The 72089-nt window shown below is 37.5% G+C and overlaps 4 protein-coding genes across 11 annotated transcripts; 1 reads left to right on the top strand and 3 right to left on the bottom strand.

Moving 5' to 3' along the window:
* Window positions 1-195: 195 nt before the first annotated feature.
* Window positions 196-4596, bottom strand: LOC147851121 (uncharacterized). Its single transcript, XM_087335596.1, has 4 exons — window positions 4366-4596; window positions 1414-3245; window positions 1133-1318; window positions 196-1034 (listed from the first exon to the last, which is right to left on the bottom strand). Exons 1-4 carry the CDS (start codon window positions 4478-4480, stop codon window positions 423-425), a joined length of 2745 nt encoding a protein of 914 aa, XP_087191722.1. The 5' UTR covers window positions 4481-4596; the 3' UTR covers window positions 196-422.
* An 8178-nt stretch (window positions 4597-12774) lies between these two features.
* Window positions 12775-16557, bottom strand: LOC147851122 (ultraviolet-B receptor UVR8-like). 3 transcript variants are annotated; one of them, XM_087335666.1, is made up of 7 exons: window positions 16429-16557; window positions 16039-16171; window positions 15413-15684; window positions 14886-15235; window positions 14182-14583; window positions 13689-14055; window positions 12775-13278 (listed from the first exon to the last, which is right to left on the bottom strand). In XM_087335666.1, exons 3-7 carry the CDS (start codon window positions 15644-15646, stop codon window positions 13033-13035), a joined length of 1599 nt encoding a protein of 532 aa, XP_087191792.1. In that variant the 5' UTR covers window positions 15647-15684; window positions 16039-16171; window positions 16429-16557; the 3' UTR covers window positions 12775-13032. The 3 variants fall into 3 exon arrangements, with proteins under 3 accessions (XP_087191792.1, XP_087191793.1, XP_087191791.1); XM_087335667.1 differs by having other exon boundaries at window positions 16043-16557; XM_087335665.1 differs by having other exon boundaries at window positions 16039-16557.
* An 8854-nt stretch (window positions 16558-25411) lies between these two features.
* LOC147851123 (Sodium Bile acid symporter family) lies at window positions 25412-39357 on the bottom strand. Of its 5 annotated transcripts, XM_087335477.1 has the most exons (14): window positions 39082-39357; window positions 38166-38262; window positions 36215-36322; window positions 36036-36103; window positions 32211-32289; window positions 32068-32126; window positions 31926-31994; window positions 30952-31065; window positions 30633-30654; window positions 28996-29063; window positions 28526-28611; window positions 28334-28457; window positions 25864-25965; window positions 25412-25661 (listed from the first exon to the last, which is right to left on the bottom strand). In XM_087335477.1, exons 1-14 carry the CDS (start codon window positions 39304-39306, stop codon window positions 25590-25592), a joined length of 1293 nt encoding a protein of 430 aa, XP_087191603.1. In that variant the 5' UTR covers window positions 39307-39357; the 3' UTR covers window positions 25412-25589. The 5 variants fall into 5 exon arrangements, with proteins under 5 accessions (XP_087191603.1, XP_087191602.1, XP_087191605.1 ...); XM_087335476.1 differs by lacking the exon at window positions 30633-30654 and having other exon boundaries at window positions 28996-29085; XM_087335479.1 differs by lacking the exon at window positions 30633-30654 and having other exon boundaries at window positions 28996-29085; window positions 39078-39245.
* A 4881-nt stretch (window positions 39358-44238) lies between these two features.
* LOC147851124 (Major facilitator superfamily protein) lies at window positions 44239-49740 on the top strand. Of its 2 annotated transcripts, XM_087335734.1 has the most exons (10): window positions 44239-44470; window positions 45916-46079; window positions 46273-46336; window positions 46417-46530; window positions 47218-47262; window positions 47395-47648; window positions 47971-48061; window positions 48676-48788; window positions 48922-49045; window positions 49385-49682. In XM_087335734.1, the coding sequence occupies exons 1-10, from the start codon at window positions 44282-44284 to the stop codon at window positions 49541-49543; spliced, it is 1317 nt and encodes a 438-aa protein (XP_087191860.1). In that variant the 5' UTR covers window positions 44239-44281; the 3' UTR covers window positions 49544-49682. The 2 variants fall into 2 exon arrangements, with proteins under 2 accessions (XP_087191860.1, XP_087191862.1); XM_087335736.1 differs by lacking the exon at window positions 45916-46079 and having other exon boundaries at window positions 46445-46530; window positions 49385-49740.
* The last annotated feature ends 22349 nt before the right edge of the window (window positions 49741-72089 follow it).

Here is a 72089-nt window from a genome sequence, read left to right on the forward strand (position 1 = left end):
TAGTGAGGAGCAGGAACCTTAGGGTTTTGAAATACCAAAACTAATCCATTTACAAGGATGGAATTAGGCACACAGTTGAATATGACCCAAAAGTTAAGTCAGGGTGTAAAATACTCCTGAATTTTCACTTATGCAAAACATTTAATACTATTGAATCCTAAAACAAAACTCCTCATACTGTCATTGCAAGCCACCTTAAAGAACAAACTTGTATTTTACAGAGGAAGCATCAAAAGCAAAAAAATGGAAGAGTCATACATAATTCTTCTGTTAAGTAAGGAATGATGTCCATAATGGAAATATATGTATGCATGTCAACGATGTGCACATGAACAAGATATAACTTACAAAAATTAAAAAGCAGGAGTATTTCTGGTTAGTATCCTTGGAACTGAGCACCCATTAGTGACATAAACGCATATCTATAATGACAACATCTTGACTCTCTCACGAAACCTTACAAGAGCATCTCGGCCTTGTCCCTCCTCCACTCGAATCTGTTTCAGGAGTTCTTCTTCAATCTTACCACCCACATTACTTACATGTACAGGCTGAAGGAATGGATGACTTAAGAGCTGAGGAATCCTCGACCTTTCGTCACGGTTATAGGTTAAACATTTCTTCATAATGTCCAATAAGTGAGGATTTGACAGTGGCAAGTAGTTTATCTTGTGTCTGGGATTGGCCACTTCTTGAATCTTGGCATGCAATGAGGTTATATGGGCAAATGGTGTCTTTCCATATACCATTTGGTACAAGATACATCCCAATGCCCATATGTCCGAGGATCGGCCACATTTTATCACATTACCATTTTCATCTATCTCTTTCATCAGAAAGGCTTCCGGAGACATATAGTTTAGGGTGCCCACTTGTGATTCTCTCTCAATATTTGTGGTATCACTTTGAATAGATTTAGCAATGCCAAAATCAATCAATTTTAGCACACCTTTAACAAGCATGAAATTAGCAGGCTTCAGATCCCCATGCATAATCCGTGCCTCGTGTACTGTGTTAACCGCCTCGAGTATTTGCTGCCAAAAGGAACTATATTTGTTACAAGAGTAGAGGAATAAAAATAAGCATGCATTGTGGCAAAGAGATGATCTTAAAATGCTTTTTTGATTCACACCTTCCAATAAAACCTCAACCAAGTTTCATCAACATCATGGTTCCCATCTGTCCTTTCTTTCAATTTCTCCTGCAGCATAGTTGCTAAATCAACCTCTCCAAACTCTAGGACCATGTAGATATTCACGTCGTGCTTGATGGTAGAAGACTCTGCTTCATTACCAGAGAAGAGGGTTTTATCCGTGACCTAAACAAGACACAAATACAAGATAAGCTCATTCACTTTACCAAGAAACAGAAAGGAACATCTGAATAATGGGTTTATCCTCTAACCAATAATACCTCGTGATCGATAAGTTTTATGATGTACTTTTTCCCTTGAAGCCTGGTGAGTAGCTCAATCTCTTCATAAAACCCACGCGCAGTACCATAGTCCCTACCTTTCAGCTTGATTCGCTTGAGAGCGTATATGTTATGCTCTCGATCAAGCACTGTAAAAACTTCACTGCTCCCACCTCTACCGATCCTTTTTAATTTCTGATACTTTTTCCCATTCACCACAACCACATTCTCATTTTCAATATGCCTTTTAGATGGAATAATTGGATCTCCTTGATTGCTTACCTTCTTTTCTACCTTACTCACACCAATATCAGATCCAGGAATCTCATCTCGAGGTTTCCTTGCCCTATTTTCTGCCAAGGCTATTTTCATTGGAGAGCTCGGCTCATCTCTCTTTATCACATTGTTAGAGGATTGAAGTTCATACTTTCTTTGGGATTGTTTATCAGCTACATTAGGACTAAATTTTGCCAAAGATTGCAAGTTTCTTGAGGTCGGTGGTTGAACATTCTCATCCGTATAGGACATTGCTAAAGGTGCTGATGATGTCCGAATCGTAATCGAGCAAGTGGTAGAAGAGACTATTGGTACAGAAGGACGATAAGCATCTGATGTAACAACTTGACAATTAGGTGTAGAATGTTTCAATTCTGTCCCAAACGACCCATGAGGGTCTTTATTTGATTCCGTCTTTGACCCATCTTTCTCCTCTACTGTCGATGTTTGCAAATCATGGAAAGAGGTATCAACAATATTGAGCCCATTCATAGAGGAAGATAATTCTTTGACAGATTTCAAGATCGGTTCATTCTGCTCACTTTCAACTGTGACTGAACTCATGCTCGATTCTTGTACCTCCAAATAATTGGCAACTGAAATGGGTGGTTTAGATATAACTTCCTTTGAAGTTTCACACCACTTTCTATCTCTTTCCCTATCATTCTGTAGAGCCTCCAACCGACTAGCAACTGAAATGGGCAGTTTAGACTCAACTTCTTTTGAAGTTTCATACCAGTTTCCTCGATTTTCCCTATTTTTCTGTAGGACCTCAAAGTATTTAGAAACTGAAACGGATGGATTAGACCCAACTTCCTTTGAACTTTCATACCATTTTCCTTCTCCTTCCCTGTCTGAATGTCGAACTTCCCAGCAGTTCACCACTGAAATGGGTGGTTTAGATCCAATTTCTTTCAAAATCTCGTCACATGTTCCTTCTCTTTCACCTTCTGCTTCCACATGTCGGGAGGCATCAATGAACTGCAAAGGTTGCAAATTGCTTTTGGATTCTACAGGGGTTAACATATCATTATCGATTTGTTGTTGATAGTTCACTGATTCTTCATCTCTACCGGTCAATTGTACAGAACCATTGAAACAATCCGGGTCTTTGCGGACCCGAATCTTAGTAGGTGGTTTCACGAGTAAAGAGCCAACTTTCCTACTACCAAAACTAGATTGGAAATTCTGCAATTTGTTTGAAACTTGAAGAACCCTTTTTTTCTCTGTACTCCTCTCTGAAACAACCTGTTTTCTCGCCTCTCTTCCCTTATAATACTCACCACCAGGATTGATATTTTCTTTGTCTTTGTCACGAATGCTAAGAATTTCTTTAGCTGAGTCTATTGCTTTCCTATTTTGAGCCTCTGCACTAATTACGTCTAAATTGATTCTAGCTTCAGTCTTTCTTTCTAGATCTCTACCATCTCTATCTGCTTTCCTTTTCCTTGCTTCAGAAGAATCACTAGATGTTTTCGTTGCAGAAGGAGAATCATTCTTTCTACCTGGGTTGCCTTCTACAGAGACCGCATTACATGGAACCCTACGGGGCAATCCTGTAAATTGTTCATAATACACATTTGGTAGTTAATCAATACAAATACATATTAATTTGCATCTCAGAAGCCTGAATAAAAACAGATGGTAAGGATTCTCAGAACCCTAATCAGAGAAAGATCCTGGAATTTCCCAAACCCTAAACACAGACAGATAAAAGGGTTTCAGAACCCTAAGGGAATGGAAGATCAAGGAAGTTCAAAGCCTAATTTCTAAATAGAGACAGATAATTAAATTTATAAATTCTCAAAGTAGACAGAATGCATATCGAGACCATAAACACAGACAGATGATAAATCTCCAAACCCTAAACTAGATAGATGGTGCTACACAAAATCTAAATACACAAACATCATCAAGCTTAAATCCCTGTAGACAGACAGGTCAAACCTTAAATAGAGGCAGATTATGGGGTTTCAAATCTTAAACGCACAAAGTTCATGTCATTTCAAAGCCCTAATCATGGGACAGTTCATATGATTACGAAATCACAAATGCGGGCAAATCATAGAGTGTGAAAAACTTAAGCAAAGATAGATTGTGCATTTCAGACATATCATAAACACAGATGCATAACGTAATTTCAATTAAAGCCTAAGGACACAGAAACATGGGCCGTTACCCACAAATCAAAACAACTATTACAAGCTTCAGAATGTAAACAGAATGAAACACAGAGAGAGAGGAGTTAGAAACGAACAAAGTGTATCGCTAAACAAATCATGGAGATTCAAAAACCCTAATCAGAAGTGTATTTCAAAAACCTAAATACAGACAGATCGTGCATTCTGAAACTCTCAGAAAACACTTGCATTCCAAACCCTAATCACAAGAAGACCATCGAATTCCAAACCCAATCCCTAAAAGTACCTGCACAGAGAGAGAGAGAGAGAGATGTGTATTCCCAGATTATTTAAAGCTCCCACTAAATACAAACCATTTCAAAATCCTAGACACAGAATTTGGAATTTCAAACCAGAAACATGAAAATTATTTCAGAATCGAAACGGAACGCAAGAAAGAAGGACAGAGAGAAATCAAAGATAGGGGGGAGGGGTGGAAAAGCACAGAACAAAATAGAATGAGGAATAATACGGCGAGAGACGAGAATGTGTGTACCTAGAGAAGCCAATCTGTTGATGCGATGGAGATCTATCTGGAGCTTGGGCGTACCATTCAACCATTTTTCAGAGAAGATGTTGGAGGAGGGCTTGTCTTCTGAGAAGGTCGCCATAGCCTAAGGTGCAGCATCTTCAGAATCGAACCTGAGGAGGAGGAGGAAGAAGAAGAAGAAGACGAAGAAAAGAAGTGAAGAAAAGAGGAGGGGAAGAGGAAAGGGGGGCCGCCATAGCCATGATCTCTCTCTCTCTCTCTGTGCAGGAAAGGAAAGAGAAGAAGAAGAAGACCTGAGAACCATATATTTGAATTGGGTTCCCTCCCTCTCTGCCTCTCTCTCTCTCTCTCTCTCACATAGTATGAAACATACGTACCATTCGTTCCTTCGCATTCGCGAACATTCTTATCATTCGCCTAAGAAAAACACCCTCGACGAATTGTAAATACCATACTTTTGCACTCATTATGTATTTATTATAAAGAGAAAAAAAAAAGATTTAGGGTAAGAAAGTTAAGGTAAAAAAGTGTAATTAAAAAAACACAAGAATGTTTTAATAACATTCGCATGCGTTTGAATACATATGAAAGCAAATGTTTGGGCTAACGAACACGAATATTACGTACTATGTTACAACTTTTTTTTTTTCCAAAAAAACACTACTTCCCATTAGTTAGCAAAAGAATTACATCGAAGAACAGCCATAATCAAAAGAGCATAATCCTCACCTAACTATTTACAACAAGAGTAACCCACTGCCTCTTTTTACATAGTGACCACCATGGTGACCACATATTCACAACGAAGCCAATGGCGGAAACAACCATCTTGGTGCTTGGTAATTCCATTTAGGACCAGACGCTGAATTAACCATCATAGGAGAGCGACCCCATTTCAGCAAAAACTTTGAGCGAGCCCTGTCTGTTGCATCCGAGTTCCCTTCAATTGAGTTGTACTGTCCGCGCAGCCAAGATACCAGCTCGAACCAAATGTTTAGCAACACCTCACCGCTTGGGAGTTTTCGTTGCTGAAAAACCAGCATACATCGTCTGGTCCAAATGTGCCAGACCGAGAAGCATGCCACCAACATCCATATCTCCTCAAAAAAACCAGAGTTTGTACCAGGTTCTACTCCCACACTTTTGAATACACTGCCGCCCTGCAATATAAAACCATGACCATGTGGATTTAATTGTTCCGCCCAACCTTCCTTAGTTAGTTTCAAACCCTGTAAGGACCCCCACACAACTCTCCCATTCACCCCGCATGCTGCCACTATCCTGAGACTTCGACCCCAAATGCTGATTGCCTCTGCACAATTCCAAAAACAGTGAGGTATCGATTCCAAAGAGTGACCACATAACAGGCAACCAGCCTCCCCACCACGAGACCTCATCCACTCCCCTACCGGTAACGCCTTATGACTAAGAAGCCAAAACCACACCTTGATTTTTTCTGGCATATCAGATGCCCATAGTCTCCGCCAAAACGACTTCAACAAGTCATCTGATATGCCTTTATCCCTCCAACTATTGCGAGTTTGAGCAGCACCCACTGATTTGGAGCCAATGATTTGCCTTCCGAGCTTAGTACTATAATCAAAAAACCCCACCAGTTTGTTCGTTCCCGGTTTTTGCCACCATACCTCTAGTGGATCCCACTCCAAATCATGTAGAGGCTTGTTGTCCAATAGCCATAGTTTACAATCATTATCTAGCTTCCCTGGGTCTGGGTTTAATTGCCACTTCTTACCTTCCAACACTGCCACCCGCACTACCAACCACTGACCATTGTCGGACAAAGCACTTAGGTTTCCCCACAAACGATATTCATTAGATGGACACTTGCCACGGATAATTTGTCCATCACTCTCACCTACAAACCACCCAGACCAGACCCCCTCTTCCTTATCCAACCTATCTAGACCATCAACAGCCTTATTTATCAGTTGGGTCACCTTCTCAAGCCTACAAGAAATGCTACCAAACTGACCCTCCCTCCTCTTCATTTTGAAAACATCCCACTCTCTTACTGAACTAACATTGTACCCTAACATGCGGCCCCATGGCAAATATTTTTTCTGTCCAAGCATCATGTCGTCCTCGTTTCTAATCCTATGTTACAACTTACACACACATCTTTTTTCTTTCTTTTTTTGGTAAACACAGACACACATCTCTTTTTTTTCGTAATTAGCTTACCTTAATGGTAAGTTGTTACCTTACATACTTCCTATATTTATATATCTCTTAATTCACTAGATGCCACTATGGAATGTAGGGGTTGAACCCATGACCACCTAGTCTCCATTGGGCAACCTTACCAACTGAGCAACATCCATCTGGACACACACACACACACATACTGTTATGTGTCTGTGTGTATTTGTGTGTGTGAAGTCAAGAAGAGTGAGAAGAGGCGATGTTTATAAGAAGACTCGGGGTAGAACTTTTTGAAAACTTTCGAGGTTGTATAAAACATATATTTGGAGAGCCTTTGGAAATAAAACATACATTGTTGTGTGTGTGTGTGTATTTGTGTGTGTGTGTGTGTGTGTGTGTGAAGTCAAGAAGAGGAGTGAGAAGAGGCGATGTTTATAAGAAGACTCGGGGTAGAACTTTTTGAAAACTTTCGGGGTTGTAGTTGTATAAAACATATATTTGGAGAGCCTTGGAAATAAACCAGAAGAGAGGGGGAGAGGGGCCCTGCAGTGTTGCCTTTTTACGACCGTTTTAACCATTTTTGGCCAATTTAACAGTATATAAAGGTTAATTTGAAAATGAAACTGTCAATCTTGCACGGGCATTTATTTTATAAAAACGTAAAAATGAAGGTTTAAATTTTTTTAATATTGTCAAATTTTGCTAAGGCCAAAACAATAGTACATGTATTAGAGTGTTGCAAATTACAATTCATAGGCTATAGCATATAGTTTTATTTGAGAAAGGTAAATGTGTAAACATATGTGATGTGATGTGATAAAGGAGAAGAAGTGCCCGGACATATGCATGGTGTAAAAATAAACTTAGGGCTTCTTCTATTTTTAACCCATTCCTCTCTTCTATTTGTTTCTCTCTCTCTCTCTCTCTCTCTCTCTCTCCACTCACTTCTACTTCTTTCTTGATTTCTTTTTTTTCCTTTTTTTTTGGGGTAAAAGCACACAATTATATTAATTGATTTCTCTCTCTCTTTCTCTCCCTTGCTTTGATCAAGTTGTAATTCTTTTTTTCTTACTTTCTTTCTCAAGTTCTTTGCTTTGATCAAGTTGTACTTTATTCTTTCTTTCTTTCTCACCCTCTCTCACACACAAGTTATAATTTATCATTGATGAAATAAATCCTCAACTTTCCAACTTTACATCTCTACTTCTCTCCAATAAGTGATCTCTCTCCTCTCTATGATATTGTGTCTTTGTGTTATATATTTTTTAGCAAAATATATGGAAAATAATTTAGGTCAAGACAAACTAAACAAGATGTTACATGTTCTATAGGAAATCAAGGTGTTTAAAATTACAGTAGCTTGTTTGTTATGGATCCTTATCATATGTTATGTGATAATGAATTAGATACTTAGATAAGCTTGTGGGTTTTGGGTTAGAGGAGTGCATCTACAATTTTGTACCTCAACAAGTACTCAACGTGTTACCAACTTACCTCTTATACTCCTTCTGGTAACATACATGCTCTCTCTCTCTCTCTCTCTCTCTCTCTCTCTCTCTCTCTTTATTGTTTTGATTGAAAGAAAGTTTTGTGGGATTTTAATTAATATTTGGTTTAATGTCAACTTAAACATTGTCATGTTTTCAAAGTATTTTACAAAATATCTTTGTTTAGAATCCACTTAGAAAAAATCATTTGTTCTATTAATTATTGTACTCTATCAATTTTTTGTGTATTTGTAAAATGTTCTTTATTCATAATTTTACATGATCCACTTCTTATTGTTTATCATAATTATGGCTCTCGAAAGCAAAAATCAACGGACCATTACTACAATGTTTGCATAGAAACCACCAAATGATACAAATGAGATAAATATAAACCATGATTTAAATGAGGATGTGGAATTGTTTGTGACTAATTTAGAGAGTTTAACTCAAGAGATTTGTTCCTCTAAAATAACCAAAGAAAATTCCGTGATGAATGGAGAGATAAATTCCCATAGATACAATGCTCTTTTGGTTATTCCATCTAGCACAGTTTCATGTGAGAGAGGGTTCTCTAAGCAAAATTTAATCAAAGAAATTGAAAAGAAAGAACTTGTCTTAGCTTTCTCAAAAGCCATTCTTGTTCTTTGGGTTCCCAACATGACATTTTGTACATTAACCAAGCCCAAGTGTGCCATACAATTGAACTAGGGTAGAAGGGAGTGCTTATATTGCCATATCAAAAGATGAGATGTTGCTAATACCTCTTATGGCAAAGATCTTGTTTTTTCCCTTTTAAGTGATGGATGCCACTCCGAAAAATTCAAAACACTATGCCAAGAAGCCAATAAATGTTGGGTTATCAATGACCTTGCACTTTTTTTTTGTCTATCACTATTTACTACATGCCACCATAGAGGCTATCATCTTCGTCTTCCCATGCTTGATACCTTCTTTCTCAATAAAGTACACGAGTGATAATTTATGCCGATGGTGGTTGTCCCTCAAACATAACCTTAAGATAAGAGAATATTTGAGCCACCATATATGTTCATGAAGATTTAGAAGTGTCATTCCACCATGTCTTTTGGGAGCACAAAGAATTACTCCATGCCACCTGAATAAGGCATTATCTTTCTTTCCTCTTTCATAATGTGAACCACATTGAGGTTGCTAACTTCCCAATAGCGCTTTATGACCAAGACAACAATGGTAAATAACACGATATCATCAGGATCATGATTGATTAGACAACTTTCAGCCTAACATGAAATGGATAAGCTTTTGATTGATTTCCAATAAATAATTTTGTGTAAAATTGGAGTGGATATTTCAATCGAGGATTTTCACTCTACACACATCCCAGCCAATGGGATAACCTAAATGAAGACTACCACCCTTGTCCAACGAAGATCAACTAAATTTCTCATCGCACATGAGATCAAGACTTATTTATCCATGTTAATATTCAATCACAAAGTTGTATCTCTCTTAAGATGGAGTTCCATTAAAAGGAAGGGGTCACGTCAAAGTTCCTCATCATGAGCTCAACATTATCCCATGAATCATATCAATCTCTTAACATAAATATATCCATCTATAGCTCATATTTTACCTTATAAAAGTCATAGTTGACCTTTGAGAATGGTAATAAACATCCACTATCTATATGAAGATGCCCACCCCCCCTCTACTCGTTGAGAAACATAGGCACACATTGGATGATTCCTAATCTATGGACATGACTTTCCCTATAGGAGACACAAAGTAGAGTCACAAACACGATATCCTTATTATGCCTAGGGCATTCAACATATTTAAATCAATGATGCCTTTCACTTAATGTTGAATTGTTTGACAATGATTATTAGTCCTAGATCCTTTTCTTCATCACCTTTTTGTTTACATGCATCAAGTTTCATGTGCCCTTACCCCCCCCCCCCCCCCCCCTTGCTTTCACATTTGGTTGGTCGACTAAGAGTTGAGTTCAAGCTAGTTCTTCATTCTTACAAGTTTTCATAATATATTGTGGAAAGATAGAATGTCAGTGTCTCTGTATCTTGTGTACCCTCTCCTTTGTCTATGTGCTACCATTTATTTATACAAGACCTCTACATTGTGGTCATTGTTGAGTTCTCTACATGTACTTATATAACAATGGTTGTGAGAGGCAACTTTGTTGAACATTGACATCCCAAACTCCAACAAGTGGCAATGGTGTAAGGTTCGATAGGAGTATTCATAGAGGTGTGCAAAATAATTCTTGGAGAGTAGAACAAAATCTTTAAAGAGAAGAATTTGGATGACATGGATCTATGAAGAGAACAATTGCTTAATTAAACTATTGTGTGAGTATATAGGAGTTTGGTTGAGGTGGGAGTGTGTCAAATTTCCTTTCTTTTCAACTCCTCACTTTAAAAAATTTCTTGATCAACAACTTATTCAAACTCAAAAGTTATTTGGATGTGTAAACAATAGTGAAGCCTAGAAATTAATGTGTATTAGAGTTCTACGTCATAGTAATGCAAGTCGTGGTGGAAGAGGCAATACCCAACATGCTTATGAGAATATCAAAAAGTTGTTCAACCAATGGTGGTCCACATTCATAGGGAAATGAAATAAGATAATGGAATGGTTCTCATATTTGACGGCAACACAAAGTGTTATTATGAATCAAGAAGAAAATCCTAGAGGAACTCAATTTTTCGGTCCAGTAGTGAGGGAACCAAGAGAGTATGATTCTGCCATAATAGTTTCAACTTTCACTAGCTCCAAATGTTTTTAAAAAAGCAACAATGTTATTAACATCAAACTACCACCATGTCATCTTACACTTCATTGCATGGAACTACATACATAGGAAGCTCCAAAGGGATTTTTCGCCTCTATGAAGAGAAATTTCAAAAGTACATAATTTTGATTGAACCAACTTCGTTCTATGGAAGAATCTTATGACATTCTTATTCAAAGGAGACTTATTGACAATAAGAGATCCACTAAAATGGAGGATAAAGTTTGCTCAAATTTGGAACAACTAGCTATCTTGACAATGCACTCACACTTAGCGAACAATGCCTACTTCATCTTGTATCATGAAAAGTTAAGAGCAACATTCAAAGAATTGGATCGATATAAAATTTTGAAGGAATTTCATTGGGTCGCATCTCACATCAATAATTGACAACTTCCTTCAACAATCAAAGGTTCCGCATGTGAACCTAGAGCTAGAGATTCAAATCATCATGATCGTTTGCATATTGTCCACTTTGTGTAACACCTTCATAAAGCTCAAAAGATATGTCGAAAGCTTCTCAACAAGGAGATTCATTGACAGTCAATGGCTATTGTATAAGATGTGGAATTAACATATAATATACATATTACAAACATTGCCCTCGAAAGGTCTATAGTGGAGTTGAAGTAAAGAGCGACGCATGAAAGAGAATACCCACATCCAAAGCTATTCATAGTTAAAGTACAATGGAATGTTATTCCTACCACCAAAAGGGTCACAACAAAGATTGTTGAACGCTATGAGTCTTAGAAGGAACATGATATGCAAGTGAGGTGATTCACAATCCCATCCTCAATTAGGATAGAGCAATTTAACATCCTCAATGGGTTGAAAATCCTTTACTTTAAAAAGGGATATAGTCTCATGGTGGACAAGAAAGGTATCATTCATGCACGTGGTTTTGTAGTTTCGAAAGCGTCATTTCACATGACACCAAATAAAGTGAAATCACAACATATGAGGCATATCAACTGAGGACAATGGATCTAGGAATTTGGCATTATTATGTGACAATTAGCATTGAATTTATAGCTTTGGAGTTATGGGATCGGATGTAGCTCATGTTGGAGCCTACCACTTCCTCAAATTGATTTATTTCTCTTCAATGGGCTTGATGGATGAAATAAATATGGAGTGTCCTTGAGGATGTCTTTGTTTTTCTCAAACATAGTCAAACATGGGAGGTTGAGGTAGAGATGCCTCCTACACCAACATGACTCTCCCTATTGATAGGCACAAAATAAGCCCTGGAACACCAAATAAGTCTATTGATTAGGCTATACAACATATAAAACTTGACAAGGATAATGCCTTTTCAAATGTTATCACTCTAAGCTATGGAATGGCCATTTGCAACTCAAGATGCCTTCAACTTCCCATTCATCTCTTTTTGCTCTTACTTTCACCCTCTTTATAAGGTTTCACAACTCTTTTCTCCCTCTAATGATGTGATTGATGAATGAGGAAGCTCCATGCCTTAATTGTTTGTTTATGTGCTCTCTCCACTCAATATTAACATGATTGGGTCAACATATTAACCTTTATGCTTCCTTTCCCCACCTTAGGCAACTAAGGAAGCTTCAAAATCATTGTTGCCCTCATAATCGATTTCTCCAATTCCATATATTACCAAATACATCACCACTCTACATCTTTAATTCGTTTTTCTTTGTTCTTGCTGGAAGACAAAATGTGAGCTCTAAATTCTTCAGTCTTGTAAAGTCTTATCCAACTTTTATGTCCTATTCATTGATTGTCACATACCAACAAATCCAATGTAGCAATACATAATTTAATGTTCTCCAACAATTCATTAAGCATAGGTTATTATCATTTTTTAAGTTTTTGTCATGAAAAAAAAGTTTTTTTTTGGCAATTGACTTCTTTTATTTTGAGATGCTGACATTTTAGACATGAAAAGAACATTTATAGCTTTTAATGAATACAAAAGATTTTACTTCTTTGAAAAAGTGACATTAACATGAAAGACTTGTATTTTGACATCAGGGGATATAATACATGATTGTTTACAAGAATGTGACAAAGCTAGCTAGGTATTTGACACATGTTTGAGTTTTGGGAATCCTATACAATTTCTATAGCCTTGAGAGAGTGTTTTGAGTAATAAAGTGTGTGTGGATGTGTGCAGATGCAATGAAGGACTAAATTAAGAGAGCCTTCTTCTTATAGTATTACTAATATATGCCATGTCATCTGAATTAACTTTCTCTAATTGACAATGTCCACATCCACTAGTTCTGGCATGCCCCTTTCACTTCCATTATCAAGGAGCTCTATTCCCAGTTGGCCTTTGTCACCGGCTCCAAATGCATAAATCTTACCCGAGTCCGTGAGAGCAAGGGTATGTGCATTGCACGTCTCCGTATTTGTTAAGCTTATGTGCACAACATGTGCTCCCTGCTCTTTCAAGGGTAGCACTAGCTTCGGAGACAACACGCTCTCGTGGCCATGGGACTAGACAACCGAGTCAAAAACTAATTACATATATGGATATGGATGGACACGTACATATGCAAATGGACAGACACATGAATAAATGTATGTGCATGGATATGCATACGGATGTGGATATACAGATGCATTTGTACATGTGTAGAGGATTCTTTTACAATACAAAATGCAATGCATATGGAGCGTATGCCTACTGGATTATTTTATGCGGGATGGATATGCATGTGCACATGCATATTAGATCATTTGGAAATAAATAAAAGCTGTCATATTAGCAGTCATAGCATGCGATTATGGGTACATTGATGCGTACATGCATAAATATGTATATATGTATGTATATGTATATATATATGTATGTATGCACATATGTATATATGTATGTATGTGTTTATGTATAAAGAGAGAGAGACCTTGAGATGACCCAAGCTTGCCTCTCCACATCCAAATGAATAGACATCTCCATTGTCTGCAACGACAAACGTAGTATAATCACCCGTTGCCACATGAACGGCTTTTACTCCTTGCAAAGCCGATACTACTTTAGGAGCTCCTTCACATTCCTCATTCCCATGCCCCAAGCACCCATAGCGGCCCCATCCCCAAGTACACACACGACCATCTTGGCTTACCACGGCAGCATGCCATGCCCCCGCAGCAACTGAGATTGGGTTGAATTTCATCTCCTGTAACCGTTCAATCATGCGCGGATATTTCTCATCTGTCCTCGATCCATGACCTAGCTTACCTCCGAGTCCACAACCCACTGAATACACTGACCTACAAACCCCCGTAGAGTTAATCAAGTTAGATTTAGTCAAGATAGTTAACCATCTGGCTAAGCAGGTTCCACATTACTTGCACAAAAGATCAAGAGTCAAAACATCTGTTGGTTTAGACTTTTACATGCCGCAAGGTTGATAAGCAAGTGCAAGCAAGTAGCAAAACCCTGCCGCAATCTGAACCACAGGAATATGCTCTAAAGGCCCCATCAATTGATATGGTTTCAAATCTTGGCTGTCAGTTCCATGCCCCAGCCTTGCATCAGATCCCCAACAAAGGGTAAAAACTCGTCCTTCTTTTGACAAGATGGCCGTGAAATAGTTCCCTATCGCTGTCTGAACAACAAAGATTCCTTCAAGAGATTCCACAAGGCAGGGTGTACTTATGTACTTTACACCGGCGCTCCCATGGTCCGATTCGCTGAAGGTGTTCTTCCCAAAAGCATATACTTTGCCCATATCAGTGACGAGCATTGTCCGGCCAATCCCAGCCGTGGCTTGAATGACACGAATCCCCTGCAATGATCTGTTGAAATCTCTATCAGATTGAGATTCAATCAAACAACACCATAGGCCTCGATGCTAATGACAATATCAAATAGGGTTAAGGGTGTTGGTAATCTCTATTAGACCTAGACGTATATCATACATATGATTCCATGCAAATTATAACGAAAAGTCATGATTCTATCTCAACCCATGCCGTAGGATTCAATGCAAAATTTACAGTCACAAAAATCCAATTAGATTTTGATGACCACACCATCAGGTACAATTCACTGCAATGCAAAAAACATTAATGATGACATAACAGAGCATTCAGCTAACCTTAAAACTCGAGGCCGCCATTCTTGGCCCAAAGAACCATGACCCAACTGACCAGTTGAATTTGAACCAAATGTAAACACTTTTCCTGATCCCGTTACGACAACACTATGCCCAGGACCAGCAATAGCTTGACACTTTTCTCTTCTAAAGCTACACTCCCCAGATTTCAAGTACTTCAATACAAGCTTCCACGATCCACCGCACCTTTGTTTCAAAATCTCTTTTTCCTCTATGTTCATTGGCTTGAAAATAGCTCTGCTTTGGCACATATCCAACGCCGCAAGTTCAGCCAATGAGAGTGTGGAGTCGGGGGGGAAATTTGCAGGGTTATTGAAGAATGAGCAAGTCCCCTGCACAGTACAGAAAAAGGAATCATATAACACCACACATAAAGGCCCATAAAACACAAAATTGTGCACAATGGAGTAAAAATATAAGTGTATCTAGAGAAATTCTTTTTCAATCTATTAGTGTCTTCTTCTTTTTGTCTGTTTTGTGTTTGTTTTACTTTTATTATTAAGACTTGCCTCTAATCGAGCTAGATCCTCAGGATTGAGATTGCATTCACTTAGAACATGAAGGACAATGGATGGATTCGCTGATAATGGAAACTCTCCTTGAACATAATCGTTATAACATATCCTCTTTCCCGAGACTAAGGCGGAGGAGGATGGTGATGAAGAGCATGGTTGTAAATGAACACTACTAGCACAATATGGAATCTTCCAGAGGGCATCTTCACTCGATGTGGTATCATCCATTCGGGAACTTATGACAAACCAATGCTGAACTATATAAGCTGTAAACACACAAACACCCATGATTAAGTTCATCTAAAGGTTAATACAAGCTATTGACGTGTGCTTACATAATATTTCTTCCTATGCTATATCTAAAGATCAATCCAAGTGGGGCCGTGTTGTTGTGCCATTAAGGTACTTATCCTCCCTAATCCAAGACATGACGAAGTCTCGGCAATAGGTATCATATAATTCTTCAACTACCCATTCATCTATTACTGCTATACCTAAAGATTAATACAACCCATTCATGATGTGCGAATTACATATAAAGATTCTACTAAGGCAAACACATGCTATTTTTTTCCTCTTAAATTCGTTTATTTCTTATCAAAGAAAGGATAAATCCTTACGGACAATAAGAGTCTTAAGTATCCCTTCTTAACAAATGCTCTTGATCTTGTATTTCCTCTTCCTGTCTTCCTTGCTCTCTCACTCTTTTCTCTCCCCTCTGCTCCTTGAAGAAGGGAACAAACAAACCCCAATCTGAAAAAAGAAAGAAATGTAATTCTGCAATCAGATAAAATATTTTAACATTTTTTTTACAGCATTACTTGATGCAAACGATGAGGATTTTCCCATATATTATGCAAAGAACGGAAGTGAAGTCAATGGATGATAAAAAAAACAAATACATAAAGCTCCCAGAAACAATACATGTACAAAAACAAAAACAGAACAAAACAGTTGGATATACACAGATGAAAAGACAGAGAACTGTAGAATGGATTTCATTTCTTTACTTCTAGATTACAAAGAGAGGGATTGAAACCCTTGAATCAAATAAAACAATGAGAGTAATATACAGTAGTTTTTGGGTGTAGTACACACAGATCAGAGAAGCAAAATGCTCTCTCTCTCAAGAAGGAGAAGGAGAAGGAGAAGGAGAAGGAAATGCTCTGTTCTCTTTTTTGGGGTGGGGGGGGTCAAAATGCTCTGTTTCTTTCTCTCTCTCTCTCTCTCTCTCTCTTTGTGCTTGCATTATTCACATGTGAAAAGATATTTGTCTCACACACCCCACACCCATCTACATACATACATACATATTTGCCTACATTCACAATACACAACAAAACAGTATGTACTCAATAGAAGCGAGAAAGAAAGAGAGCGAGCAAGAGACTTGCTAGCGATGGGCACGGTTTCGGCTCGAACCGAACCGTTAAGTGGTTTATTGGTTCAAAGATAAGTAAACCATTTGGTTTGTTTTCGAATATTATGATCCGGTTTGGTTTCAAATATTATGATCCGGTTTGGTTTCGGTTTGGTTTTGAATTTCATGGTTTAGTGGTTTATCGGTTTCAGTTCGGTTTGGTTTTGAATTTCACGGTTTAACGGTTTAACGGTTTGGTTTGGTTTTGATTTATGATAAACCAATTTGGTTTGGTTCGAATTTTTTCATAAACGGTTTGCTTTAAACGGTTCAGCTCTAAAAGGTTCGGTTTAAATGGCTTCATAAAAATTAAACAGTGTGGTTTGGTTTCGGTTTGGTTTTGAATTTCATGGTTTAGCAGTTTAGCGGTTTCAATTCGGTTCGGTTTTGAATTTCACGGTTTAACGGTTTCGGCTTATGTGGTTTGGTTTGAAGGTTTAAAAGTTTTGAAGGTTTATAGGTTTATCGGTTTGGTTTGGTTCTAAATTTTTCATAAACGGTTTGGTTTAAACTGTTCGGTTTAAATGGCTTCATAAAATTTAAACAGTGCGGTTTGGTTTGGTTCTAAATTTTTCATAAACGGTTTGGTTTAAACTGTTCGGTTTAAATGGCTTCATAAAATTAAAACTGTGTGGTTTGGTTTGGTTTCAAGACCAAGAAACCGAACCGCACCCATTGCTAAGACTTGCCTCGATAGATGTAGCTCAGTTGGTAAGGTTGCCATGTGGAGATTACAAGGTCATGGGTTCAAACCTCGCATTCCACAATGGCATCTAGTGATTTAAGAGATCTATGTACAAAATAATAGAAGAAAGGTTAGAAATTTGGGTCTTGAACCCAAGACAAAAGTGTTTGTTGGTTGTACCAATAGGGTAACCTAATTTTGCAATAAAAACTAGAAAAGGTGGGAGATAATTATGAATTACGATAAAAAGAAGAGAAAGGGTGGGAGAGACCACCTCTAGAATAGAAGAGTCTTTCCTCGCTCTTTTGACTTGTGGGCGTATCCATCACCCACATACAACATCCATTCTCTTAACAAGAGTGTTGAAACCATTGTTGTGCATGCGGTTCTTTGACTTCCACATCCTTGAATCGCTCTGTGCTTTGGCTCAACTCCATCGACTTGTCCTCTTTAAGATCTGGCCTCCAGCGAGAACAACTACTACTGTGTGTGTGTGTGTGTGTGCGTGCGTACAACATGCGAAACACTATGATGAGCTTCCACACAATGAAATCTCTAGCCTCCTTTGTCCTAGCCCAATTCCACCCCATGGAGAAGAAGGGACTCAAGCAAAATGGATTTTAGAGATGATGAAGACTCTTGCTTAGGCCTACCATATGCAAGAAGCAAGTTGATGTGTCGTAACATTTTCGGAAAAAGAGGGGCTTTGTTTGAACTCTCTCTCTCTCCTAGAAGAGACAAAACGTGTATGGATAGATGTTCGTCCATAGCTAATTCACAAGCAAGCGAATATTGCACTATCGAAAACATCTTGTTTCAAAGTTTTCACGGCACAAACGAGCGTTATAACTAACTGTGATCCCTATCCACTTGAGTGTTAACCACGTTTACATCACACCCTAACTATGTTTATGTCCCCCACAGGAGTGGGGGATAAAAGCATATTTATGGTTGCATAAAAAGTTGCCTCTTCTATTTAAAAAATGTATATTCAAGCCCAACAAATTTGTTTCGCAATTGGGTAAGGTAAGCCATGGTTAGGCCATCAAAGAAATGTTGGTAGTTAGGATTGGCGAAAGCCCTATAAAGCCATTGTATCAGTTGCATTGTGCTAGTTATGGATGATAAACATGATACTATTATGTCCTCTTGATTTGATCATTGTCATTATCGTAATATTCATCATGTTTTTTGATGATCCTTCAAATATATAGTTGTGTTCATTACGCAACCACTAAGTGTTATTCTCTCAATTGCCATGAATGAAACAATGAAAGTCTATAACTAAGAGACAAGAAATACCCAAGAAAAAATTAAGAAATTAATATTAAAGACATAGTATGGACAATGTAGCAAATGACACAATAATAGGAGGGAGTTTGCAAAGATTCACATCTACATTGAACCAATTTGATATGTTGAATTGCTTCTTTATAAAGTCTGGTACATCTCTTTCGTGTTAATGCACATATGATTCTTGAGCGAGTTGTTTAGATGGAATTGGCACTGCTTGCCTATTGCATGTGGGAGAATTAGGCAGGAGTATCTTTTGAAACATTCTAGAGGCAATTGCCTCTTTCTTGTCTAATGCATGTGAAATAGTTAGGCAAGACTAGTGACAATCATATACATAAGAGATTTGTATGATCGTAACATCAATCAATTGAGTTTTAGCTTGCATACTCTTACTAGTAACATAACATGGAGAGATACCGTTATCTACTTTCAAACAAAATCATAGAATATTGTGTCAGCTTGTGAGATACCATAACATGAGGGGGCAAGAATATGTGATGGCTCATTTGTGAGTTTTCCCATGGATGTATCAAGTGAAACCCTTGGACAAACTTTTTCCAACATTTTAGAAAAAAACTTCCAATGGCGTTTCGTTCAATTTTGGTGGAGCTAAAATTTCAATTGTTAATCCACTCTAAACTGGAGACCTCATTGTTGATTGTTCTGTCTTTTACAAATTGAACTATCTCCTCAACTTGCTTGAGAGATGGAATCTAGACCCCTTCTTCCATCAATCACCAACCTTGGGATGGGTGTGCACATTGAAATCACTTAGAGCAAGTTATTTCAATAGTATGAGATTGGATCCATGAATAGGGAGTGGATATCATGCACAAGTGGAGCACCCTTGTATATAGATGGAATACCTATATCTAAGGTTAGAACTTAGAACCATAGGCATCCATAACATTGTCTTGAAAAGGGTCTTCTTTTGGTTGTTGGGTATATCTCGAGATTTAATTGAACCCCATGAACTTCACGAGAAGTATGCTTGTAACATACTCCATTACTTCTCCAAATCATTGGCCTTAAATTGACCTCTATAATATTGTTACATGTAAACTCATTGTAAGATAATTGTTATTCCGCGACAATTTTCCGTTGAGTTATATTTGATGTAATATACATACGGGGAGATTATATTATTTGGTGCATGTGTCACTTTCAATCGAGTTTCTACCAATGTTGTAGTTTTGGTTGTCCTATTACATGCAAAGGAGGATCATATTACCTTATATTATATTTTTATAATTATGTCCAATCTATTTATTGGATTAAAGAAAAGAGATGAATTGACCGAAATAATCAAGGAGCATAATTAAACTTGATGGGAGAGTAAGCTCACACACCATGGGTTGGATATTAATGATACTTTGATGTTGCTAAACAATAATGTTAAATCATTTTTCTTATAGAGGGATGCTAATTCATTTTTCTTATATAATGTTATTTTCATGATTTAGGAATGGATTTTTCTTTCTAAGTGGCCTTACCATTAAACACTTATTAATTGAAACATTTAGGAAACCTTTAATAGATGTCTGACTTTCTTGACTAAATTAAAATTCTCAAAGGTGCATTGAAATGATTTAAAGGAAAACGAGTAAATGTAATGAGCATTAATAATTAGCAACAATATCAAAAGGTTGCGAAGTAGCAGATATGAATGGGCTTCCACCACTAATGACACGAAATCAATCAAATGAGAGTTGTTATTGATTTAGGAATTTCAAGTGGGACGTTTAAAGAGGAAGTTTTGGCTACGAAAAATGTAGAGATGGTTAATTATTGCATGGCAAATAAAGAGTAATGAATACGTAATGCACATTAAATCAATAGTGAGGTCAGTAACAAACGAATATCAAGATAGATAATATTGACAAAGCTACGAAACGAAGGTGCATGCATTAGAAAGCCTACAAATGCAAAGCCCACTATTGGCATCTCTTTGTGGTTGTTTATATTCCATATAGGAGTGTCTGTACTCTACATCCTTGAGTAATTGATAATAAGTTTTCGTTTTTTTGGCAACCAAACCTCCAAGATGAGGTTTATACAAAGAAACCCCTTAGATGATTTCCTTCCACATGGTTCATTCGACCAATCCTTTGATTTTCCTAAGTGTATATTGTTCTCTTTGCAAGTGTGCAACTATCCTAGAGTGTAGTCTAACAAACCATGAAAATGTTGAGTGTAGACCATCATAGACAAAAAAGAAGAAGGAAAGCTCATATATTTAAAGATTTCTTAAAATGTTGGGGGATGAAGACCTTTGTCCTTTTGTACCTAAAAAACTCTCTTTTTAATTTAAAAACTTATGTTCAAAAGAAGGAAATCACATCTCGGAAACATTAAAGTATTAGGAAACACATGCTAAATCATGTTCTTGGGTGATGTTATGCGATACAAATGTAATTATAAATGTGTGAGGTCATGATTGAATCATACACGCAATGTCCATTGTCAACATTAAAACGACACATCATAGACATGAATCCATGATGCAGAGAGTGATTTTATTTGAAGACCACCTATTGAGGCATATTGTTCTATTCGTGAGAAAAGAGATGCTACGAATAACTAGAAATAAGATTTTGAGTCCAAAATGGTAGGGTATGTTCAAATATGTAAACTTTGGCTTCTGATTTTAATTTTGCACACATGTAAAGAGAATCATGATAATTACAGTTTATATCATTGTATTCTAGGTGGTTTTTCATCATTTTAGTGTTTAACATAAAAAATAACTATGAGGCACTTTCGGTGTGGTACTATAAGTATAGAAACATAAAAACAACACCCTTATTTAAAGCAAAAAAATAGAATGGTAACCTTTTGCTAAGTGCTATCGTATGTATGTTTAAGTTCATACGAAAGGGTCCACTTAAGTGGCTTAAGCTGGTTTCTAGTTTTTTCAACATCGATATGGATAAGTGTGCAACTAATAGTTTACACTTTGCATTCTATATAATACACTAATGAGGCAATTAGACATAGTAATATGCTTTTCTTGTGTATACCTAATTCTCATTAGTAAGTTTCAGTACGTTCACTTGATGAGAGGGGAGGTTTAATGCTTATAAGATCAAACTCAAAACAATGCATTTAAGAATCCTTATTGACTTTATACATATATGTAAGTTCATATGATACAAGGCACAACGTGTGTTAGGGACAACATGTTGGAATAACTTCACACAACGGTATCATAACAATACCAATAATATCATGAAGGTTAATAATTCAATTATACAATTTGTGTCACACGATTTCAACTTATTCAACATAACATTCCATACCTTAGACATGAATGATCACATGCTAGAAAGAAAAATAAAGAGTTATTTAAAAGACAAATCAATCAACTTGAACTTGCATATATCCCTTAATTTGCCTCTACAAATGCGTTACATTGATATGATTACTCTATGAGTGTTAAATGTTCTTTAAAATCTTGAGGAGGACATACTATGTTTTGGTTTATACCATTTTCTAAAGAGAATGCCAAATAATAACACCTTCATCAAAAGTCCAAGAGCTTCAAATTTAAATATTGTTGTCGGAGTAGCAAGAGAACCTCACCAAAGGCAATACATTCGTAGAAGTTGCACCATTACCTTGCTAGATCTTCCGGCATTCAATGAACATGATCACGTTATACCTCTTGTATGAAAGCCCATATAACCTCAATGATGATGAGTCTAATAACAATGTAATCACAATCCACATCTATCTTGAGCGTCTAATATATACTCCTATTGGTCTGTCTTTGATTAATCCTTAATAATTATTCCATTATGTTTAGCTTCATCTATGATCCTCCATATCAATGTTAAACTACACAAATGTAGCCAAATTTTGATCTTGAGATGGTCCTAATTTTGCACACATAATTTTGATCTTGAGATGGCCCTAACTTTGGACACATGGAGGCATTTTAAGGAAACTTAATCAAACACATTTCTCAACATATTCATTGCTATGAAGCTTTTTATCAAATCAAATATATGAGGAAAATGGGCAAAGATGGGAATTTATCAATTGCCCATCCTAGGCATCCCGTACATGTTATTTGTTTCTTGCTAAAAAAAGTCGTCTTTTGATGATGACCCTTTTTCATCACAAACAATATAGTACATCAAGCATGGCACAATGTGATGCATTGCCTAATATTTACAAATATATTAACATACACTACATAAGTCCCTACTGGTGGGAGCATGGCAACGTGGGAACCTTAGCTCTCCTAATTGTGTAGAGTGCCCACATGCAATAGAATCAATACGACACGCTCTGTGGGTTTGCCCAACGTCCCATCGAATATGGCGAGGGGTTGGCCACTTATTGTAATTATGCCAGGTGCAAGGCTCAATCAAGTGGGGAAATATATGTTGGCTATCATGGCAGGCCGCAATTGGCAGATACGAGCATCAGGAGGAGGGGATGACTTTGGTGATAAAAGCACAAGAGGTCCTTTTCTCCTCCAATGGCAATGTCCACTCCATTCCTCCTAATGACAAATCTCAAGAGGTGTTGGAATTGGTCAACCCAATAGCCCTTTGGATTCTATGGAAACAATGATGTAGGCAAGTTTTCTCCAACCAAACCGCACATCCAACAAGGTTACTGCAAGAGATATGGAGTGAAATTGTAGCCACTCTAAAGAGCCAATATGATGTCCTTAAGGGCGACTCCGAGGGAATTGAAAGACAACAAATAGCCTTCATCCAACAATGGTCGTCCTCTCCCTTTCTTGAGTTAATGGGCATCCACATAAGATGGAACTATCGCGTCCCTTCAAGGATTTTTACATAATCGTCTCATTTTGTAAAATTTTATAACTAATGGAAGGAGGTTTTTTTTTGGAAAAAAAAAAACATCATGACAAATAAACACTACAAGAGTGTACATAAACATGTTTGAAGGTAGAAAAGATGTGAAGTTTAATATGTGGTCATACATCCTAGATGTACATGGTAACAATACCAATGATCATGGCAACAGTACCAAATGATCATGGCACTAAATCAATCCACAATTGTACACATTGTGGAATTTTTTGGTCAATACCCAATATTTGACAACTGGAACCAAACTAGGGATTCACAAAAACAAAGCATGTCCATATACATCATGTATGTTTTCATGGACATGTGAAATTCAGCTATCTACTTCAAGTGAAGATTTGACTTGTTAAAGTAACATAAGGTAAACTCTATAATGATATTGAAGAGACCTAGAATTGAAACTCATTTAAATATTTGAAATTGTTCCATTGCCATAGAAAACAACACATGATAAAAAACGATGTTGGATTCTTGGATAGGTATAAAATTTCCTAGAATAATAGCTCAAAAGGCGTAACTAGGAGAGAGAAGCCATTAATGATCATTCCATTTGATAAAAACATGTTACAAACCCACTCTTGGAGCACTTTTAAGAGAAACAGAAGACAAGTTTTATGTAGTGCCTTTTTTGTATCCACTACTAATAAGTAGCCACCTTGAAGTTAAATCAAATACTACTGAAAACTCCAAATTTAGATAAATTGGTGGCGCCATTTCTGCTAATGTCTCCTCTCAGCCTTGAATCATATTCCTCTTTGATTCATATTAGTACTATAAAAAAATTCCAAATTGATTTATGGCTTCAATAAATTTGCGAATATACATATAAATACTCAAAATTTAGATTCAACCATCACACAATATATGACGAACATCACTACATTCATATGGTTGCGGATTTACATTATCATCTATATAGTGAATTAATAATCTGCAAACATCGTGTGCATTCTCTACATCTCAAATAAAGAATCTCTGCAATGTGCTCCAAATCATACTCTGTCAAGGCTCTGATATCACCTTTGAAATAAGTGCTTTACAGGTAAAGTGATGAGACAAGCTATTTAAGGATATGAAGATAAATAAAGTTAGAAAGTAAGGATGTTTCTTCAGTTGAGCATCAGTTACCCTGACTATCATTCTGGCCCTTGATTTTTAGAACTTATGATTTAATGGCTATAACTAAATGCAGATTAGTGACAATATCAATCATCGAACTATCGTTTTGGGCCATCTAGAAGCATAAAAGATTAATGATGCTAAAAACTTTGCAGGACCACAAGTAGAAACAAGAGTACTTTTGTCTGTAAACTTGATAGCTGTGTAATCTCTATATTTCTTTTAGCCTTTTGTACTCACGTTCAACTAATGCAGTATTCTGGAATGCTTGAAACTATTGTTTGTTTGCTCTGCAAAAAAGCAAAGTTGGCAGAAACATCACAGAGCAAAATATATATCGTCTGTAATGGCAGCTAAAAGACCATAATGGCCAATCAGACCATTATGCTTATGTTAACTTGTCAATCCTAGTAACCAAACTAAATAAATGAAGAATGTCTTTTACTCAAACTTCCTAAAGCTAAACGGTTTGGAATATAATCATGAATAGCCGATAATCAGTTTTTCTAAAGATTCTAATGGTAATGATATCATAGCATACTCATCAAGTGATTACGGCGAGAAAAGCAAATTACTAGATGTTTCTCTGTCAGGAAAATCACATAGAAAAATAAGGGACACAGGTGCTTGCAAGACAAAACCATCGCTTCTCCAAATTAATAAATGTCTTTACAAAATGAATGTTCAAATAATGGATATTCAACATATCAAGACTTCATCCAAAACCAAAAGAGATCCTTCAGGGTGTAGTATTGTCGTGTTTTTCTGACATCGGGACATCTGTGGGAGATGGAGAATTTTCTGTTATTGTGCAGTCAATAACCTTTTCAGGTCCTCGCTGATCCAAAATCTGACTAAGAAGGAATCAAAGATGATCTGTGACAGTCTCAAACTAAGTTAGCTCTTGGCAATATTGTCATAAATTCTTATGGCCTGTAATTAATAAGCTCTTCACAGTCTATTATGGTGGCTTTTATATTTTGCATCAGCTGGCACATTTTCATATCCTGAACTAACTAAAATGGAAAGAGGGAAAACAAGGTAACAATTTCCACAAATACGTAAGGCAGATGATTACCTGGGATATGTGTGCAATAAGACAAGGCAGGACAAGTAGACCTGCTTCACCCAATACGCCACCAAGGCTTCCAATGACCGCAATTGCTATTGGAAATGTTTTCTGTGATGATTTTTTTTACTCAAAACATGAATGAAAATAAATCATTTCTATTTTCTGTTGCATCATAATATTGATAGTTTGTATTACATCCATAGAAGAAACATAAAAGTTAGTCAAGACATATGGTAAATTTGGTTGCAAGTCGTTAACATGGAAGCTCACAATCAAGAAGCTTGGGACTCCAATAGCTATTTGGAAACCATATGTTTAGAAAATGCAAATAGTGATCCACATATTCAAATACACAAAAGTAGTACGTTTACAATGTGAAAATTTGTTTTATCTAAGTTTTCTAAATTTGACTAGAGGGGTGCCCAATTGAACCAGTTGTAAGACTCCATAGTACATTAAAGAAATGCTGCAGATTGTAATCTCCTATGTGACGAGCCTGCCTATATTAGAGAACATGATACAGCAGTGCCTGCTTTCTCACATAAATCCGATTGTATGCATGACCTTCTGGCATTCAATGAACATGATCACGTTATACCTCTTGAATGAGAGCCCATATAACCTCAATGATGACGAGTCTAATAACAATGTTATCACAATCCACATATATCTTGAGTGTCTAACATAAATCTGACACCAGCACAGCAATCAAGGAACCAAGAGAGACAGAGATTTGTTTCACCCAACATTATCCTATCCGAGACAGGACAGGGAAAACATCTATTAGAGCTCAATTCTCGTCATCACCTAGTTATCTGCAACCGGATGAACTCATGGTCAGATTCTAGGAGGGCCTTCTCTACCACTGACCACATCCTTAATCACATTGCTTGGTGGACCAAGCAAAGGCACGAAAGAAGCAATTGTATGGAAGCTTTGTATATTCAAACAATACCTTTGATATTGTACCAAAGGAACATCTCCTTCAAAGACTTCACCTGAAATTCCCTCTGACATGATGTGGACAATATATGCACTATATGAGCAAGTTTTGGGACAAGCAGGTGTCTGGGAGGGCTATTAGAGATAATCAAAAGCATCATCAATGTCAAGCAACGACTACATCACATGTGGAGGCCATGAGGGAATCAATATAGTAGGCTCATGAATCCACATTCTTCTTTATACTGATGACATAATCCTGTTCTCATGCATTTCTCAATGCCTACATCGTTTTTGCTGCGAAAAAGGCTCTCGGTAAACTTACAAAGACCAAGGAAATGATCATACACACATCTACGCTAACTCACCGACAATTTGTCTTCATACTTTTAGGAGGATATGTTGAAATAGTGGAATATTAAGGTCTAGCCATTTCAAGGAACCCCATACCACAGTATGATTGTTCCACATCAGTCATCCCTGTTCTCATGTAAAACTGCTACCATATGGGCTGCAAGCCTCCCCATGTACATGTGCACATAAATAGACGTGCATTAGTCAAGATGTTGTCGCCGAAGATACATAGCAAAGCATCCACCCCACACAATCATCCACACTTCCAACATTTAGCAGCCATGAAGAAAGATAGAAAGAAAGAAAGAAATATTAATGACTTTTAAGAGGCAAGAATAGCCTGAAAGACCAACTAAGAGATTAAAATGTTGTCTCATCTTTGAAAACAACAACCTAAATTAAATGTAGCTAAGTAAAATAATAAATAAAATTAGAATTAAGATGTGACTAAAGAATCTCGTCATCTATACATGAAAGATTCTCAAGTCAGATGTATTCTAACTTTGTCTTTGAAATATCTCTAGCAAGGTCAATCCAGAACGGAGAGGTGTCTGATGCAGGAAGCAACTGTTACTCCTAGATGCACTTAGGACTGCGATTCCACATTTTCCTCTCCCTAGAGGAATTCTGGTTGTGATCTTGTTACCCATGCTTGCATGGTGTTAAACACCATCACTTCAGTTCTATCTATGTTTACCAACAAAATACTTTTGAGGCCTTTAATTGTCTTTGTCGTCTCTCTGGAGTGTCCGAGATCAGCACAATATCATCAGCATGTAGTAATGTTTGTATCACTATAGCTGCTAGGTTTTTTGCTCCTGAACAGCTGAGCCTCTCTATGTTGGTTGCGGTAGTTTAAAGGCAGAAATTTCATCCATCTAACCTCAGCATGCTAAGTAGCTAATAAGAACATCCAATACCTTACAGAGTTTTAATAATTTAGTTAAATTTATTTTTGTATGTTGTCAAATGTGAGACAAATAAAATATGATGTTCATTTGTACAAGGCCCTAGAGGCTGACTTGCAATAAGGATAGAATGTACCATAATTCACTGTGAAAAAATTCAAGAATCAACCACTACAAAATCTTCAAAGGAAACATATGCCCAAATGGAATACAGCTATAAATTCAAGTTGTGTGAAAATAAGAAGCAAAATGTTGAGAGAACTTAGAAGCACCTGGCTACCAGTAAGGATAATAGCCCATGCAGTAGACTTCTTCTGGAAGCTCTTAGTCTCAATGTAAGAATTCAGCAATTGCATTCCAAATATATTCAATAGCAGGAACACAAAATGTACAGCCCTGTAATGAAATATGTTGTCTCCATCATAACCTTAGAATGTTTGATGAAGGTGTATAGTAATTCTTACATGGCAAGAAAAGCTGCAAAAGTAAAACTCCATACGTCCAAGCTTAATAGTTTATCCCGGCCACAACTAACTTGCATCCATGGTACCTATACGATGAACCGTTTATCCGTCAAATACATGTGGATGTTGTATATCATATTTCAGTCACATACATGGAAAGATAAGCTCCACGATTTAGCATAGTTGTCATAGACCTACACTCATGTGTGACCTTGACCATATTAAGAAATTAAATTCAAGATTACTTGAAGTTTGCAAAAAGCAATCAATACAACAAAAGATTTCTACTGAATGCCGATGAACAGCCATTCAAACCTTTCAGAGAATATAAAAATCTCCCATTTTATTCCACAAAACTTAAAATGATTAAAGAGCTGAAATTCATCCATGTAACTTAGTTTTTGTATCTTCAATATGTATGTTTCTCATCTTTATATATTTGTAAGAAAGGTTTGTCAACTATGAATTACCAGGCTAAGAAAAAAACTGCTCATCATGGATAATTCCTCTTTTCTCTGATTGATAATTTTTGCAGACCCTGCAAATAACATGACAAAATACTAGTAAATCATGAATAGTCAGACAGTACACTCATTGCATTATCTATGAATCTCTCTACACCCATCATGTGTAATTAATTCCTGTGGACAATGTTATCTAGATGTTATGAACTATCTACATATGAAGGCAACCTGCAAACCTTTCTATAAACAATGAAACAAACTTTTCATTCCAGCTTATAGTGTGATACTTTCAATTATCACTTGTGGATTTGATTGTTATTATATCGTATGTGATATATATACATGATTTATGGCTTTTCAATGACTGAGTAATTCGTTAAAGCTCTTGCATGCAACAATGTTTTTGGTATTATTAGATAAATCTATATATATTTTTGATTGATCGCAACCTTGGCCTACTTATCAACCGCTTTCCAATGCACTGGAAATCTGAAAGAAACCCATTTCCTTGATATTGTTGTCCACTATGCAGGCTGATTCAAACAGTTATACCAATCTCAACCTATTATTCAGAAGAAATTTACAGTTCAGAAGACTGCAACGTGGAGAAAATACATTGATTGGACCTCTTCATCAATGAAACATTATGTTTGCCTATGCACAAAGCACACATGGCCACTAATATTACAGCATCCACCATTCCAACAAAAGAAACTTCATACTGCTCAACCAAAAGATCTTGATCCAAACATCTCAAAAGAGGTCACATGAGAGAAAGGAACAGGGACTTGCATTGCAGATTGGAGAGATTTTATAGTGCATAGTTGCTCATTTTACAGGTTTGTTTGGAAAAGCAAACCGTGCTGATTTCACAATAGACAGTGGAGTGTTTCGCACATTCGAACCTTCATGCGTGTAGAAAGGTTTATATTTAGCATAGCTTTCCAAGGAATAAAAGGGAGGTATTGGTCATCAGTAGAAACTCCCCTTCAACATATTTCATTCTTTCCATACTTTAAACAAAGAAATATCTCTTAGTTCAATAATATTGCAATTGGGTTTTCTTTATGTTTTTAGTGTTCACAGGTTTTAGGAAATTGAAACAGAATTATGACTCTCTAAATATTGTCTACTGTATGGGATACTTGCACATGGTCTTACAGTTGGTATTCAAACACAGGAAGATGCCCTTTGCAGGATTGTGAGATGGTTAGATCATGGGTGGCTGTATGGGTTACAGTTCTTTATAAAAAAGAGTTTTTTCCTTCAACCAAAACTTTAAAACCTATTTCCTGTAATCTACCTTCTTTATTTAAGTGATTGTGAGAGGTTTCTATCAATGCACAGAGTTAAATGACATGCATTCTATAATAGGCATAGTATATTCGTTAATGCAGGAGTTATATTTTGGCATTTGACTTTTTTAGTTTATACACATGATTTAAAAATATACGACTAACATTTAAGTTATGTTGGCAACCATAAATTTTGCATTTTATCATTTGATGTCTCATGAAACTATAAGTACACATCATCAGACTTATGAGGATACTATAAGTATTTATCATAAGAGTTCAAAAAACATATTAAATAAATAAACTATTGAAAACAAGGGCATACGCAGAATCTGTTCAGATTGGTACCAGGAACAATCGTTTGAATCACCTATAAAAAAGTCAAAAAGTAACATTAGTAGTAAATATTTTGCTTGTATATAAATGATCATATGACGTCTGAGCATAACTATGATTGCTTCTCCTAATAGAGAAATCATCCAGTGTCAAATGAAACATCTCCTCATGCAACAACTACAAACCCTCTAGAAACTCGCAATGACTCATCACTATCTATAACCTTTAAGACAAACATGCAGATGAGCAATGGCAGAAAATAAACATATGCAATAAAAAGTACTTAAATCCATCAATATTATAAAGCAAAAAGGCACATACGCACTCATACTTTTCCAATAAACAAGGGCACCAATAGTGTGTCCGCGAGTCCTCTCATAAGGAGGGCGGTAGGTATAGAGATACCCAAGCCTCGAGCCACCAATTTTGACACCATGAAAGGAACCTGCAAGGCATTCAAAAACAGAATTGATCAATTTTCAGTAGTTAAAATACAAGAATTATTGATTGTGATTGATATGCGTATATAGTGCCCAATTTTCTTCTACTTATGAGAGAGAAAACGATGGATCATGCCTATATCTTTATATTCATAGACATTTCTTGATTGATATATGCATCAGAGAGCTGACAGGCCTTTCACTAGTTCAAGGAAACAAATATAACTTCCAAGTGGACTTTAAAGAAAAATCATAGTAGCCTGTGTTGAACGATATTCATTCTTGACAATGAATCAAATACATGTATCACGCATACCTCATGGATTCAGAATACCTGCAATTATATATTTATAATATAGAGAAAAAAAGAAAAGGAATTTCTAGTGATCATGACAAAAGTGACTGGCCTAAAATATTTTTACAATCTTCATTTACTAAAATTTTTTTTTCACATGAATCAAATTTTGCCCCTAGCAACAATATGGGTATCCCAACCCATATTTCTTCATTTGCTTACGTGCATAAAATCTGGATTCTTGGTCATAAGTAGGTTGGCCTTATGTTCCTAATCTACAGTACAAACAAACCTAGGCATCGTTGATATTGAACTAAATTGCTCTGAAAAGAAGTACAAAATCCTTTTACAGACCCATGTCCCCTTCTTATCTCATTTTCATATTGTGCATAGCAATGTCATAAATTATGGTTCTTTTATTATGAGTAGCTTAGAAATTCCCATTATGGAAATCCAAAAATAGCAAAAGAAACTGCTTTTGGTGTCTTAGCAGAACAGTATAACCAATAAACTCCAAAACAGTAGACAAAGCAAAAGACCCATAACAATGCGATAATAAAACATAAATACCGTCAAAATTCCCAAAAGATTTGATATTAGCATTAATGACAAAGCCATAGCCGTATTTGCTCCAGCTGCCTACAAAAGAATCTTAAAAGTGACAATATTCCTCAAACCCCAAAACTTTAATAAGCTACACTGCAGCACTTACCTGAGTTAAGGCAACTCCACTAGATAACGTAGTTGGTACACAACAAAACAAGGCCAGACCTACAGCATCAATACAAAAAGAATTAGCAGAACATTGTAGTCTTTTAAGCAGTACTTTCTCAAAATAAAATGACGTATAATTACCAGTTATTAACTCTTGTGGAACCAGTTTCAATCGCAAAATTAGCACTGCCACCCAAGGAGTGAGGAAGAGAACAGAGACCTGGAAAGAATGATTAGGCTGAGTGTATAACAATAATCTGTACAGAAAGATATTTTGATTGTAATAAGCATCCCACAAATATCCCAAGAGCGATAGAGTACATGAGATTTCACCATAGACTAAGGAATTGGCATCTTCATGCCTTAAATGGGAAGGTAGTGATTTTAATCATATATCTAAGTTGGGACTGATTTACAGAGCAGAAGATATTACCTTTTATGACCACTAGTAGAGCTATCACATGGCAGCTGATCATGCAAACTTGCGCTTTAAGTTACCTAGAATATTGTGTATCAGTTCACTTGAGCAATACTCTATGTATGTGTCTGTGTAAACAGTGATAACCTACACACATCAGACTCATTACGCTATGTTAAGGATATCACACAAGGGCTTGCAGAAGCATTCCATGAGGCAGTAAACTATGATTTCCAAATACAACTAGCCCCATACCCCCAGTATCCCCAGGGTAGAGTTTCAGAAACATTTGATATGCTCAGGAATGGTGCGACTAAAAGACATGCTTGCAGCTTCAAGTCATATAAAGATGCAACAGCAATCTTCCAACACACAATCAAACAGAAGATGAGCATTTTTCAACCAGCACTAACACAAATATCTGTAGGCTATTTGTGGGACAAGATCATAAAAGAGCATGGAAAACATTTGGTGGGAAGCAAACTACACTCATAACTTCAGCTAAATCTTGGCACAGATATCCAAAGGTGCTACATGAAATGCCTGAACCACCACCTTTCCTCAGCCACATGCTTTCCATCCAAGAAGTTTTGCCCCACAAGTGGTGACAAATGAAATCAATAACATACAATTTTGGGAGGCGTGACATTTAGATGGGTTAGTTGGTGAGTATTCAATGTATGCACAACTTTCATAATTCCTAGAAACCACGCCCCAATGAAGATTTGTCATTATCTGGACAAAATATGCAGATTAATTCTAGAGTTTCAATTAGCAGAGACAAGTATACATTATTCGGCAGGATAATTGAGCCTTAGGGGGGTTCACAACCTTGGACTACATATTGACTCCAATATAGAAGAGTGTACAACATAAACAGAGAATAATTGTTGTTTTGTGTACTTCAGTAAGGCCATCAACACCATACCCTATGATCGTCAAATTAGAGGCTATTAGGGTTCATGAGGATATGCAATGGGGAATTTCTGCATAATATTGGTCAGCATCGGGAGAATCCGTATTGGCTAACAGTCTCTCTGAAGCAGCAGACAGTACTCTCACCAACTCTCTTCAGAATACATATATATTAATCAGATATCTAACTGCACAGACAGATTGGGTGGACTGGCTGTCTTGCTGGGACTCTCATACCATACTACTAAGTAGATACCGTGGTGCTAAGTTCGGAATCTTCACAGGGGGTACAAAGATGCTTTTCTGTACAGAAAAGCTATCTCAATGAATTTTCGTAAAACTAAGACCATGGTGTTTAACATCAAACAAGTATCAATAACCAGATCACACTATCAAGACTTGCTCAGAGAGGAAGACATGGATTACATCTAATCCTAGGTGTACTTAGGGTTCACATTCACAGGACCACAATTCTCCTTACGTGAAGCAGCCTTTGCCTGCCTTTCTTGAGTGTATGCAGCCATGGTTCACGTCAGAGACAGTTGAACATATTCGGTTTCAAGAACCATAGACCTTTTATGTGGTGGAAAGTTACGGGCCAAGTTTTCACAACTAGAGAAATTTACAGAGGCCCCTAGTTTCAAAGATTGCTCATATAATATGGAGCAACACATGTTCCTCATGATATAGTCCACACTAAAAACAATGCATTCCCAATAGTTACAGAGCAATATTCTGAACAGTATTTCATATTAAGCAGAATTGGAGTTAAGCCAAAGATATACAAGACAGTCATTTATATCATCAAACGATTTGGCTACCAATGGAACAATCAGTGTTGGCATGCTCAAGTGAAAGAATGGATTAAGTCACACTGTATAAGCATAGACACATTACCCCCTTTCCACTATAACCTCAACTGCCACAAGTTGATATGACCCGAGAGGAGAAGAATAGGTGATCTAAACAAATATCATCAAGGTGGATATAGAGAGGCATGGGCTAGCTCCACTGCACCACACTTGGAAGATGGTTGAATACAAGGCATTGGTTTTACTCTCATCACCTAATTACATCAGTCAAAGATTGAGAGAGGCATGTAAACATGCAGAGCTCTGCACGGAAATGTCAATTGTGCACCAGGAGGTGATATAGAAGAGACCAAAACGATGCTTGGACCCCCACAACCTTCTTCAGTGCCATGCCCCTCTTTCCCATGTTATAGGTCAATTTGTTACAAGCGGTTACAAATCAATGACTATGAGCACGTCATCCTTGTCGTTGGCAACTGAAGGCCATTATCACCCGACACCAAAGGTGCTCGAGGTGCTTTCCTTGCTCTATAGATTTTTGCATTTTGGGCGGTCCATGCTGGACATTTTTCAAGACGCAGAAGTTTTTCCATCTAAGCTCTGATTGCTAATGGGAGTATCCACATTCTCTCAAGAGCATATATGTATGTGCATATCCTTAACCAAATTCTTGAACGATAAACCAGTATACCTCAAGTTGTTTTACTAATTTATTTGTATTTATTTTGGTTTGTTGTTTTCCAATATGAGATAAATTTTCACTCATGGTCTCCCATTCAATCCCGTTCTTTCTTTCGACTCTGAGCAGTGACAAGATGTGTATACGATAAGAGACTCGGTCACTTGGACGCATGGTCTAAGCAAAGTGCTTCAAATGATACAGCACTCAAAGATATATTTTTGAGGAAAAAGGGGTTTGCAAAAGAGACATCTAAATGATAATTGCATTCTCTGAAGTTTCTCCAGAGGATAGTACATAGATCCCTTCAGAGTCCTGTATCTGAAGTCACATGAAATTAAATTTCAAATATGGGCTTTTTTCATCGATTACACTTGCCTATTTACCATGAGCCTTTGCTCTTGGCAAGCTTATAATCATTTTTCAGCATCATGGGTTTGTTCTATTTTTTCTTAGAAAATGGTGATTGTAAGATAAGTGTCTTACCTAAAATGCATTCATCGTTTTAGGTTCAAAATAATATAGCTAAATACATTTGCAATTTGAAGGGTTGACTATTAGTGACAGTTTAACTCTTTACAAATTGAAAAAAAGTCTCGAATATACGTTAGTACGTCTCGCTCCTTTTCTCACCTAGTCCCAAATTTCATGCATCTTTGTCCATCACTCTTCAGAGCAGAGATAGAGAGTGACAGTGGTGCTTCACGTACTTGGCCTTATTTTATAGGAAATCCAATAAAAATGTTAACCTACTCTTGGGCACTGATGATGCAAGTAGCGATGACATGCGTAAGGTGGTTGACAGACTCTGTACTCATTGAGATTGAAATCTCTACTATGTATCTAGTTACTGTCTAATAAATTGATTGAAAATTCTAATTTTATTTTGTACTGAATTTGCTATAAGATCAGACAGTGGATATCGTGAACATGATAAAGCACATGCAAACGCGTCCACAAAGAGCAAATAATGCAGAATGATAAATGTAACAATAAATTGAAGTCGATGATGATGACGATTATATATGTAGTTGACAACGATGGTATACAACAACAAAGAATCCTTAAAAGAAATATGAAAGAATAATTTAAAAATATTCAACCTCTTTTAACCTTTAGAGAAAGTTGATGCAAGGATATACCACTCCGAAAAGGAGAGATGGCCATGCCTCCATTACATCTCCTAATTCATCCGTCCGCAAAGTAAGACCTTTCAAAAACAAATAAAGCAGAGACCACAAAGTAAAGCAAGGTTCCTGCCATGATGCATCAAATGCATATTGCCATGTACAACATATATACTATGTAGCATTCTACATACCAGAAATCAAAAAACACGCAAACGTAGCCCATTTGGATAGTCCTTGTTCAAAGAGCTTCTTGCCCAGAGTGGGACAACTTAGGCCGAACAAAACTGCAAAGCTGAGAACTGTATGAAGAAAGAAAGATTTTAGATGAACAATGGATCCAAAGGAGAGACTGTAGCCTAATCAGCAGAGTCTCGGTAGCGTCTCAAAATGCCGTAGTGAAGGGGGTAGCCAGTACCCTTGATACACTCCAACACTAAGTCTCCCAAACCACCACGTGTTATAGGTCCTTATGGGTTTGCCCCAATTCTGGGAGAAACTTGTTTCCCAAATATCCTACCCTTAACCCATTAAAATTAGCTTTAGGTTTGGTCCTTAAGGTTATTCCTAGATCAGTTTACATAACACGAATTTTTTAAGAGTGTGGAATACCAACGTGTATATCCTTAGCCAAATTCTTGGAGGGTAACACAGTAGCTCAGGAAGTTTAACTAATCTATTTATATTTAGTTTGGTTGATCATTCTCCAAAATGAGACAAAAAATTTCAGATTTAATCTCCCATTCGCCCTTTTGGCATCTTAAGGTAGTCAAGTCTGGCACTCGGATCAATAAAACAGCTGGCTGAAAATGGAGATATCATTGTTCATATACTGAAATGCAAGAATTTTTCCGTCCAATAGTGTAAGTATAAATGCATTACTCCCATCCAATCACCTGAACATGTCTAAAGTGGAAAAGTGTAGAGTGATCTGAGCCAATGTTGGCCCCACAACATCACTTGGTAGAAAGATGCCCCCTGACAAGGCACTGTTTTTACCTGTCACGGGATGAAGTTATTACCAGGCCTTCTTCTATGGATACATATCTATCTCATGTGCTCTGTAGTGCAATATGCCAACTCAGAACATCTTCACATCACTTAGAAATTGAGATTGCAGGTATGCACGGAAACCAATGAAATAATGGATCTGCCAGCTGTGCCATCAGGGGTGATATCAGTCAAACAATGTTTGTTTGGTGTTTTTTATGAAATAAGAGGGAGATACCATTGCCTCTTCAAACAAGACTTTAACCCACTACACAAGGTCACGGAATGCAAAGATCAAAGGTGCTTGGAATTTTTCTTGCTAGAACTCGAGAGACACAGAGAGAGGCTGTTGAAGGGCAATAATTAATTCCATCACAACAGCTCATCAACAGAGAACAATCACAGCTTTCTTTAGCTCCATCACTTCTCTTGTGCTACAAGAAAATCAAGGTCTACACAAGTGGAGTTTCAATCTCGACCCTCGAAAGGGGCTACAATAGATCAAGCAACAATGGTGTGTCATGCACAAAGGCTACGACCATCTAGACCATGACCTCATTACCCTTTTCATCGACAAATAAAAGCCATTATCACCTGGCACAGAAGGTACTTCACTTGCTTCAGAGATCTCCCCATCTCGAAAAACAAAAGTTTCAGGCTATCTAAGTTCAGAATCTTATGCTCTTGTATATCTAGATTCTTACGCAACTTGTGTTAGTAATATTTATTTTGATTTATTGTTCTCAAAGACAGCAAAAAATTTTAAGATGTAAAACTCCAGTTTGGTCTTACAGGACATTTTAACCTCTTTCTTTCTTTCCAACTCCAAGAAAGAAGAGGCAAAATGTCTCCCACCACAGATCCATTGAAAAAAATGAGGTGAAAAATGTCATTTTCCTAGTTCTTAACTTATCCAAAGGCCTGCATGGATAATTGTGTAGAATAAAAAGTCTTAGATCCTATCTAATACAGCGATTGAAGCTAGTCCCAATGTAGTATAACGCAATGTGGAAATGTGTGATATTTAGTCCTAATCTATAGCATAGGAGGTCCCAAATGAAAATAAATCAAAATGATTATCTTTGTTTTGAACGGAGTTGGAGATCAAACTCATAAAATGTAGCTGGAAAATACAAATGACCATAAAACACTCACTTGAAGGTAAAAAATTGGTACGTAAAAACCGGAAAGTGCCATTGATGATCTGTGATGCAGTTGTTATAAATAGCTTGTTTCTTTTTCCAATGTGTTCCTGTTATTTTAAGAAATTTATATTGATGTTTTTAATATTAGTAAATCGATATACGGTATGAATGGTTTGTTAATCAAGACAACCACTAAATTTCAAAAAGACCTTACTTTTATTGATTTATCAGAAATGAGTGTAACACGATATCACAGTAAAGTTTTTGTTCCTTTCTTTTCTTATAGGAAGGAAATCCAACGCATACAAAACTTACTATAGCATTGACATTCCACGATATTCAAACCAAATATGTGAAATTAAATATTGATGGATATCTTAAGCTTTCACTTGACACTTCACAATTATACAAAATATATGGACGTGAATAATTTACTTGACATTTATCAAATGCGTAGCAAAGATAAATGTCATTATTGTTTCAATGAAGGATTTGTCAAGCATTTACTTGAGATTACAAGAGCACACCAATATCGAGTTGACTCGCTGATGAATATCACACATTTACTTGAGGTTACACAATTATACAACTGGTTGATACCAAAATGTTCAAGTTATATTAAGCATTTACTTGACATTGCACAAACATACAACAGATTGATGCCGACATTCGAAAAATATATTAAGCATTTACTTGACATTACAAAGGTTTCTATCAAATATAAATGAGTTTATTGGATATGTTAAGCAGTTAGCTTGACATTATGTTACAATTATATATTTTCCCATTGTGGTATTGATTTATAGATAGATTTATATTGATCTTTTCACCAGACATTTGAGCAATAAGAAAAAAAAAGATGTCACCAATGATTCCCGAACTATAATTTAAGCAAATACCAAATGTATATAGAGAAACATACTAACTTGATTATGATGATTTTCATCTTGAGCTTTGCAAATGGTGAGCCGAGGTGCTTTCAACAAGGTCGTAGGCGAGGAAGGATGCAACAAAACTTTGTGGGAACGAAGCATCGTATGCAAGGGATGAGATTGATCTAGCTTGCAACCTCTGAGAGAGAGATGGAGCCTGGTAGGAACAGGAAATACAGTGGATAACGGATTCTGCAGAGCTACAAGACGCATCGCCATAGATAGTATCCACACAGAAGTGATCTCTGAGTGTGTGTGTGTGTGTGTGTGTGTCTCTCTCTCTCTCTCGATTATCCAAATTGTGTGGAGAGATATGGAGAGATAAACTTACAGGCCTCAGATAGCTAACATTTTTAAATTTATACATTACTTCTTTCCAAAGACTCTCAGCAGCCTGCACTTTTTAAAGAGGAACTTAGTTTGGCAATAAAGATATAGCTTGTCTACTTGCAGCTTGACTTTAACTTTTAATTCCAACTTTTAATTCTAATATAATGCAATTTTGATCCTCTTTTCTCAAAAAAATTGGCTTCGATTCGTTGTCTTATTGAGGGTGCGATGACCACGATTCTTGATTTCGAAAGTGAACTTTGGAAAATTAATTTTTGGTTAGAGCCATAAAAGGAACGTTATACCCCGTCTCCTCATCACATCAATCATTATGTTATATCTTCCTAGAACTTTCTAATGAAGACACAAGTGTGCAATCGATACAATTGATTGCACATTTGATTGCTTGCTTGGCATATAACTCTGTGTGCAATTGATTGCACACTTGATTTCTTGCTTGGCATGGTGTAACAAAATCAAATGGTGTGATTTGCTCATGAACCTCGCTCACTCCAACATTGGAATGAAGGGAGATACTCTAGCATGATAAAGACAGTCATAACTCTCACGGTCTAATTAGAAATTTTAGTTTTTCAACTTGAGAGAAATTTTTGGTCACCCTAATTGAGCGATTACATGGCACCACTCTATGCCTTCATGGTGAAGGTGAAGACCTTCTCCAAGCAGGAAAGCTTCACAAAAGTCCATCATGACCCTCAGTGGATGGATGTCACAAAGGAGGAGATGCAAAGTTCACGACAAAACAATGTAATATGGAACCATGGACAACACTTGGGGAGCATACAATTTTCAACGACATTGGTAGGCACAAATCCGCTGAATTTACAAATCTCGAGGAGCAAGCAGTGTCATGTCAATACAAGGCAGTTGAGCATGATGGGGCATGATGAGATAACAAGCTCAGGCCACACATTATCATAGGGCACGTGCGTGGGATGGTAAAGTCCACACCATTGATGTGATGAATCAAGGGATTCATTTGAACTTGATGAAGTAAGTGGGTGGATACATGCTAAATATACATCATATACATACATCGGCGTTTCTATTTGCAACCAAATAAAAAAGAGACCTAATGAGCAAATCATGGTCACAAATTGTGTAGGGCATGGTTCGGTAATCCCGTTGCAATCCACACCTTCATATCATTATCCTAATTCCTGTTTAAGGTTTAGGTTTATACATAAGCAATTTGAAACCCTGAGAGACAAATGGTATATGGTTATATACAAACCAACAAACTTAGCAAGACACAAATAAAGAACAAGGCCATATATGGGCAACAACAAACGGGGAAGTCATCATGATTAGATGGCTTATAGGAAATACCACATTTCATGGTTATTGCATATATACGTGTCGTGAAGACAATGCAATTGGAGGGTGATGCGATATGCCTAGTCTATTTTTACATATTTGACATATGTTCTAAATGTGGCCTACTTAAAGATGCAACGGAGGTATTTGATTTTTTGCGTGTTCAAGATGTTGTATCTTGGAATGCTCTTCTAACAGGATACGACGAGCATGGTCTAGGTGAGCAAGTCTTGCATGGTTTCCAAAAAATGCAACAATATGGTATTTCTTTAACTTTAGCAACATTAGCCACTAGCTTGAGAGCTTGTACAATCTTAGAGGCATTAGATCAAGGGTAGATTGTATTGGTAGAATTTTCTCAAGAAGGTGGCTCAGTTGAAGAAACTCGGGTTATATTTGGTGGAGTGTAGTGCTTTGGTGGACATGTATGCCAAATGTGCCCCCCCTCGAAGAAGCTCAAGATATTTTTGATAGTCTTCATGTTCATGATGTTTGACATGGACCACACTAATTGTTGCTTAAACCTTGCATTAAGCATGGCATGGTGAGGAAGCGTTGCAATGTTTGTGGAAACATGGGGTCCGTTAAGAAGGGCAAAGATTTCCATAAGGATGTTGTTATGAAGGGTTTCGATACAGATTCCTTCATTGGAACGTATTAATGGATCATTCTCTTCATTGTTACAAGTTACAACATATGGTAGTCTTTTAGCTCAATTTGAGTATACATTACATATTTAACATATGCAACTCTATAGAAAATTTGAGTGGTGACGAAATTTTGAATATATATGGTCTTCCAAAAAAATGTGTGACATTCGAAATATATGTGGTCTTTTGAATTCTACACATACAAGTGGAAAAACAATAAATGGAGCATACGTTACATATTTGGCATATACAACTCTATAGAAAATTTTAGTGGTGATGAAATTTTGAATATATCCGGTCTTCCAAAAATATATACGATATTTGGAATATTTGTGGTTTTTGAATTTTGCACATACAAATGGAAAAAGAATAAATGGCACGAGTCTCTTAAAGATATGCTATAACTTACAACTTATAACTTATATATATGAGCTTTGAAATTTACAAATTTTCTTATCTTTGACAAATGTGAATCTTTGGAATTTACAATTTTTTTTAGGTAGGTATATATGCAATATTTGAAATTAATTTACAAAAGCCGTGTCGCAAAGTTGAGGCATACTGAAACAAAGTTATCATGGTAGCTCAATGTTGGCTTTGTATGTGGCAAAGCTTTCATGGCAATGAGCATAGGCTTTTATTCGTGACTCATATTATGGCCACCAAAACTTCGTGTATTCTTCAACTTTGATATGTGAGACATCAAAATACCACAATATAATGATTGAATGTATTTGCATATTTGAAATACGAGATAGTAGAGTTGTACTAAGATGTATGTGGAATGGATTACATGCATCCACTAATGTATGTGTTTCAAGTACAAAAATGTATGAGTATGTATATAAAATTATGGTAACTTTTGAAGATATAACCATGACTTGCAACATAATTCAGATTCCTAGACACCACTTTTCTTTCGGAAAACATTGTAAGCCATGGATGAAAAATTATAGAGAGAGGTTGTAGTACAAAGTGTAGAACCAACAATATAGACGAATGCACAATGTAGAGTTCATTTCGAACATGCATGCGCAATGTAGTGTCCTCTGTAAGTGAGGTTATAGCCCTTATCCACATGCGATTTGGCACATCAATCTTAAGGTAAAAATATCCCTAGTAAGATATATGACTTAATCACACTATCAAGTTTACAATAACAACTACTTGTGAAAATACTATTATTCAAGAATTACAAAGATCATGCATACATAGAAATTCTAACGGAATGTTATAGTCAATTCATCCACCCAAAATGTTCATCTACCTTCATCCAATATCTCAACATTTCTTCACTCATTAAAAAAATTGCATTCAATTGACTCCAACTTTATTATGAAATGTTAGTAGATCTTCACATTTGTGGTTATTCAAAAACAAGAAAAGCTCATCATTCACTCACTTTTACAAGCATTTGCATACATAGTTGATGCCATATCCATCATGCTTCATTTCAATAAGAGCTACTAAACCTATTTCCCCAATCATAATGCCCTAACTTCGAACGCTGTTGGACAAGTTCCCTAAATCCGCAAGCATCACATCCATAAAAGTTGAGAAAACAGTTTAATTTTCACCAAATCAACTTGTAATGTATTCGCATCCACAAGTGCAAGTGAACTTATAACATGGAAACATAGAGGCAAAAAATGTTGCATTTCCTGCGTCCATTGCATATGAAAACAATTTGGGGAAATTCCTAGGACAAAACTGGGAGGAATTATGACAAGTGAAGATTTGTAATTTTTTTATCCAAATGTGACAACTTATCCTCCCATTTTATAAGTCTAGTTTCATTAGAGGGAACCACATTTGATCACATGAAGCCTCAAATACAATTTGCCAAGATAAAGAGAGATGTGGTTAGTCATGCAAGCAAAAAAGATAGCATTGACCCAATTCAAGAAATTGTGTCAATTATAATTTATGACATAGATAAAAAAACGAGATCACCCATTTTACGTAATCCATAGGATATATGTGAAATGGATTAGATAGTACAATCTCAATGATGTAGATTATCATGTTGTGATTGATCATACGTGATGGATGTGCATACAATAATATACAATTGAGTAAGATTGATACTCACTCACTCACTCTAGATGCCACTATGGAATGTAAGGGTTGGAACCCATGACCACTTGGTCTCCATTGGAGGCAACCTTACCACCTGAACTACATCCATTTGGGCGCGCACACACACACACACACACAAAAAATCTATGATGTACCTGACACAAACAAATATAATAATCCAATTATATATATATACATATATTTTATGTTACCTAGGTTAGACATGATAGACGCAAGACAGGGATGGGTTAGACGTGACAAAGGTTGGACAGAGCTAGGTTAGACGTGACAAACTCATGGATAGAGTCAAGTTCAATGCGATAGATGCATGGATAGGTTTGGTCAGAGCCGGGTAACAAAATCCAACGACTTGGGTTAGAAGGACAGAACCGAGTTAGTTATGGGCGCACGCTTCTTGTGGATAATGATCTGATGATGCAGATCGCATGTAATTATTGAAACGCGCATTGCTCAGTGATTCCCTCACCAGGCCTCTTTATGATTTGGTAGCAAATAGAAACGAGCTACATACATAGATACATAGATACATAGATACATACATAGATACATACATAGATACATACATAGATACATAGATACATAGATACATAGATACATAGATACATAGATACATATTAGGTATCCCATTCAATGAATCTCTCATATTCAAGCAATACCCCTCCGGGTTTCTTATAATTGCACCGAATACCCCCTCCTGTTTCTTCCTTCTGCAGTCTGTAGATGTACCTATATACATACATGGATCATTTTCCGTTTCGCCTCTCCACTGACAGGCGATGATGGAACCCCGCGGCGAATCGCAGGAAGCCAGTGAAGTTGATTCTCTGCTCCTCCTCGGGGTCTCCAGCTCTAATGCAACTGTAGGTAGCAGAAATGTCCGAGATCTATACGTTCTCAGCATCAGCTTCCTCTTCGTCTTCTTGGCATACGGAGCAACGCAGAACTTAGAAAGCAGCCTTAACTCGGTCAGTATTCATACATACATACATACATACATACATACATTATTACATATATATATATATATATAAATATATATTTAGAAATTGGAACCATTCAGTTTGTCTGTACTTATATATATATATATATATATATATGTATGCACACATGCACAATCATGTATGTACCTGCACACACATGCATACGGTATTGGTGGGAAACCTGAAGTCAGGCGAAAACCCAATATGAATATTTACAGCGGGTTATATTAGAACATTCAAAAGATAGGGCATTAATAGGCCATGAGAAACACAAAGATACCTGTAGGGAATACCTAAATAACCGACGTGGATCAGAAGCTCAATGGTCAATATTCTACTAATTTCATATAGTCCAGAATCTCCATCAGGCCTGTTGAAGGACTGTAGGTCTCGCATTTTACAAAGGTAAAGAGCCAAAAGAAGCTACATACACATATACAAACATGCAAACACATCAGAAAGTAAGACCTCAAGTAGATATTTGTGCATACATGGACATATATATGTAAATTCACGTCTTTGTTGTTTAATACATTATATCACTTGTGGCAAATCTCAATGTAAGCTGGAAACAATAAAAAAATTTATACATACGCATACACAATCCCACAAGTCCAAATACTCATATACAAACATACAAACACACCAGAAAGTAAGATCTCAAGTAGATATTTATGCATGGACATATATATGTAAATACACATTATCCTTTGTTGTTTAATACGTTAGATCACTTGTGGCAAATCTCAATGTGAGCTGAAAACAATAAAAAATAAATTATAAATATGCATACACAATCCCACAAATCCAAATGCATCCGCATACTTACACACACAAAGTAGATAAATGTATATATCTACATGTTTATGTGAATATACATGATGTATATGCATATACCATTTGTTCGTTGGTGAAGAACAATGGACTATTGGTGGGAAACGTTAATGTGATGTGAAAACCCACAACAAATATGTCAATGTAATGTCTTCAGACTTGAAACATGTGAAGATGGCATGTCAGAAGTTGCTTGCGTATTGCATCTGTTTACATGCACATTGCGCACATGCATGTACATATGTATATTGTACCCATGTCAATAAGCCATGATTCAAGCATAACCATATCAATTGAGCAATAATTAATATCCAATGCATATCAACTAGTCTTAAATTATAAGTAGAATAACTAGCAGCAATCATCATCATAAATCTTACATATATCAATACAAGTAACAACTAATATGGAAGGATCATATCTACAGATCATTGTCAGTGTGAATCAAGCATAACCAATATAAAGCAAGTGTAGACAATACATATCAAGTGACAATAAACAATAAGGACAATGTACATACTATGTCTTTTATGCATGTTCATAGGCATACGAAAATGCACTCATTTTTTTATTTGATTCTTTTGTCATTTCTTAAGGATGCTGGCCTGGGTTCCATATCATTGGGAGTCTTGTACTTTTCACTTACTTTCTTTTCTATTGGAGCACCTGTAATTGTCAAGTGGCTCGGTTCAAAATATGGGATTCTATTGGGGCTGTCTGGTTATTGGGTTTTCATGGTAGCAAACCTCTTCCCTAGCTGGTAAGGAACCTTTCCATAAATGTCCATGCATATATATGTATGTGTGCGCGCGTGTATATGTACGATACATACACACTTACATGCATCCATACATTACACACATATGCATGCATTCATATATACACATATACATGCATCCTTATATGCATGCATGTTTTATGCTTTCATTATCTTTGTGTTCTTTTATGTTCAGGTACTCCATGATCCCTGCCTCAGTATTTCTTGGGTTTACTGCGTCATTGCTATGGGTAGCACAGGTTAGCTTGAACCTTGAATGAAGCTGTTTTCTTTTTGCATATTTGGTGGAGATTCATTCAAGGTGCTTTACCACATTCAGGGCACTTACATTACGTCTGCTGCTATAGCTCATGCAGCTGAAATGAAACTGGATGGAGAGGGAGTCATTGGGAAATTCAATGGAGTATTTTGGGGGTTCTTTGCATCTCATCAAGTAATTGCTATGTTAATATGTAATATGTATTAACTCATGCAAGGAAAATATGTTTTCTCCATGATGTTGCATTGAATACAATGTCCTAGAATGGGCTGTTTGTTCTGCTCTATACAAATTATGAATTGCTCTTTAAGGCTTCTTATTAAACATGACTTGTATAACTTGTGATATGATCATTGATATATTTTACCCTTTGATTTAGTATCAAAATTTGTATAAAACGTCAGCATTATTTAAAGGTTATTTTCTCGCTTCTATGAAAAATATAGTCATGTTTTCTTAAGTGTTGATATAGCTAGAGGGGCTTCAACTGTCCAATTTAAATGGCATGTCATGTTTTATGTAAGGCATTATCTATGTCTCATATATGCATTAATTTCTCCATGCTTCCTTCATTATCTGAGGTTAACTTATGACCAGCATTTCTGATCATTGTGTCTTACTCCGTTACATTCTGAAGGATGGTTTTGGTTGATTTGCATAGATTGCTGTCATATATATTGTGGTGTATAACCGTATCTTGGTGTGTAGGTTTCTCATTTGGCATTATGTATTCTGTATAATCTTTTGATTACTGCATGGCCTTCACCAGACTTCTTTTAAGATGTAACAAAGTCTTTATGGAGCTCAACCATGGTGAAAGGCCATTGGCTTGGAAATCAATTTTTATTTTTATTTTTCCAGGTAATTGGGAATTTGCTGTCTCTGTTTCTTCTAAAGGTTGATAAGGTATGAGTCACGATAGATTTAGGCCCTTGAATTGCTCGTATAGTCAAACAGTTTGTCTCTTAGGCCTAAGGATTCATTATCTATCTAATTTTTTGTTTTCGCGTAATGAAAGATTTAGAAGTTCATTGTCAGGGGTCTACTTCCACTGAAACATCATCAACAACTTGGCCTCTGCTTCTTACATTTCTAGGTTCAATGTCAATCGGCACGTTTCTAGCCAGCTTCTTGCGAAGTCAGGGATATATTTCCAAATCAAGTGATGCTGTAAAAGAATCACGCTCATTTAGTGGTCTTCTTAGTGCCACTTTTGGTATGCTAACACAGAAGAAGATGCTCTTGCTTTTATCTCTGCTTATATACAGTGGCTTACAACAGGCCTTTATATGGTATGTACACACAATTCTAGATAAGGTGACGGGTTTCATCATTTTTATTGTGGAAATTTGGATCTTAACCTTGCAAAATTTTGTAGGTGCTATTTGAAACCCAATGCTCATTTGGTGATTTATTGAAAATATTTTTATATGAGTTAAATTGAGAACAGTCACACTTAGTGGAATTTTAGGAATCATGACAAAGTAGGGTGGCATTTGGATAATACATTATCTTATGCTAACATAATGTAATTCTAGGCATTTTATGATTATTGTTCGTGATTTTGTACACATCTTTGGCATAAGGCTATGCTAATAGGGAAAAGTAATCCAGGGATGATTTTACGGAGAACATCGTTACACCATCACTCGGCATATCCTGGATTGGTGGTGTAATGGCTGCATTTGGTGCAGCAGATGCAATAGTAAGTGGGCAATATTTGATTATGTGTTTCATGATTCCATTACTAATAATAGACAGCCTAAATACTGATTGAAAAATTTCGGTTGCTTTTTATGATGCATAAATAAATCATTCACATTCGTTTGTCTATAGACATCGATATAGGAAGATAATTCTCTTATCTATTTCGCAATTGGTGAGAGTGTTATTTGTATTTCAACCTACTTGATAAACTGTAAAGTTTGTAGGAGGTTAATATCACAGTGAAAAGTAGTTACACAATCAACTGCATTTATTACCTTCATAGTTTCAATACCATATCAAACATTCAGGTTTTCACTCGACCAATATATTTACATGCTTGCTATTCAGAAAAGATCTTGAGGATCATGTATATATGGCCTCTTTTTGAATGTTATACAGTTAACTTTAAGACACATATCTCTACCTGCCTATATATATGCCTATGTGTGCCTATATATACATATATAGATATATATGCATTTTTCTTGCGATTTCATTTCCTTATAATCATTTTTTTGGCCTTAGATTAATCTTTTCTCATCAATAACCTTTTGTTTACTGAAAAGGAGAGTATTTTATTTGGATTGAATTTTGAGGGTTAATTGTACACAGTGCTCGTTATTAGCTGGTCGGATTTCTTCTGGTATATCATCTGTATTGATGTTGGTCTTCACTGCAGCAGTTGCTCAGCTTTCCGTCCTCATTTGTCTAGCTTTCAAACAAAGGTATAAATTGCTATTAAGAAAATGTCTGCATAAAAAATAAAGTTGAAACTAGGATTTCCATGAATCCTAGCAACCATTAGCTTGCTTTCACTATCACTATTGCCTTTACTCCTACTTTTATTACTGTTTGCAGCTATGAAAATAATTTAGAAGATTATGTTGCTCTCTTTGGTTTGGCTATTGTATGGGGCCTTGGGGATGCTATATTCCATACTCAGATCAGTGTATTACTGGGCACACTTTTCCCAACAAATATGGTATGATGCTCCTTTACAAATTACATTGCTGGAAGAAATGCAAGCATAGATCAATGATTAGATGTCTATGTATAATAATTCTTGATTAATAACACAGTATTAGTGTCAACCCATACTGTTGCATTAATTGCAAATTCAAACACAGAATAATGATGTTTATGAAAAAAACACCAAAATATGTTTCAACTTGTTTGGTATTCACCACGACATGGTCTTAAAAATGTATTTGCAGGCTAACAAGTTAGATTTCCTGTGAAATAAAGCACTGCACAGTAATTTTGACTAGAATTGTACAATCATGGTTGGTTAAATGAACCTTGTTTTTTTTAATATCACCAGGAGGCTGCTTTTGCTCAATGGAAGATATGGCAGAGTGCAGCATCAGGCCTGATTTTTGTCATCATGTCCTCAACAGATTTTTTATTACGACTCGTGATATTGCTAATCATGCTACCTATTTCTGTTATAAGTATTTCTATCCTTAGGTACACATTGTAACCCTAGGGGCTTGCATAAAACATTCAGTTAAAGGATGGATCGATTGCTTTCATTAAGAGCATCTTCATCTTCAAATTCTTAATTTGTGCATTTATGGAATTGTGTTATTTCACACAAACTACATTTTCCTCTTTCATGTGCGCAAGTCTGCAATTTCACTCTTTCTTGGACCTGGGTTAAATGCGTTCTTTTTGCTAGTCAAGGTCAGTCACACTATTGATAAGATTGAGGTTTTGGAAGTTCCAAGCTGTTCTATAGTGAATAATGTAAGTTTTTTGAATACCTAAAAGGAAATATGGGAGTGGATTTCTCTAGAAATGTAATCTTATTCTTATCTGCAAAGAGTTTGAAAGGTACAAAAAGGTAGGAGTTCTAGAATGATGTTGTGGCTGGTCTCATGCTTTGTCAACATGAAGTTCTAGAAAATGCCTGTGCTGTCTTGGTTGTATTATTGCCATCATTTTTGTTTTGTCCACATTTAGAGTTAGTCAATTAATTTGATAGAATGTGTGCAATACATAAACTAAGTGTTGCATGTCATCCACAATATATGTTGCATATCATCAACAAATAGGAGTACGAAAATGAGCTCATGCATGACTTTTAGCCCATCCAATTCTTCTTTTGTAGCCGCCTTCTTTACCATTCCTTCAAGTTTATCGATGCATAGAACAAATAGTGTGGGAGAGGGTAGACACACTTGCTTTACCCCCATGTTGCTCAAAGAGCACCTCAAGAAGCCACTATCCATTTTCAATTGTCACTACAATGTACTAGAGCTGCTCTATACAATTGCCACTAACTTGCTCATACAAATGTACTATAGCTGCACTACACTATAATACATTATGATCTCTACCATTCTTTTTCAAAGCTCACATCGTAATACAATTTTAAAGGCTTCGTTGAAGTCCACCAAACGACTATATAGTGTTTCCCCTTGAAGATCTTTCTTCCATAATAACTTTAAGAGTAACTAAATGATTGAATGTGCATGTGTGAGAGAGATTCTATTATCATCTTCGGACGTCAGATATGACCTATGAGACGAAAATATTACATTTTACGTAATACATGTGAGTGAGTAGTGACTCATGATGTTCAAGAACTTTACCAATGAATGTTGCAATTGACAATGCACATTGTTTTTGTGAGAGAAATTTGAGCAAGGATTGGGTTTGGTTGGTTGAAGATGTGTGGAAAGAATGGTCGAATATGATAAAAGGCAAAGCATTCTATCAAAGTGAGATACTTAGACTCTCAAGCTTGTTTAGGGCAAAGTGTGCATAGTCGGCCACAACTATCACATGTGCCTCAACGCTGCATCTCACGTCTCAATGACAAACAATAGGATGAACTATAACATGTATTGATGTGTACAGTTTCCCCGTTTGGCGAAGAATATGGTTTTGTAGTTAAGTGCAACATGTGTAGTATAATGTGTAATCGTGAGCGTCCACATTTATCCCATGTCATGCTACATTGGCGTTGCAAAAAGGCCTCATTTACAAAGGAATCTAGTGATGCATCGTGAATCAAGTGTGTTGCATCCCATCTACCAAATCATTTTCCATATCTTGCATCCAACTGGAACACAAAATTTTGCTTTTATGTGTCTTTTGAATCTTTTTGCTTGCTTTCCATGTGATTCTAGAAAGTTGATGTGAGGGTCTTTTTTAAACCTTAAGCATGTATCCCGTCTCAAGGAGCATGTATGAGGTTTTTTCCTAAAGTTGAAGAAACTTTGTAAGAAAAAGTTTTTGGACATTTTCAAACTTTGTCCATGTAGATTTAGGGATGCTACCACCCCATGCTTTTACCCTATAGAGAAGCACCGATGTCACTAAAGTAAAGTGTTGAAAATGTATTTCTTGAGGACCCAACACTTAATATCTCAATGTGGTGAACTACGATAGCACATGCAAAGCTATGTACAGATGGGAGAATGGAAATGTTCGACTAATAATTGACAACATGGTATTGCGCAGAAGCAAAAACTTGGAGATTTATGGACATTGCTTGCACCCATTACCATATGGTACATATGAACAATAAGGTGTACCAGGGTATTTTCAGCAAACAAACACCCTCCAGTTGAATTGATTAGGTTAATATGGCACACACTAATAACTGCACTTAGAGCTCAATATGAGTGGATTGATGGTACTGATGATGCTTCAGAATTAATGGGGCTGAATTTCGGAAAACGATGGTGTACTACACCGATGGCCTCAACAAATGGAAGGGATATACGATGACAATATGTAGTACCCAGATGGTTGTTCCCCCCTCCCATTAGTTGAAAGAGGGGCGTGAACAAGATGTCATGTGGGATATTGAATGCGGGTGATGTATAGGAAAGGATGTCTAGAGACACATGTGAAAGTGTAAGATAAATAAGTGAGATCACTTATGAAGGATTGGATAGTCTAATCAAGGCCTACCCGAGAAAGGGATCGAAGTTGTGTATATTTTAACTAATGGAGTATATTCTTTTTTGGAAAAAAATATACTCTCTTTCCCTCCTCTAGGCGGCGTGTAGCACATTCATTCCATCAGTGATTTTATGGAACTTCAAGGCCAAGATATTTGAAGTTTTCACACATTTAGGTGGCTCATTATTTTTACATAATGCATGGTTTATCTTTTTTTGGCTCTTCACAAGCTTAACCTTTCCTCCCCCCCCCAAAAAAAACTCCTTCCATTAGTTATAAAATTTTACAGATGAGAATGTTATATACAAGTCCTAGTAGGGATGTGATAGTTCCATCTTATGTAGAGACCCACTGACTCAAGAAAGGGAGAAGACGCTCATTGTTGGATGAAGGCTAATTGTTATCTTTTGGCTCCATCGGTCCCGCCCGTGTGACCATCGTATTGGCTCTTTAGTGTGGCTATAACGTCACTCCATATCTCCTGTAGTAACATTGCTTGATGCATGGTTTGATTGGTCCAAAAGATCCGCCTACATCGCTATTTTCCAGAGAATCCAATGTTTTATTGGGTTGATCAATTCCAACACAACTTGAGCTTTGACATTAATAGGAGTTGAGTGGATATTGTCGGTCGGTGGAAGAGAACAAGTTGTCGATGGAGGAGAACAAGATCTCTTGTGCCTTTATCACTAACGTCATCCCCTCCCGATGTTCGTATCTATCAACTAGGGCCTGCCTTGATAACTAACATACATTCCCCACTTGACTGTGCCTTGCACTTGGCATAATTGCAATAAGCGGCCAACCCCTTGCCATATTTGATGGGTCGCTGGGCAATTTGTTTTAGAGAGAGGAGAGAGCACAATTACTTTAATAAATTTGTTTCAAAAACACCACTTATAATGGGTATTGGATAGAGTATGATCACCACTACAAAAGTAGTGGAACATATTGAATTGCCAATAGGTAAGACAAACACTCCACTGAGGAAAGAATTTCTACTTGCTCCAATAAAGAAAATTTCCACATTAATACTCCACGTTTTGTAGATACACTTTAACTCCATGCTCACATCAAATACAAAAGCATTGAACATATTCCAATTATGATGCAATCCCCAAAATCTTAGAAACAGGAGAACAATCTCTATCTCCGATTTTGGGTGGACCTATGTGAATTTATTATGGTAGTTTGTTTATACATTAGTAGCTCAAGGGCAATCGACTCTCGCTCTCACCCCATCTCATCAACAAAATGATAGACAATGGTACATCTGCCCCACATTGATGTGAGGTGGTTCTAAATAAGAACACATGAGCAAGACATAAACTAAGTATATCAAAATAGGTTACATCTTTGACACTTTTGTGATGGATTAGAACAAATTGCTCAAAGTTCTTACCATGATGCTTATGCTAATAAATTGAGGAAGAAACATTTCCAACCATTCATCATTTTAGTTTTAATTGTTAGACGATACAAGACGATCACCTGGCGAATTGGAGTAAATCGATGGGTGTTCTATTAGATATAGATATAGCTGACATCTTGAGTGAAGTCACATAATTATTCATGAAGAGACGAAAACTAAGAGGAGAAGGGGAGTGGATGGTATGGTTTTGGAGAAGAAATGTTCGAGGCTAACTAATTAGTACACAAAATATAATAGACAAAAACAAGGAAAGAGGGGTGGCAGAAAACTGAACCATCCCCCTACTGATAGCTTCACACAAACCTAAACCTCCTTTTATGTCCCATACCATCGAGTGTTAATGTAGGTCATGCCTTGGGTTTTGTGAGGGTCACATGTGCTTAGTTAACAAGAGCCATAATGTAACAAGAAGCATACAATGATGGTGAATAATTTCCAACCATTTTTCGTAGTTACATAATTATATTGTTTGAGATCTATAATGATATTACTCTTGCTAGAAAAGTGTAGGGTTCATGAATAAGATGTAGGATCAAACTCAAGAGTACAATTTACGTTTGGACTCCATAAAAACCATCCATTCGCCAAATTTTTCAACACAACTTGTTTTAGGGTTCCCCTTGATATGTACACTTATCACATGTGCTTCTAAAACCCAGAATTTTCATTCATTTTTAAGATGTATGTTGGTCTGCATGTATTGTATTCAGTTTGGGATTGATCAAATAAAACCGTTCCTTAGATTTCGAACGTGTTATTAAAAAAGTCAATTAATTATTCGGAATTGAATGTGACATGGTGGCAGTTAAAATCAAATGTTTTTGTGATGCCATGATATGTAGCTACCTGAAATGGTAATAAACTAGGTGGTAGTGCCATTTCATGCTTTTACCCATCGGTAAATATGCCTACTTTCGTTGTCGGCCAATCCACTAAATGATCCACACTGTCATTGCTCACACCACATACTAAGGGACAATATTTTGTACATTTGTCATCATGTGTGTGGAAGTGAATGATGTAACCATTGAGGTTGGTAAGCAATGATGAGCTACGAAAGCCAAGAAAAGCGCGTACAACGCTTTCCTAATGCTCACCTATTTATACACATTTTATATGGGAAAATGAGTACAGATGAACGTGGAACACTTTCAACGAACCAAAACAAATCAGCAGCGTCTTCAAATTTTCGAGGCCTCCAAAAATGATGACCTCGGTCTTAAGGTATGTGAAAAGAGTTATAATAATAACAAGAGAAAGCCCCCCTAAAGGTTGTGTTGTTTCCCCAAAGTGCACCCCCTAAGTCTTCATTATGTCTCGAAAATCCCCTTTTCACAACTGTGAAGTTTTCCCTTTATTTTACAAAATGCCCTATAAATTTTCATTATTTCTCAAAATGCCCCTATGTTTCGATCATTCTTGAAATGTCCCTTGGTTGAAATCCCTCAAGGAAACCATCCTAACCAAATAAATAGACTTAACTCATCCATCCTCTTCCTTCATCTTATTTATGTGTGCTATCATAATAGCTCCTAGCTTCTTCTAAGCAAATAAGTAGACAACTCATCCCTTCTTCTTCCTTCATCTCCTTTACATGTCCTATCATAGTAGCTTCTTTTGTACATTCATATCCTATCTTCCTTTCTCCATCTTCGAAGGGACATCTCGGGGGAAATAACAAAAGAAACCTAGGGGAATGTGGCGAAACGACGAGAAAGGCCAGGGGTATTTCCTAGATTATGTGCTAATGATAATAATAGACCTCGAGTGTGGAGTGGATTAGTAGCATTTCGGAGTTAAGATTCAATTAGTAGCACACTTAGTTGGAGCTAAGATTCAATTAGTAGCACACTTAGTTGGAGTTAAGATTCAATTAGTAGCACACTTAGTTGGAGTTAAGATTCAATTAGTTAATACTAAATTAGGAGCACAATTAGCTAAGACTAAATTAGTAGCACAATTAGTTAAGACTAAATTAGTATCACAATTAATTGGGAGTTAGATTAAATTGCTAGCACAATCCTAAGTTGGATTTAGATTAAATTAGTAGCACAATTAGTTAGATTAAATTCAATTAGTAGCACAATTATACTTGGGAGTTTGTTAAAATGAAGAGATGAGAAGCAACTAATATATTATATATGTGTGTGTGTTTGTTATGTATGAATTGAACAGAAAACCTGCTGTCCCTGCCCCAAGTCCTGCTGCAGCTCGCTGTAATTCGGGGGCGAAATGGGCGATGACCTTGAGCCATGGGCTGGCCCCGGGGTGCGGGGCGGACGAGGCATGGGCGGTCATCGGGAGCTTCGGGGGGCTACACCGATGGCTCCCGACCGTGGAAGTGTGCGATATAATCGAGGGCCAGGACGGCATCCCGGGGTGTGTTCGCTACGTGGCTGGAAAGGGCCGGAGGCCCGACGGATCCCCGCAGAGATGGGTCCTCGAGAAGCTCCTCGATCTCTCGTCCGACCGCCGATCCTTCTCCTACTCCATCCTCGACAGCAGCTACGGCTTCGAGGAGTACACCGCGTGCTTCTCCGTATGTGCCGATCCGAGCTCCCATGGTGTGCTCCATGGCACCTCCAATGTTGTCACATGGAGCTTCGAAATGAGCCCTACCCTCGCCGGATCGCGCCACGAAGTCTTCAATTTGCTCACAGACATCTTCAATCGGATGATGGGCAGTCTGGAATCCACTCTCCTAGGATCAGGATCAGGATCTGAATCTGGATCTGGATCTACATCTGCACAGACATAGCCCAGTACTCTCCCCATTTACTTCTTTCTGGTCACTCCCACCCTAGTAGATTTGACTTGTTCTACACTTTGATATTTAAATATACACATGTATGCATCTACAACAAGTGAACCAAAATCATCTCACTTCCAAATGTCACTACATTTAGTTCTCATACACATGCATAGCATCTAGTACAACAAGTGAACCAAAAATCATCTATATCTCACTCTCATTTCCAAATGTCACTACATTTAGTTCTCATACACATACCTACATAGGCTATGGCATCTACAACAAGTGAACTAAATCATCTCACTTCCAAATGTCACCACATTTATTTAGTATAGAAATATGGCCACTCTTTGTCATTTTCTATACATTTATTGTATCTTTTTCACCACCCTCCTGCTCCACAAAGTCAATCACTATCCAATACCTATTTGTCTTGAACAAAACCAAGCTCAATTGTTACCTCGTAACTATTTTTAACTTGTTGATTACAGTCTTTTGATATGATTATCTTTGTTACTTCGAGACTTGTATATTTTGTTATTAATGTATTGCTTAAACACTCGAATTTGGTCTACAAAAGCCATGGGTTCCCATAGATCATACAATTTGTTGCCATTTGTCGATTCTCGACATGAATTAGGCTCTTTTGATATTTCTACATCGTCAACTTGAGGATTCTGTGTAAGTTACGACCTGACCCATGATTAGAATCTCAATGAGGTCCATTGTCACTTTTCAACCTTCCTATAAAAATGTATGATAAAATCGATATTTTATATGTTTTTGAATTGGGGCGATGCTTATATTTTTACAATTTGATTTGGGGTGATGCCTATAATTTTACAATGACAAAGGCAAGAATTAATTTTAGCCCTTAAATACAAGGGGATTATATCTATTATTCAAAATTATGTTGGTTTTTTTTTCCAAAAAAAGAATATACTCCATTAGTTAAAATATACACAAACTCGATCCCTTTCTCGGGTAGGCAGTGCCAAGACTATCCTATCCTACATAAGAGATCTCGCTTATTTATCTTACACTTTCACATATGTCTCGAGCCATCCTTTCATACATATCACCTACATTCACTATCCCACATGCCATGTCTTTCACGCCCCTCGTTCAACTATTGGGAGGGGGGAACAACCATCTGGGTACTTCATACTTCCATAGTATATCCATTCCATTTGTTGTGGTCATCGGTGTAGTACACCATCGCTTTCGAAAATTCAGCCTCATTAGTTCTGCAACATCATCAATACCATCAATCCGCTCATATTGAGCTCTTAGTGTAGTTATTAATGTGTGCCAGATTAGCTTAATCGATTCAGCTAGAGGGCGTTTGTGTGCTGAAAATACCCTGGTACACCTTGCTGTCCATATACACCATATAGTAATGGGGGCAAGCAAGGTCCAAAGATCTCCAAGTTTTTGATTTTGTGCACAAGTTGTAGGTACCCTGTTGTTTGTGATCAGCCGAGCAATGTCATTCTCCTCTCTGTACTGAGCATTGCATGTGCTATCGTATTTCGCCACATCAACCTCAAGACAAATCCAGCAAGCATGTCCCCAGTTGAGGGTGAACGAACTAGAGGCATGGCAAAACAAACGTAGTGTCCTTCCCCATACAACCATTGCCTCGCGACATTCCCATAGACAATGGGAAATGCTTTCTATATGTCCATATGTAATACATCTAGGGTCTACATTGGGGCCTTTACCCCACGTCCCTACCGGCAATGCTCTATGTGCAATAAGCCATAAACACATCATTATCTTGCGGTCATATATGTCATGCCATATCATTTTCCAAAATTTATCTAGTCTCATTTCACTACTGCCCTCATTATCCAAAATTTCTTTGCCGCAATCTTGTTGTGTTCTTGTTCTACAATAATTTGCCTCCCAATCTTCGTGTTATACCTGAAAAATTGAACCAACTTTTACCCATTAGTTCATCCTTGAGTTCGTCCTTCGGTGTGATGACCCTTGGGTTAGGGTCAATAATCATATTCTTGCCATTTTTTGCGATTAGCCTAATCGGCCTTTCTCTTTGAAAGGTTGGTTGCTCAACTCTTACCATTCCACGCTCTAGTTTGTAGTAGCATACCTCATTCGATTCTACTTTCATTCCCTTAATGCTAATTAAACAGTTCTCAACATCTATAAGTGTCCACGCAATTTCAGAGGTTGTTACTTCTTCCTCTTTCAAGGTATTCTTGAAGCATGCAATGGCATCTGTAATTCTCTTGAGCATGCCTTTACCCCTGCTTATTCGCCACATAGAATATGTAATTCATAAGATTTACTAAGCCTAGATCCATATTTAGGTTTGTAGGATTACAACATATAATTAAACTCGTTGATATGCAATCACAAAAGAGATACTAATCACACTAAATTGATATGTTTGCTTGTATACTCTCAAATTATGTGATAAATCTTAATAAGTTGTGCACAAAGGAGTTTGATGACACTAAGGCCCCGTTCTCAAACTCTAGGTATACATTATTGAACAAGAAGAAAACATCAAAGATCTTTATTATCATTTGTAACACATAAGTTTAAGGAGAGAACTATTAATACCAAAGACACTTTGCATTCAGTAAGGGAATCATGTTATAGAAGAGGATATATATGCATTCATTAATATTACTAGAGATACACATAAACGTCAATGTTAAGATTTTTTTTCCAAAAAAAGTATTCATCATTAGTAGAAATTCTACATACATAACGAAATGATTAGTTTGCCAACATTATAAAGGCTGTGGCCATGAGAGGCCAATGACAGAACTCAAAGACTTAGAGTGGAAAACAAAAAAGAATGGCATGATTGGACTTCTATATGTACTGACCGTCTAGCGAAACCCCTTTGAGTATGATTCATGGTAACCTTCTTCCATTGAACGATGAACACATATTAGCCTTCAACTTAGTTGAAAGTTTATGTGGATTACTTCAACACCTGCTTCAACTGTTGCATTTTTCGACACCAAAATTCTCATGATGCTCAGGCAACTATTTTCTTCAACATGTGTCGACTTAGCCTTATGTAGGCTGACCAAAAGACTTTATATCCTCATTGAGATCTACATCAGAAAAAGTTCCTACCAAATCTTCAAGGTCTTTCAGAAATTCCATTTCAATTGAAACCTTCTCAAAAGACTGAATTTCATCTAATACTTCTTTGGAGACTTGGTAGGAGAAATATCATTACATCTAGGCAAATGAGGACCAATATCATTGTCCCCTACCTCTACAGTCCCCGATGTTGCGTTTTCCTTGCTCTGTTTATCATAGGTACACCATCAGAAACCTGTAGAGGATTTGACATACTTTCATTGATTTCTTCCAGATAGAACCTATTAAGTATCTTGATCTTCATAATCTGCATTCTCCAATGTGACATTGTCATTGCTATTAAGGAGGCCATTATTTTTAGTTGAAGAGGTTTCAAGAACACCAAATTATCTTCATCTTCCACATGAAACACTCGACAATTACCATTGAAGACAACCAAAAACAAAATGAGTCTACTCTCCTCATCCCCTCATGAAAATATCTTCAACACCAACATTACCATCCCTCATCCTTATCACGAAAATAGAATGACTCTACTCTCCTCATCCCCTCACGAGAATATCTTCAATGTTAAGATTTGATCCTATAACTTTTAAACAAGAATCTTACGCTCTAACAATCACACCCACTCATTTTAATTAATAATTATATTTTCATATTATTATTATTTAGAGTTATATGGCATTGAAAGCAATGATTGCCAAATGGCAGACAACGTGTATGCCAAGTGGCGATCATGCATGATCCTATGTATGCTATATAAGTGGAAGATCTGCTTAGTATTGAACCATTGCAATTACTATAATTTAGCTTGTGTTCTTTCAATATCATAAGCGGTTCCAAACATCCGATTGTTCTTAGGTTACCTTGGTTCGAAATCCAAAGATTGATCGGAGAAAGTGTGAAATCATAAACTCATAAGACAACAACAATTCAAGGCTCCTCATTGCATCAACCTCAAAGCTAAGACAAGACCATAGATTGATACATGCGTGATATTCACAATATTCGAGAATACGAAATGGCCCCAACAATATTATAAAACCATTTGTTTTGCAAAATAAATATACAAAATATTAATTAATTAATTTTTTATTTAAATAAATTTAATTCACTAAAAAAGAACAATCATTCATTAATAGATTATACAAAATATGATTAGTATTAACTCTCTTTTATAGTGTCAAATAAAAAAAGGGAGAGTTTATGAAACTCTATTTTAATTAATTAATTAAAAAAAATTGAATATAAAAAGTGAGGAATTAATGACCTTTTATTTTATTTTATTTGTTTATTAAAAATAAAACGAATACTTTTCTATTTATTATAAAATTTAAAATTTTATTAGTGTCTAGTCCCTCTTTTAATGTCCCTTTTTTTTATCCCAAGAAACTAAAAAAGAGGGAGTTCTTGTACTCTTTTTTGTTTTGGGTTCAACGAATGCTTGACCATGCATTCATATGGTATTCGTTTGCATTCGAATGGAGAACCCCACGAATGTGAATATGTCAATCTATGGCCAACACATATATACTAGAGATACACATTAATCTCTCAACAAAGGTTACATAAAGAAGCTAGGGTAGAAGAGATGTTTGTGTTTGCAGTGGTCATAACCCTATTTTCAAACCCACAAGATTCTGAGATCCATTTACCATCAAAGTCTCAAGAATTCTCCGATATGTTTGATAAGGTAAAGGCCAAGAAACTTCTTGATCATCGTTCATATGATTATCCCATCAATTTGAATCCTGAGAATGAACCACCATGGGAACCAAGTTATAACCTTTCTTCGAGAATATATAGATGAGTATCTTGTAAATGGGTTCATTTGACATTCTCGATCTCCTGTTGGTGCTCCAATTGAAGAGTACAATGGATAGGAATAGGCTTGAACCTTAAGACTAGTGTGTTACCGAATTGGTTTGAGGACTACAATATGCCTCTATTTATAAGGCCCTAAATGGTATTCTTGGATTTCCTGGAATCTTTTAGAATATTCTAGAATACGTATTCTAGATAATTAGAATATTAATGAATTTTTTGGATTATTCTAGAAAGTTTTGAGTTATAAGTGAAATATGAAATGACAATCGTATAACATGCAGTACAATAATTATCCCAATGATAAAGCGTTAACATTTGTATAATAAGGTTATGTAATATCTAGTATAACAATTATTCAGATAATAAAGCTTTGACATGTGTATTATAAGGTCACGAGTTCAAATCCTTTTGGACAATATAAGGTTATCGTGACACTAGTATTGATGTACATAGAAGGCTAGACTAACAGGTAACTAAGTTTTCAACAACAATATTACACATAGGAGTTGACTATTACTAGTATTGATGCATGCATTAGACTAGACTAATAACATTAAGTCGTTTTTTTTTTGAAATCTTGAGACTTCAAATATGAAAATTGGAGAATGATGATTGAAATAGAGAATGCTTGGTTATAAGAAGAATGACGAAATGGAAGAAGCTTCAAATTTGAATATAAGGTAAAACCTCTAGTGTGAGGGGAGAATAACCTACAAAATGGTACGATCCTCTCACAAACATTGGCCCCCATAAATGAAGTGGAACTTAGAACAACAAAGGTTGGTTCAAAGCAGTGACGTAGTCTTCAATGATAGCTCGATAAGCTTGGCTTGGGTAAATCAGTGATCAACTACAAGGGTCATTTTTTTCAAAAATGTCAACACCAATCACTCCTAATCCCCATTGAGAAAGGATCAAAAGTACGAGGGACGAAAATATCATTTCACACTCTTTTACAAAGGTTTCTTTGGCAAACCCCGAAAGAATAATCTCATCTAGATCCAAAGAAGGAAACATCTATAACATATCTTTGACAAGAAAGTGATTTGTTGTAGAGGTTGCAATTTCACCAACCGAGGTAGTCCAAAGAGCATTTTGACACCTCTTCCTCGACATAAGATGGTTCAATGTATACCAGCTGAACAACATGAATGAATCTGAACCAACATGAATGGCATCGAGATGATATGGTAGAGTGCTAAAGGGAACAAAGTTCTACACACCCAACCTAAACTACATCAATTACACGGACACAAGAAAAACAACATTTTAAATTGAAGCGGTCGTTGCACCGGATACTATGACATGGCGAAAAGCCATGCAAGTCGAGATAGATCAATCAAATAGAGCCGAAGAATCCGAACCAACACAAATGGCACCGAGATGATCTAGGAGAGTCCAAAAGACAACTGAGCTCTATACACCCGACCTGAACTACATCAACTACACTGAACAAAGGTCGATGTGTTGGATGCTGAGATATAGTGAAAAGCCATGCAATCTGAGATGGAGCTGATCAAAGACAACACAACACATGGAAGTTGGTCCCATTACTAGGAAATAAGAAGCCATTACCATATAACTGGGATTCTCCTTGGATGGAAGTTGAGAGAGAGAAAATGCATGAACATACCCTATGCCTCTGTAGTAGGAAGCCTCAAGTATACAATGGGAGCAACGCAACCCAACGTTGCCTATACAATTGGAGCTTCTAGCCAATGCATGTTGAACCTAGGCAAGAAGCACCGGAAGCAGTGAAGCACATGTTTTGATACCTTTGATGAACCATAAACATGCCATGCCAACTCACATTCAAACCCGTCCATCCAACCGAGATCAAAGGCTACACCTACACCTACACCGACTATGACTACATTTGGAACCCCAACACAATCGAAAATCAACATTAGGGTACTTGTTCACACACATGCGGAGAGTTTCTTGGTGGTTGAAACTTCAAAGAAGTGAAAGATCTGGCTTTAGATCGGATTTTTCGTGACGGTCAAGTGCAAGAAATCAACGACTGCCCCCAACATTGCATTGCAACTCATAGAACGCAATATGCCTCACGTAGAATCCAATCTACCATGTGAAGACCCCACATAGAGGTTCAATATCATCATATCAAGGAGCTTTTGTGACTGACTAAAGACTAAAAAATGTGGAAGATAGAAACCAAGTCGAACATTGTCGATTGCGTGACAAAGCCAATTCTTAATAATTGATTGCTTTTGAGAACTTACTAGATAGATGGGACTGCAACAAGTAGACAAACACAAGTAACCGAATCAAGAAGACACATCCAGGAGCATGCAAGACATTGAGCCCGACACCTTTGAGAAAGCAATCAAGGGATAAGACCAAGGAAATCGTGTCTCCATTCGAGAAAGTCAGATTGAGGAAGATTAGTCCGGAAGTGAAAATTCCCGAACTTCCCCACTCGAGTCGACTAACCTTATGATAAAGGAGTGGGAGATATATCCAATCGGAGGAGCCAAAAGATTCTTCATGATGTGGAGCATTCAGATAACTAACTGATTCTAAATATTCACTATTTGTACCAACCTGTAGTATATAATTTGTATATAGGCTCATTGGGGAGTCCTCACAGACCCAAAGGAGTAGCCCTTTCATGGGTAAGTGTGTTGGAGTGAAATCCCTACTCCTCTAGTGTATTGTCTTTGTCTTAGTGTGAAACCTAGAGTCCGAGAGAGAGAGAGTGGAACTCAACGCATACTGAATGTCACCTGAGCTCACCTCTCACTTGTATAAAAGAGGGTCACCCCTTATTTTCTATACAGTGTAACATATATCACACTTGATCAATTTGAGCATGAACTTACCACGCACTTCCTTGTTTGAATTGCTAATCTCAACTTAGATCCTTAGGCTTTTCTGAACCTTCGATAGGAACCCTTTTGGAGCCATGGATTCTAGTGCAAGATTTGTCCAAGAATTAGCATACTTGCTCATCTCTAACATTTGGTTTCCACAAAAAAAATCTATTGTCGGATGTGGCGTCGAGTCAATGACCTCCTCCAATTACTCGTCTAAGTCTTAATTTATCAAATTATTTCAATCTTGCTACATAGTCATGGTCCAAGTGCAAGTCCCAAGATCAAGAGTAGTAATCAATGTTAAATGAATATAGATAGAGGGGGTTGTCGTGTAAGCGCAAACGTGCGCGTGCGCTACTTGTGTGGGACCATGAGGGACCCAAACCAAGGAGTACATGATAATGTGCAAGAACATTCTTTAGACTGCCTTGTAAATCTCCTTGTGCAAATCCTCTTTTATCTAATTAGTACTCAAGGATCGAGATGAGGAGAAGGTTCCAATGATAAATGTTTCGAGGAGGCAAATGCTCCAAGGAGGCAGATGTTCACCTCCACAACTTCCCTTCTCTCTTCTCCTTTGTCTCTCTCTCTCTCTGACACACACACTTCTGCAAAGGCCTTTAGGAGCAATGACCACATGGACTAGGCTTAATACACTTGATTAACACAAGTATACAAGATTAAGACCAAAATGACCTCATAAGAAGACCTAGACAGTAATTTATACAAGAAATCCCTTGATAAGGTAGGGCTTACAAAATATTCATCGTGATTAAGTACAATGGTGATAACAAGAAGTGATACAATGAATGATTACAAGAGAAGTAGGTATGGTAGGTTAGTTGCAAGGATCCAAGCTACATGGTCTTCGATGAGGCCTCACCCACCATCAATGGCTATGCCGCCTTTGTTGTTGATGTTGTGTCCTCATGCCAATTTGAGCCTTTGTCCATGCCTAACGAACTAATTCCACCTCCTTTACTCTTTCACATCGCCTCTCCAAGTGAGACAAACCCAAAACACTCTAAAAAACTCTCATGAAGATGAACAAAATTTAAACCCCACTCTCAATGTATGTTGAGAAGAAGAAGAAGAAAACCCTAATGCACATTGGTTGAGATTCAAAGTCTCGACCTTGTACTTAGTCAATGGCCATAACTATTAAGCTATTTACTTCTCTATATAATAATATATATATATATATTTCTACATATCTATATGATTATGGGTTCCCTTTTTGTCCACTTCTTACCTTTGGTCTTACCACATCACGAGAGCGTTGCTGCCAATAGCTCACACAAAAGCACCCTAGCCACATGTCTAGTGTTTAAAAAGTTAATATTGGCTTAGGGTTGGCATGAAAATAATAAATTATTTTGCCTTCCCAAACAACAATGAATTTATTTTAGCAATCAAAATTACCCAGAATCCAATGCTCAACGTAGCAATTGGCCCGGTTCAGTTTCTTGGCCTTGAAATCAAACGAAACGAAACGAAACGAAACCATTTATTTATAATAAAAACCAAACCAAACCGTGTACGGAAATTTTAGAACCAAAGCAAATCATTTTTTGGAGATATTGATAATCATACATATTATGAATCTATGTGAGAAAATCATCATAAATTTGGTCATCATACTTATCATAAATTTAGTTATCACACTTATTATAAATTTGGTCATCATACTTGTCATAAATTTAGTCATTATACATAGGAAATTGGTAAATTCACAGTTTTTTTTTAATGATAGCCAAATTCCATCTCCCAAAAAAAACTATGAAAATACGGAAAAAACTGTGAATTTACCAATTTCCTATACATATTATAATTTTGGTCATCATACTTATCATAAATTTGATAATTATACATCAAAAGGACACTACATATAATGTATATAAAATTTAAATAGTTAGAGCCTAGAGGTTTAAAATTAAAAGTTTAAAGTTAGAGGTGAAAATTTAGGAATATTTTTTAACCTATAAACCTTTAAACCAAACCACATAAACCGAAACTGCTAAACCATGAAATTCAAAACCTATACATATTATAATTTTGGTCATTATACTTATCATAAATTTGATAATCATACATCAAAAGGACACTCTACTTATAATGTATATAAAATTTAATAAGTTAGAGCCTAGAGGTTTAAAATTAAAAGTTGAAAGTTAGCTTAGAGGTGAAAATTTAGGAATATTTTTTAATCTATAAACCTTTAAACCAAACCACATAAACCGAAACTGCTAAACCATGAAATTCAAAACCGAACTGAACAAAACCAAACCGGATCATAACATTTGAAACCAAACCAAATGGTTTATTTATTTTTGACCTAGTAAACCATGGCTATTTACAAGTATAGCCCACAAGGGTCACATTTGGACTATCTACAAATATAGTCTCCTGATTTCGGAAATCGATTTTCGGCCTCGGCCATGCTTGCTCATCGATTTCGGCTCATGTCATCCGGAGGGACCTGGTTTTCCCAACAGTAACAACATATCATATTGGGTGCTACTTAACGACGATGCAACTTTACCACATTTCCACACACTCAATGGAAGACCGAGTCAAGAAATCACCGACTTGATCTAGCTTCCTTTAAATCATTTAATGTAACCACAAGTAATTAAGGTTTACATGAGTTGGGTTCATAACTTATATCTAGAAAGATGATTGGGGAGAGAGACAGAGAGAGGCTTAAACTCTAGTTCTAGGGAGACACATCAAATGAAGAAGAACACTTACCAAGGTTTATAGTCTCATCTTAATAGCTCTTCAATATTGATCTAAATTACAATTATGCTCCATTCACAAGTAGGAGGGCATATTGGTTTATAGATATTGTCTTTCACACTTGGAATGCATTTGAGGAGCATAATATTGGGATTCATACCACCTCGTCATAAGTAAAGACCAGGCAACTGCCTAACAATGTATAAGACAACCCCCAAAAACCATCCCAATAAGGGATCCATAACTATGGAATTTTCATGCATAAATCTTGTATCATGTCCCTCACCAACCCATTTTACCACAACGCCGTTATTGATCTAAATTAAAATTATGCTCCTTTCACACTTACGAGGGTATATATAGGTTTATAGAATTTATACCACCTCTTAATAAGCAAACGCTAGACCATTACCTAACATAGTATAAGAGAACCCCCCAAACCCATCCCAATCAACTATGGCATTGTTTTTTTATGCATACATATTGTATCATGTCTCTCACCAACCCCTTTTACCACAACCATAAACCTCCTCCACCTTCTTCAGCTTATGTAAATTGAGAAGGCTATATCCCCCATTCAATATAGATGATTATTTCACCAAACATGGGTAAGCACTTCATATATGTAGTAAGCATAGTTGCCCCCCTATCCTTATATGCTTGGTGTGGTGCTTGAAGCATAACTTAAAACTTACACTAAGGTCAAAGAGATATGTGTCCCAAGTCAAGAAAGAGAGCCTTCTCTACCACCAACCACATTCTTGCATTAGGTTCTTTGGTAGACAAAGGAAAGGTGCAAAATAAGTAATTGTAGGGATGCTTGTCGATTTCAACAAGGTCTTTGATACTACAAGGGATGTCTCCTACAAAGACACCATTATTGAGATGTGATGTGTGTAAAAGGATAAATTTGTTATAAAGTCAAGCTTCATGGTAATTTGTGAGCTCGATCAAAGTGACCATTAGAAGAAAAAGGAAAAATGATGGGTTGAGGTAACAATGAAGGATAGGTCAAATAGTAAAAGCTAGTGATTGTACCACAATTTCTTATGAGCACTAGTCCTTTATGTTAACCGTTTCTGGGGGGGAAACACCTTCGATGAGCCCACAGGCTATCGGTATCAAGGGGTCGTGTTACGTGGAAGCCTCTTCTGCACCGAGAAGACGTTATGGGAACGAGGAGCGTACACGGGCTACAACCCGTTAGACATAGACGTAGCTCGGTTTACAAGTACGGGGAGAATACACAGATAAAGGAGCAGTAAGAGCGAGACTTATATTAAATGATAAAGCTCACAGTGATTACAATACACGGCTCTCGGTTGGAAACAGTTTGTGCAGAGCACAATGCTACGATATTAATCTTGCTAATTAATCTAGATATCCCCCCTTCGAGGTATGCAGATCTCGGTTTATATAGTTTTCTTCTTTAGACAGAGTCGAGCCATCAGCTGATTGTGATGTCTAAAAACTCGACTTATTCTAGTTCTCCCTATTTCCTCACCTACTTTTCTACCTACCGGTGAGTTTACATATTATGTATTTATATTTTTGGCCTATGGACAACACCTAGCATGCCCGTGGGATAGGACTTTGTCCGTTGGACCCACGATTCACAAAGTGGAAGGATAACCACGGATTTTTCAAAAACAAAAAAGTTTACAAAAGTTGCCCGTTTATACAAGGGGCTTATGGGTTTGTTTTAGTCCTCTTCTAATATGCCGAGGATATCCTCGGGGGCGTGGGGTTGGTTTGGCTGCTCGGAAGGTGGGGTTGGTGATGGGGGTTTTGTTGCCAAGTCGGGGATGACTGTGTCTTCGTGTGTGTTGCCCTCTGTTGGTTCCAATTCAGGCAGGGTCGTGGTCGTAGTTTGTGGCTCGGTTGTGATGTGGGGATCTGTAGGGGCGGGTTCCTCCTGTCAGGCTTCCGTGGTGGGTGGCTCGGGTTCGTGCTCATCGGTCGTGGGAGCTCTGTTAGTCATGGTAGCTAGGCGTTCCTCCTCGTAAGCTTCGACTTCTAAACGGAACATCATTTGATCGTCGTTGAATTCTTCTAGAAGTTGCTTCATTGCCGCGGTGTGGGATGCTGCTAAGGTATGATATTCCTCAGTCAAGTCTTCACGGAGGGTCTGGATGCTGGTGTCATCCATCTTGTAAAACCCTCGGCCCTCCTTCCTTCGGTTCTCGGCGTCCGCGCGTAATATGTGTAGTTCGACGGCTTGGGCTGACCATTCCTAGCATACACGGTCGAGCGTTTCCTCGTTCTTCTTGGTGAATTGCTGGCGATACTTGTTGATCACGATCTTTATTTTAGTATCGTCCATGCCGATGCTAGCGCGGTGAACTTCCACTTCCTCCCTTGTGGCCTTGGCGTCTTCTTGGCATTTGCGGACAAGGAGCGCCAGAGTAGCTTGGTTATCTTTTGCTTTTGTGATTACGAGCGTGATTGTCTGCTCGTAACGTTTGGTGAGCTGAGCTACAGTTTCATCCATTTCTTGTCTCCAAGCGTCCCGTTGTCGTTCCCTGGCGGCGATGTCCTCTGTTTGCAATTGGTGATAAGCATAAGAAATTTTCGCCCTTTGCTCTTCAGAGATCCTCCAGTTTTGCATGTGTTCGCTTGCCAATTCTTGTAATGCCCTTTGTTGACGGCGTAATTCCTGGTTGTTTGCGAATAGCTCGCGTTCCCGTTGGCTATTCCTCTTTGCTTCTTTCATGAATTGTTCTTTGTCCTCGGTGATAGAGACCTGAAGGTCCATCACCTCTCTTTCTTGTGCTTTGAGTGCGGCCGAGCTTTCAGAAAGCAGTCGCTTGAGGTCAGCTTCATGGCCTGCGGCTTGTTCCTGTAGTTGGCCAATAATGTTGTTGTGGTTTTGTTCTGCTAACTCGGCCAGAGCGATTTGGGCCTTAAGCTCCTCTTGGTAGTCACGGAGGGGAGGCCATGTCTAGGTTGCAGCTTGCTGGTTCTAGGGAGTGGGTTCCCTGTCTGTCTGTGTAGATCTTTCCATGACGATAGGTGGTGGTGGCGTTTGCATGGAAGCGTGGCTGGTTTGGGGGTGCAGGCTTTTATCTGCCAGTGACGATGTCTCGCTTGTCTGTACCAAATCCGTCATTGTGCTTGCATCGACTGTGGCTACCCTGGGGTGAGCTGTGTCGTCATTGTGTGCTTCGGTAACAGTAGCACTCAGGTTCGGGTTTGGCAGAGGGGCTGGTGGGACATCGTTACTTGGGGCAGGGAGGCTTAATGGTGGCTGTTCTTGATGTTGCTACTCTAATGACGCCAGTTTCTGTTCGGCGGCTTGCCATAGTTCGGTGGCCTGTTTGGCTTGCTGCTGTGTCGTTTTGATACGTCAGGCCATGTCCTTGGCTGCCCGAGTTGTGTGGTGCAGATTTCGATATGCCTTGACTAAGGCCGTATTCAAATCTGGTAGCTCCATGAGGAGAGAAGCATTCTGTGCTTGCTTCTTCCGCCCTATCTTCTGTAAGGCTCGATCCTCGTGAGGTTCGATTTCTCCCATTAGAGCTCGTTGGATCATCTTTGTTTCCATGTGCTCCTCAGCCATACGAGCGGCGGCATCTACTTGGGCGTGCGCGAGGAAATCCATTAACTCATATGTTGTGTCCAGTCGAAGTAGTGCACTGAACTTGTATGCCTCCGCGGGGAGGTCTTTGTAACCGAGGACTTCCTCTTATATTTGCATGGTTTGTCCATGCTTGATCCTACCTACTTGGAGCCATGACTCTACTGGTACCATGGCTGTGGAGGTTGGGCTGGCCTCCTTTGAGTTCTAATGCTGGGTGCCCTCGGTTTCTGTGGTCGACTCGTGATTGATGCATAGTCTTGTTTTCGGCTGATCGTGTGAGTCTGGGGCCTGTGGTGTTGGCTCCTTGGCTTGTTTCCTCTTTTGTTGCTGTATGCTTGAGGGCTGCTGGTTTGTGGGGCGTGGGCTTGGTTGTGGAGAGGGCATCGATGTCCTTGGTGTCTTCTGTCGTATGGTGACATCCTCAGTGATGGGCTCCTCGGCCTCGTCCCATTCGACACGGGTCACTGATAACGCCCGTTGCTTCTGTGTTTTTGGTGGGGGTGGTGCCGTGGTGGGAGTAGGATTCCGCACGACCGAGGGAGGTGGAGAAGGCGAGGGGTCTTCTCATTCTTCCTGGGTCAACGCCAAAATCTTCTCCCGTTGTTTCCGTGGTGGTGGTGGAGAGGTAAGGATGTTTGATTCTCCAGTCATCTTCTGCTCCATCTGCAGTCTCAATCGAATGTATGTATGTCTCTCTGTGTAGGTCCTTTCTTCTTCGCCGTCTTCTTTCTGCTGCTCCATCTTTGCTTTCCCTCCCTTCTTCTCTTGTTGTGTGTTGTTGTTGTTCTTTGTTTCTTTTGTCTTTGTGTTTTCATCTGCTTGCAGCAACCACTACATCTTCCATGACTCCAACTCATTCTTCCTCTTCTTGTTGTTCGTTTGCTTTTGTTTTTTTTTATTTTCCCTTTCTTTTTGGCGGTTGGCTGCTCCGATTTTCTGTCTATCGGCCAGCTTGTCGGCTGTCCGTGGCCATATATTGGTTGACGCTCAGCCGTGGCTTGGCCGACTCTTGGCTTCTCTCAGTCGCTTTCTCAGCTGTGGCTGGGCCGAATCTCAGCCTCTTGGCCGTGGCTAGACTATCTCGTGGCCGTCTCTCAGCTATGAATTGGCCGTCACTCAGCTTCTCGACCGATTATATGGTTCACGACCGCTTTCTCGGCCGTGCTTGGGCACGACTCTCGGCTTCTCGGCCATGTTTGGGCCTTCTCTCGGCTTCTCGGCTACATCTCGCGGTCGTGTCCTGGCCACATCTCGGCTGTTTCTTTGGGCCGTGCTGTACTCTCGGCTTCTTGGCCGTGGCTGGGCCGAATCTCGTTTGCTCGACTGCTTTCTCTAGAGCTTCTCGACCACTGCTTTTCGGCCGCATCTCAGCCCTCTCTCGGCTTCTCGGCTGTCACTCGACCGACATTTCTCGACCGTTGGTATATGCCGACGTTGTCCGATGGTCTCAACCGAGCTGGCTAGCCATGGTCGTCTGTTCGGTCAGGGACTTTGGCCATCTTGGCTAGTTGGTTGCCGAACCATCTGCATGGCTAGTTGCTGCCATCCGACTACTGACTCAGTGTGCTGGTCGTCCTTATCCACCAGCCGACTCTCTGTCCGTTTGGCTCTCGTTGTCGATGGAAATAAACAAAGCATGTGTTTTCTCTTCAATATTGAACCTTATACACCTTAGGTTTTGTTTCTTCTTCCCTTCCGGTGTATGGTTAATGATACTTGATACAAATAGAGCAATGTGGCCTCTTTTATTACGACATGTGACATGATCCTTATCTAGAAAATTTGTAAGGAGTAAACTCATAATAACGCTAACTCTATCATCTCTGTTACTCTTTTACGTTTGCTTATATAATCTAC

Source organism: Azolla caroliniana, unplaced genomic scaffold (genome assembly GCF_043228905.1).
Source record: "Azolla caroliniana isolate FFs.n. ecotype wild unplaced genomic scaffold, voAzoCaro1.0.p SCAF_20, whole genome shotgun sequence".
Taxonomy (NCBI): domain Eukaryota; kingdom Viridiplantae; phylum Streptophyta; class Polypodiopsida; order Salviniales; family Salviniaceae; genus Azolla; species Azolla caroliniana.

Coding starts and splice junctions, on each gene's coding strand:
- LOC147851121 (XM_087335596.1), bottom strand. CDS start 4,480: ATGGCGACCTTCTCAGAAGACAAGCCCTCCTCCAACATCTTCTCTGAA. Junction 3,246..4,365: donor CAACAGATTGGCTTCTCTAG/GTACACACATTC, acceptor AACAATTTACAG/GATTGCCCCGTAGGGTTCCA. Junction 1,319..1,413: donor TAAAACTTATCGATCACGAG/GTATTATTGGTT, acceptor TGTCTTGTTTAG/GTCACGGATAAAACCCTCTT.
- LOC147851122 (XM_087335666.1), bottom strand. CDS start 15,646: ATGGATGATACCACATCGAGTGAAGATGCCCTCTGGAAGATTCCATAT. Junction 15,236..15,412: donor AGGATCTAGCTCGATTAGAG/GCAAGTCTTAAT, acceptor TGTACTGTGCAG/GGGACTTGCTCATTCTTCAA. Junction 14,056..14,181: donor GCTTATCAACCTTGCGGCAT/GTAAAAGTCTAA, acceptor GGGGGTTTGTAG/GTCAGTGTATTCAGTGGGTT.
- LOC147851123 (XM_087335476.1), bottom strand. CDS start 39,306: ATGGCGATGCGTCTTGTAGCTCTGCAGAATCCGTTATCCACTGTATTT. Junction 32,127..32,210: donor TCCACAAGAGTTAATAACTG/GTAATTATACGT, acceptor TTGATGCTGTAG/GTCTGGCCTTGTTTTGTTGT. Junction 31,995..32,067: donor GTGGAGTTGCCTTAACTCAG/GTAAGTGCTGCA, acceptor ATTCTTTTGTAG/GCAGCTGGAGCAAATACGGC.
- LOC147851124 (XM_087335734.1), top strand. CDS start 44,282: ATGATGGAACCCCGCGGCGAATCGCAGGAAGCCAGTGAAGTTGATTCT. Junction 44,471..45,915: donor TAGAAAGCAGCCTTAACTCG/GTCAGTATTCAT, acceptor TCATTTCTTAAG/GATGCTGGCCTGGGTTCCAT. Junction 49,046..49,384: donor CACTTTTCCCAACAAATATG/GTATGATGCTCC, acceptor TAATATCACCAG/GAGGCTGCTTTTGCTCAATG.